Genomic DNA, 70,207 nt, shown 5'->3' on the forward strand with positions numbered 1-70,207 from the left:
GGGAGAGAAAAACCCGAGAGGGAGGAGAAAGAAGATGAAGAACGCTCGAGCAAGAAGGTTGGGCCGGGGTTAAATACAGGGAGCTCGGCGCCAGTCACTCTGGCGTCGAGCCCCCTAACAGGTCATCGACCATGCCCAGGAGCTCGGCGCCAGAGACGCTGACGCCTAGCTCGGCGCCGGTATCAATGGCGCCGAGCTAAGGGTCCATTTCCTGAATTCTTTCCGCCAAGAGTTTATTTATGAGAAACTTTCAAAAAGGGCCAAATTGTAAAAAAAAAATCGGCAGATACTACTCCCTCCGTCGCAAAACATAAGTCATTATCGTCTCTGAGAAGATAGTTTTTTAAACTTTGACCAATTATATATAAAAGAATATTAATATTTATAATATATAATTAGTATCATTAAATAGATTGTTGAATATATTTTCATAATAAATTTATTTAGAGATATAAATATTATACGTATTTTATATAAATTTAGTTAAAGTTTAAAAAAATTTAACCGGCACGTATCTGTAACGTCATCTATTATAGTATAGGGCGGAAGGAGTAAGGGGGTGTTTGGTTTCATGGACTAAATTTTAGTACATGTTACATTGGACGTTCGGATGCTATTTAGGAGAACTAAATATGAGTTAATTATAAAACTAATTACATAGATGGAGACTAATTTACGAGACGAATTTATTAAGCCTAATTAATCCGCCATTAGCACATATTTACTGTAGCACCACATTGTCAAATCATGGACTAATTAGGCTTAAAAATTTTGTCTCGCAAATTAGCCACAATCTGTGCAATTAGTTATTTTTTCGTCTATATTTAATACTTCATGCATGTGTCCAAACATCCGATGAAAATGGACTAAAATTTTCCTGTAGGAACCAGACACCCCATAAGTCTTATAGAAAGCAAATTTCCTTTAACCACTGTGGGTGCCCTTACCGAGGGAGTAAATAGTAGCGGCAGCAGCAGTAGAGTAGTGATACGGGCACACGGTTAAAGATTTCTTGGTGGACATTCAGACAATTCATTCAGTTGCCCGCCTCGAAGTCGACTTTGAGCTGTCTGATAAATACCCAACCACATAGGCATTTGCATGGATTTATTGCTACAGGTCCTGACCATCTATAATCACGACTTTGTTGCAACTAGCCCACTTGTGTGCGTTGGATGTGATTGCAGAATGCAACCGCTAGAAGATGAGGTCTTGGCGTGTCATCAATTGAACTAATGTCGTAATTGTGACCGTTGTTTCTGGTCCAGGCCCACACAGGTAGATCCATTTCCATCGGAACGGTTGGCTGAATAGCCAGTTTGTTTGTCCCTATTATTTGATTCGAGTAAAACATTTGAGCTCTTTTACAGTAGTTGGGGTTCTTCTTGGTTCCTCTGAGTTCCTAATAGCATCTTTAAGAGTATCCTATTTTTTTCCTCTAAAAAACATGTTGTTTTCCAACTTCTCAAAATATATTGGGAGAAATAAATGAGGCCATCTCCAAGTGTCTCTGATAATTCACTCCAAAAACATCAAAATTCTGGTATCACGCACCATTTTGTTGCCGGCAGTTTTTTTTGCAGCACGCGAGATCGTAAAGCCAAACAGGAGTCGCTTCTCTGTCGCCGGCGTCTCGCGCTGCTGGTTCTGCCAATCGTCAGCCCTGCAAGCAGTCCCTTACAAGCAGTGGAGCAGCCGGCCAAGAGCATTACTTTAATACACATATATACACGGGATCAAATCTAATTTAATTTGATAATGCCAATCTACTCTGCTCGGCCATGCGCCCATGCCCCAGCAGGCGGCTGGCAAACCCCTGCGCCCCGCCGCCGGACGTGAAGGAGAAGAGGTGGTATTTAATTCTGTTCTCCTTGGTGCGCATAGGCCCTGTTTGGTTTCTACATGCCGTTCCAAAATTTTTGTCACATCGAATATTTAGACACATATATAGAGTATTAAATATAGACTAATTACAAAACTAATTACACAACTTGCGACTAATTTACGAGACGAATCTTTTAAGCCTAATTAGTCCATGATTTGACAACGTTGTGCTACAGTAAACATATGCTAATGACATATTAATTAGGTTTAAAAAATCATCTCGCAAATTAGCCTCCATCTATGTAATTAGTTTTGTAATTAATCTATATTTAATGCTCTTTATTAGTATCTAAACATTCGATGTGACATGAATTTTAGGAGCGACTAAAGAATCAAACACCCCCATATTGTCCCACCCGGCAACGACGAGTATCCGCACGGCAAGGTCGTCATTGCTTCCGCTGCCAGAGAGATTGTGGCCAATGAGCAGGACGTACGTGCACAGTTCCCGGTGGTCGCTCTCGATTGTGGGCATGTTCGGCAGGACTGAAAAATACTGTTCCGGCTGATTGTTGTGAGAAAAAATACTGTTCTGGCAGGACGTGAACAGTGCTTTTGTGAGTGTCAGAATAAGCCAGCCGGCCGGCTTAAAGCCAGCCGAACAAGCTCTGTGTGGTGTTTGGGACGAACGCGCAGTCCCCGGTCATGGGGTTGCACAGGCAGAGACCGGAGGGACAAGGCGTTGCCGATGATTGCCCGCCGCCATGGCCTACGGTAGTTCGTCCTTCATCCATGTCCATCGCGCGTGCCCTGCGCGGGGAAAGACCAATGCGCACCACTACGATGCGCGTATTTTTACGCGTGGAGGCTGCTGGTTTGTCAAGTGCCAAAAGATGGGGAAGGAATATGAGGTACTATTGGAGATGAGTTTTTCTCTCTCTTTTTTCCAAAAAACATAGATGAGGAAGGAATATGGTGTTGGATATGTTATGGGCTTGGCCTATATAATATTTAATAAATCAAATAAAACTCTATGTTGCGTAACATTAAGCGTTGTATGGTTTAATACCGTATGAGATTTTAACTGAACGTTGACTTAACTTATTTGGTTGGAAATTATCCATCTTAATTGAGAAACTGAGAAAAGGACACATGAGTGCCACACGCGCGCGCACCGCCGGCTGGGCCGGGACGAGGCCGTGGGCGTGGCAGGCAGGCAGGCGACAACTGGACGGGCGTGGCTAGGTTTTGCCACTTAATCAATATAATTACGGGAGTTTCTCTCTTTTATGGTGGAGACGAGTTGATTGCATCAGTTACTGTCTCTTTGTGTCTCCGTCTCCTGAGTTCCTCGGCTAGATATCTCCCTCCCCGCCGTAGACATAAAAGTAGAAGTCCTCCGTCAGTCCAATCTTCCTTTGCTTCCAAGAGACCACATCTTAGCCACCCTTTGGTTTTCCCCGTCCCGTACCTCTGCGCGCACGGAGCAACGGGAGAGCAGGTGCCTCTTGGAACCCTTGTTCGCCTGCGAACCTTGCACGGGGTGTGCGACGATTAGGTTTTTGGGGAGCGATTCTGCGACTGCTCGTCCACATCGCAGACGTCTTCTTCTTGGTGATCGCTCGCGGAATAGCAAGGTGTCTTCTTCCTAGTGACCGTTCGTGGGACTACACTGCGAACACCTTCCTGCATCGACTGTGGTCCACGACTTCGAGCAACGCACTATGTCTGGTGCGAATGGAGCCTCCGATGCCCTCGGCATGGGACCCTCCGCTGTGTACACTCTTAACTCTATGATTACCGTACTTTGCGTACTTACTGTATCGATCAGTATATCATACTTGCATGCTGTAGCGTTTGTTAGTGATATACACATACACATATATGTCATTATGAACTTGCTGATGTTTTATTTCTGGATGAAATTAACCATGAAAATACCTAATTTTCTAACAATCCAAAAACCTAATATTAGGCAATTTTCTGTTAGTGGTTTTGTTGCTGCTTTGAAGCCGAATAACTTTGATGGCAAGAATTTCATGATATGGCGTGCCAAGATGGTGTTGTGGTTGACTGCTATGAATTACTATCACGCCGCACAGGGAAAGTCTAAACAATTTACTCCTGAGGAGGACCAAAAGTTCTTGGCTGCCGATAACCTATTTTGAGGCGCCGTGATTAGTGCACTTCATAGTAAGTATGAGAAGAACTACATATCTTGCACATCAGGCAAAGAATTATGGGATACTCTTGAGGACAAAGTTTGGAGTTTCTGATGCTGGTAGTGAGCTATACTTTATGGAGCAGTTGTATGACTACAAAATGGTTGAAAAACCATTCTATAGTGGAGCAGGCTCATGAGATACAGGCGCTAAGCAAAGGAACTAGAACATTTTCCTATGTTTGTTGCCCGACAAGTTTGTGGCCGGCGGTATAATCGCTAAGGTGCCACCTTCTTAGAGGGATTTTGCTACTTTTCTAAAACACAAGAGACAAGAGTTTAGCGTGGCTGAGCTTATTGGATCTCTTGATGTTGAGGAGAGGGCGAGAGCAAAAGACAATCGTGGAAAAGGAGTTGACTCTTCCGCTGCCAATATGGTGCAGAAGAAAAACTCATTTGCATCCCGTAATAAAAAGAAGAAGAACATGCAAGAGAACAACAATACAAAGCCTAAGCAAACTTCTGGGTTTAAGAAGAAAAACAACAAGAAAGGTGGATGTTGCTTTGTTTGCGGAAGTGATGAGCATTGGGCAAGTACGTGCCCAGACCGCAAATATAAGCAAGAAAAGAAATAAGCAAACGTGGTGATTAACGAGACTAGAGGAGGAACATCTGGGTATGATAATTCTTTACCTTTTATTCCTTCAGTTTGTCTTTCACCTGAGTGATGGATGGATAGCAGTGCTAATATTCATGTGTGTGCTGATGTTTCTTTGTTTACTTCCTATCAGGCCGGCGGGACTAGAGCCTTGCTGATGGGAAATGGTTCGCATGCGCGTGTTCTTGGTGTTGGTACAGTCGTTCTGAAGTTTACTTTAGGAAAGACGGTGCTATTAAAGAACGTGCAGCATGTCTCCTCCATCAAGAAGAATCTTGTTAGCGGTTCTCAAATGTGTCGCGATGGCTTTAAAATTGTGCTTGAGTCTAATAAGTGTGTTGTGTCGAGACATGGAACATTTGTTGGAAAAGGTTATGATTACGGAGGCTTGTTCCGCTTATCTTTGCTTGATGGTGTGTGTAATAAAGTAGTGAACAATGTTAATGTTTCGGATGAGTCGAATATATGGCATTCATGACTTTATCACATTAATTTTGGTTGTCTCACTGCGGCTTGCAAATCTGAATTTAATCCTAAAATTTAACTTAGTCAAAGATTCTAAGTGCCAGATGTGTGTGCAAGTCGAAGCAACCGCGCAAGCCTCACAAGGCTGCTGAGGCAAGGAACTTGGCACCATTAGAACTCGTTCATTCTGATTTATGCGAAATGAATGGCGAATTGACTAAAGGCGGTAAACGATACTTCATGACATTTATAGATGATTGTACTAGATTTTGCTACGTGTATTTATTGAAAACTAAAGATGAAGCAGTTGCATTATTTTAAAGTCTATAAAGCTGAGGTAGAAAATCAACTTGAGAAGAAAATCAAACGTTTGCGGTCCGATCGCGGGGGAGAATATTTCTCAATTGAATTTTCTGAGTTTTGCGCGGTGCATAGAATTATTCATGAGAGGATGCCACCATACTCACCACAGTCCAATGGGATTGCAGAGAGAAAGAACCACACTCTAACTGATTTGGTTAATGCCATGTTAGAGACTGCGGGACTATCTAAGGAATGGTGGGGTGAGGCTATATTGACAGCGTGTCATATCCTGAATAGGGTGCCCATAAAGAATAAAGAAATTACACCATTCGAGGAATGGGAGAAGAAGAGATTAAATCTCTCTTACCTACGAAGTTGGGGTTGTTTGGCAAAGGTGAATGTGCCAATAAACAAAAAGCGAATGCTTGGACCAAAAATTGTTGATTGTATTTTTCTTGGTTATGCTATTCACAGCGTGGGTTATAGATTTTTAATTATAAATTGTAGTGTTCCTGAGATGGCTGTTGATACAATCATGGAATCTAGAGACACTACATTTTTTGAGAATGAATTTCCCATGAAAAATGCACCTAGCACGACTGGTCATGAATTTATAATTCCCCATGAGCATGAAAATTTTACTCCGATAGAACAAATTGAGGAACCCTATATGCAAAATCCTGAGGAGGATGACACTATAGTCACTAGAAAAAGTAAGAAACAGAGGACTGCAAAGTCTTTTGGTGATGACTATATTGTGTACCTTATGGATGACACACCAACGACCACTTGAAGAGGCATATTCCGCTCCTGATGCTGACTTATGGAAGGAAGCAGTACGAAGTGAGATGGATTCTATTATGTCTAATGGAACTTGGGAAATAGTTGATCGTCCTTATGGGTGCAAGCCTATAGGGTGCAAATGGGTGTTCAAGAAAAAGCTTAGGCCTGATGGTACTATCGAGAGGTACAAGACAAGACTTGTGGCCAAGGGTTATACTCAAAAGGAAGGTGAGGATTTCTTTGATACTTATTCACCTGGTTGCCCGATTGACTACAATTCGAGTTTTGCTTTCCCTAGCAGCCTCTTATGGTCTTATCGTTCATCAAATGGATGTTAAGACAACTTTCTAAACGGAGAGTTAGAGGAGGAGATCTATATAGATCAGCCTAGATGGGTTTGTAGCAAATGGTCAAGAAGGCAAGGTGTGTAAATTATTAAAGTCATTATATGGCCTAAAATAAGCTCCTAAGCAGTGGCATGAGAAGTTCGATAGAACTCTAACATCTGCTGGCTTTGTTGTGAATGAAGCTGACAAATGTGTGTACTATCGGTATGGTGGGGGTGAAGGAGTTATTTTGTGCTTATATGTTGATGACATACTGATCTTTGGATCTAGCCTCAAAGTGATTGAGGAGGTGAAGGAATTTTTATCTAATAATTTTGAAATGAAAGATTTAGGAGAGGCTGATGTTATTCTTAATATCAAGCTTCTGAGAGAAGGTGATGGTGGGGTAACTCTGTTACAATCCCACTATGTGGAAAAGGTGCTGAGTCAGCTTTGGGTTTAGTGACTGTGAACCTGCTCCTACACCTTATGACCCTAGTGTGCTATTGAGGAAAAATCAGGAGAATAGCAAGGGATCAATTGAGATATTCCCAGATCATTGGTTCGCTTATGTATCTTGCTAGTGCAACAAGGCCTGACATCTCATTTGTTGTGTGCAAGCTGAGCCAGTTTGTGTCAAACCCAGGAGATGATCACTGGCGTGCTCTTGAGAGAGTGATGCGCTATCTAAAAGGCACTATGAGCTATGGTATTCATTATACCGAACACCCGAAGGTGCTGGAAGGCTATTGTGATGCCAACTGGATCTCTGATGCTGATGAGCTTTATGCCACAAGTGGATATGTGTTTTTCGCTTGGAGGTGGTGCTGTTTCCTAGAAGTCTTGCAAGCAGACTATCTTAACGAAGTCTACAATGGAAGCAGAACTCATAGCATTAGACATCAGCTGGCTCTGAGGCCGAGTGGCTTCGTGATCTCCTTATGGATTTACTAGTTGTTGAAAAACCCATACCGGCTATTTCTATGAACTGCGATAACCAGACTGTGATTACGAAGGTTAATAGTTCTAAGGATAACATGAAGTCCACAAGGCATGTTAAGAGACGACTAAAATCTGTCAGAAAATTGAGAAACTCCAGAGTAATAGCGTTGGACTATGTTCACACGTCTAACAATCTGATAGATCAATTCACTAAGGGTTTGTCACGCAATGTGATAGAAAGTGCATCGAGAGAGATGGGTTTGAGACCCACATGAAATTTACTATAGTGGTAACCTAGTTCTATGTGATCGGAGATCCCATGAAGTAGGATCGTGAAACAAGCTAGTAGTAAATTGTGAGGAAAGATCCTTAGTAAGACTCATTTCTGATGCATATCTTTCCTTTCTGTAAGGCAGGTTGGTTTTTACCTTAATATGTTCCAAGTGGCTTGCTAAAGCAAAGATGTTGTCCTACAGAACATCTTTTGAGGAACACACCTATATGAGTCAGACTGCTGGTCACAGTCTATGAGATTTGGGTGATCTCTAAATACTCATGAAAGGCACTGTAGTATGACTTATATGCTTCAAATAGAGGAGATGCCTTTTGCAGCCTAGTATTAGCTAAGGACTTTAGTGACATTCACCTGACATAAAACTATCAATTTAAGGCTTAGTCCATTGTTCAGTTGTGATTGAGTGAAACTATTGCTCTAGATGGATATTCAACTTAACAGTCTCCATCGAAACACTGGTATATAAAAGAAATGTGGTTCTGAGACTACTTTGTTACAAACCCTAGAGTTTGGTGGGGATTGTTGGATATGTTATGGGCTTGGCCCATATAATATTTAATAAATCAAATAAAACTCTATGGTCCGTAACATTAAGCGTTGTATGGTTTAATACCGTACATGATTTTGACTGAACATTGACTCAGCTTATTTGGTTGAAAATTATCCATCGTAATTGAGAAGCTGAGAAAAGGACACAGGAGTGCCACACGTGCGCGCGCGCCGCCGCCGCCAACCGGGCCAGGCCGGGAGTGGGCGTGGGCGTGGCAGGCAGGCAGGCAGGCGGCAAGCGAGCGGACGAGCGGGTGTGGCCAGGTTTTGCCACTTAATCCACATAATTATTCGAGTTTCTCTATTTTATGGTGGAAATGAGTTGATTGCGCCAGTTACCGTCTCTTCGTGTCTCCGTCTCCTGAGTTCCTCGGCTGGCTTTCTCCCTCCCCGCCGTAGGCATAAAAGCAGAAGTCCTCCGTCAGTCCAATCTTCTCTTTGCTTTCGAGAGACCACATCTTAGCCGCCCTTTGGTTTTCCCCGTCCCGTACCTCTGCGCGCACGGAGCAACGGGAGAGCAGGTGCCTCCGAAACCCTCGTTTGCCTACGAACCTTGCACGGGGTGTGCGGCGATTAGGTTTTTGGGGAGCGATTCCATCGCTCACGGAACAACAAGGTGTCTTCTTCCTGGTGACCGTTCGTGGGACTGCACTACGAACACCTTCCTGCATCGACTATGGTCTACGACTTCAAGCAACGCACTATGTCTGGTGCGAATGAAGCCTCCGATGCCCTCGGCATGGGACCCTCCGCTGGGTACACTCTTAACTCTGTGATTACCATACTTTGTGTACTTACTGTATTGATCAATATGTCATACTTGCATGTTGTAGCATTTGTTAGTGATATACACATACACATATATGTCGTCACGAACCTGCTGATGTTTTATTTCTGGATTAAATTGACCATGAAAATGCTTAATTTTCTAACATATGGGGCACTCCTAGACATGCTGTAAGCAAGTTATTAGCTCTAATTAATTTGATGAGTGGAAGGTTAGTATAGTAATTGCGGCTCCCCCTCCCCCGCCACCCCTCCCCCACGCGCACCCGAACCCGCATGTGGCGAGTCCAAAGGACACGTGCAGGTCCTTGGACTCGAGGCTGCCCTGCTCATGGCCCTAATCGCAGCCACCTCGCCATCGCACGCCGCCGCCGCCGCCGGGCTGCCCTCGCCAGCACCCGTCGCTCCTCCCCCCGCACCCCTCGCCCATGCGCACCCAAACCTAAACCCCATTGCAGCGACGCTGAAGGACGAGATGCTGTGCACAAGCCCTAGCTGCTGTCGGCCTGTCCTCTCCCGCACCCGCTATTGCCCATTGTGAATTCCCCAAAGTGATGATTGATAAGTAGAACATGGATGTCTTTAGGCGTCGGACTCGTTCCAAGTTGAGGGAAATAATTTTTGCTGTCAGTTCATGTTGTAATGGGTAAGCTTCAGCCTCTAATTCAATAGCCTGAAAAAAACAATGCAATCACTTTATCTGTACTGATGGTCCACCAAATCATTATTAGTAACATTGGACATAACTAAAAGTACACAAGCTGGTAATGCAGTATGGGTAAGTTCACTGTAAATATGTTAAGACAATTCCATTATTAGTAAAATTTGGTAGTCGTAACTGGTAAGCAATCTGACATGCACGAATCAGAGAAATGAACAATAGATCAAGAAACACTGAAACTAATAGCTGACACATGGTGCACCAAACTTCAGTTACTTTACCACTGAAAAAACCATTACTAATTTGGCTATTTGCTAATCGATAAGGCTAATTAGAAAACCAGACACGATAGTAGACTAACAGTGCTTATCAGACATTTACAGTAGAGGCAAAACATCGAGCACGCACGTCTCGTGAAGCAGGACCTGAATCCGGCGCGCTCGACGAGGCATGCGCTCAGCGCGTCGTAGCAGGCGGGCGCCTAGTGCGCACGCAACGCCTCCAGGACCCATGGGAGCGCCGCCGCGAGTAGCTCCCCCGGCATAGGGTTGACGTTGGCGCCGGCGGATGTCAGGCCGAGCGCAGGCATGCCGAACGCAGGAGGCAGCACGCCGTACGCAGGCGGGGACAGCGGCGGCGACGGGGGTGTGGCCGCGGAGCTGGTCCGCCTCTGCTAGGAACATGCATTGCTAGGCTCAGCCTCCTCCTCGTCCTCCTCCACGGTGTCGATCCCCGCCATGGTTGATGCCCGGACCGCCGCGTCCGCGAGCGCACCTCGCCGCCCGTGCCCTCCCGGCACTGGGGACGGCCACCGCTGCCGCGAAGGGGAGCGCGGACACCGCCAGGTCCGGATCTCGCCTCCTTCACCGCCATCGCCGAATCTACGCGGTGTCGTCGTTCGTCGGGGACCGGTAAGGAGGGATCGCGTGCCCTGGCCACCGCAGCCCTGCCCTCGCCCTCGCCCTAGCAGCCGGCACCGCCGCAACAAGGAGACTCGGTGAGAAGAACAGAGAGACGACGACAGAGTGGCATGGTCTGAATTTGAGAAATACATGTGATAAACTATACTATTTCAATCATCCCTATACTCTTCAAATATTATTTTCTATTATAAATTTACCATTCTACCCTTAATTACATAAAAAATTTCAAAAATAGAATGATTCCTACTTATTGTTTGATAACATGATAACAGAGGCTAGGCCCTGTTCGCTTATCTTATAATCCGTCTTTTTCAGCTTGTTTTTTTTTCAGCCGGAACAGTGTTTTTCTCTCACGACAAATCAGCTAGAACAGTGTTTCGGTTTATTTTTTCCAGTGAAGCGAACGGGCCTTAAGGTGCTAACGTGGATAACATGATTCCTACTTATTGTTTGCTAACATGATAACAGAGGCTACTCAAGCACCAATAATTTGCAGTGTACTCCCTACATCTTGTAATATAGTGTATTTCAAAAATTTTAAGGTAACTTAAGGAAATCCTTAAATGACACATGTACCCATAGATTAAACCCAATTAAGGTGTTTCTCTTCATATTATGGTTTCCTTCTTAACAAACTTTGTTAAATCTAGACATTAACACCATATAGAATGCACTATATGTCAGTACAAATTTTAAAAGTCAGAATGCACTATATTTCAGGAAGAATGAAGTAGGGACTAATTTTTATACATATGCTTAATTTATTTATATAATAATATTCTCTTATTATTCACTTGCGTACTAATAGTTTGGAATTAATATTTTTTCATGAATTTTGCAAAGTTGCTCCCCTTAATGTAAAGTTTTGCATTTTTTTGTTGATGTGCCGTTGTCGTTCTTGTCGCTATGCTGCACACACGCTGGCCTCTTCCATGTCAGTGCCGCGCATGACCTCCACAGCAAGCCCACGCGAGCTCCTCCACGGCGAGCTTGTGCCAACTCCTCCACAACGAGCCCATGCCAGCTCCTCCGATCCATGGGGAGCCCAACGACGAGCTCCACAGCGCCGCAGATCTCGTCGAACCGAGGGAGACAAAACTTCTAGGGTTGCGGGAGTCGAGCGGAGGTGCTACCGACGATGGTGATGGAGACCGAGTAGTAGGCGCCTTGGTCGATTCGTGTGGTTGCGGGAGAAGAACTTGTGTCCTTGATCTAAGGGCCATGGCTGTCGATCCGGTCCGAGCGAGAAAAAGGACCGTGGGCATGGCTTCCCATGCAATCCGAGGGAGAAAAAGAAAAGAAGAAAACAAAAAATAAATAAAATAATTTGGGTCCCGTATATTGTCATATTGGGAGAGGTTTATTGGTGATGTGATGTAGCATCTTTCTTAATAACCCACAAAAATAGTATCGGTGACTACTAATACCTTCCTATTCGAAATAAAGTATTGAGGAGCTGCTGCTGGCGCTCTAGCGGCCTGTTTGGGAGGCCGTAAACGATCGTGGATTATTTACTGCTGGCTGATTTGGTGTGAGAGAAAAACACTGTTCCTAGCTGGAAATTTACGATCGTTTACGAGCAAGCAAACAGGCTCTTAATGAGATGACTTTATCTGCACTCACACTACTACAACAAGATAGACAGATGTTTTTAATTTCCAGAGGTAGATAAACCGACCACACCTCTAATAAATTACCATTATTAATGTTCATTTAGGCCTCGTTTGGATGTTGCCCACATGTATTGAGGAGGAATTTAGTTGAAATTTCACTCCAATATATGTGGATTGATGCGAATCTCAATCCAAATAAAGCCTTACGGAGGCGGTCGATGCGTCCGTCTTTTTAGGACGGAGGTATAGTAGCAAAAACTGCCCATTGGGGGACAATCCTGTACTAGTAAAAACTAATATTTATCTCCATAAAAAAGAATAATATTCATAATAGCAAATAAGTATTAATAGAAAAATCATGTAATATATTGTCATGGTATAAATTCATTGGGGGGCATAAATATTCGTGCTAAACTTAAGTCAGACGTCACAGGAGCACGTCTAATCGAGCCCAACGCTACAGTGTCGGGTCGCATGCAATGCAAGGCCGGGAAAATGGTCGTGGGACGTCCCTTTCGTAGTCCGTCACGGGATATTTTGATCCCAATCCGCACAAGCAGGGCGGTTTATGGCACCTGTACAGCAGCGCCTCCCTGTCACCTTGCCGGCTACAAAGACGAACACAGAGCAACAACCCATCAGACGATCGGTTACCAAACGGCCACTGTTGGGTGGGCTCTGCTGGATAGCTCGAGCGACGGCCTTCACGGCGGCTTGACGACCCTGAAATCAGTGGCGGACAAATGGAAAAACTGCAGTGGATCCTGGGAGGTCCGGCACCCTCCCAAACGCCCAAACCACGCACTGTTGCAGCATCCGTCCGTCTCTGCGATCTCCTGTCGGTTTTGATTAACATGCATGGCCACGAAAATCGCATCTTATTTTTACTTGAAAAAAGAAGAAGTGATTGAATCGCCAAGTCTATTTCGGATTTCCGGTGATGTTTTTAAGCCAAAAAAAAAAGTTATGTGTGCATATCACACCTTATTAGTTTGATGAACAGCCATCTTTTTGTGTGTGCAAATGTTCGCAAAGCGACGCTTCTTAATTACTATCAGCAGCATCCATCCATCCATCCATCCATCAGGCGGCTTGTCACTCGGCATATGACAGAGGCAAATAAGCAACGAATCAGCACTCGACGGCCGCCATCGATCCACGCACGTCACTACCAGTGCACCCGGCCGAGACCGATGCCTCCCCGGCACCACCCGTCAAGGCCGTGCCGCCGGTGCCCGCGTGGGGCGTGGCAGCCCATAGGCGACAGCCGCGTCCGGCCGGTCCGCCCGCAACCAACTCCCGGGTCCCGCGCGCGCGCTAGCTCTCTATCTCTATCTATCTCCACCACCTCACCTGCCGTCATGACGCCGCGCCGCGTGCCCACATGCCGGCACCGGCGCGCTCACACCGCCACACCCCCTCTATATATTCCGCTCCCCGCCCGCCTCTAGCTACAGCCATAAGCCATCCCGGCCAGCCGCGGCAGCAGCCCAAGCAAGCGCCCAACCCCAACCCACCCCGTGCAACTTCGTTCCTCTGCCATCTCCGGCGGCAGCGCGCCATGGATTCGAGGAGGAGGGCCATGGCTGTGTCCGCCGTGATGGTTGCGGTGGCGATGCTGATGATGTCGGCGAGGGTGGGCGGCGACTTCGCGGCGGACCAGGCGGAGTGCTCGGACACGCTGGTGGGGCTGGCGACGTGCCTGACGTACGTGCAGGAGCAGGCGACGGCGTCGGCGCCGACGCCCGACTGCTGCGCGGGGCTCAAGGCGGTGCTGCAGAGCAACCGCAAGTGCCTGTGCGTGCTGATCCAGGACCGTGACAACCCCAACCTGGGGCTCAAGCTCAACGTCACCAAGGCGCTCGGCCTCCCCGCCGTCTGCAACGCGCCCGCCAACATCTCCGACTGCCCCAGTACGTAATTTATTCACTGTTTCCTCTGTTACAAATTATAGACGTCTGAGCTTTTCTAGATTCATTCATGACTTTTTTTGTAATGACAAATTTCTCCTCTTCTTAATAAAATACGGGGTACGAACCCGGTCGTGAAAAAATATTACAAGTGGATAGTTTACATGTGAAAATTGAAAGATAGGGTAATAAATGCATTAAGTGGAAGATGTTGTAAGTCGTAACACTTATTGGAGGAGACGATGTGACACTTAGTGCAGTATGATAGTACATGAATAGTTTATATGTGGAGATTGAAAGTTATTAGAATTTGGTTTTATAAGGGATATATATATCTTCACCTCAACTTTGTTAATTTTGCTAAGCCGAATACTACTAGGCCATACATAGATACAGTTGAAACATATGCATGCGGCCGCGTACGTCCATGTGTCAACCTAAGAAAATCGCCATTATTTTCTAGGAAAATAGGAGTAGAGAAATACGAATTGGTGTAAATTGACCTTCTCTGTATATACTACGTACTAGATCAGGGCAAAGCCCGACAGATCCTTTCCAGACGTGACGGCAGTTAGGCACCTCCCGGGCGTCACCTCGTACGACGAACGAGGAACACAACGCCGTGTCACGACAAAAGCCTACATCAACATGTCACATGAATTCCGTGTCACATAGGAAACGGAAACCGTAGTATCTCGGGACCGACCCGGATTGTCTCGTGTGCGGTCTGCCGGAGCCCAAGAGACGACTGTGGGAGAACGGAGAAGGCTCCAAACGCGCGGGGCTTCCTTGCGGGCGCACGGCTGTCGGCAGGCCACCCCGTGATCGGCGTCGGTTCGGTGTCACGTGTGGTGGTATCATTATGCGCCTGATCAGTGATCATTCTGGCCACTTTGGGCTACCAGAAGACCCGGCCTGCCTGACACTCTGACAGGGACAAGTGTGGACTCCTGCCGATCCACACTCCACACTCGAGAGAGAGAGAGGAAATGGTTCATACTGTGCTATGTTTTTCCTCGGATGCTATGCTGCAACCTGCAACTGACATGGGTTTTTGTTTTGTGGCGACGACGACATGGCAGGGCTGCTGAACCTGCCGCCGGACTCCAAGGACGCGCAGGTGTTCGAGCAGTACGCGAAGCAGGCAGCGGCACAGGGCAGCACACCCAGTAAGTTCCACCAAACTACCCTTTTTCACACCCGGCCAATACTGCTCTTGCTGCGTGTCTGTTCTTTAACTCGTGATTTCAAGGGCCGTCGACTCGTGGCGAGCATCTTTTGGACCTCACTTTGCACTTGCAATTGCAATCATCATCATCATTGGCTTTATTTATCTGACGCTGTCTAACGCACGCCTAACCGTGGTGCCCTCCAGGTGGCGGCGGCAGCGCGGCGCCCGCGACCGCGCAGAAGAACGGAGCGGCGGCAGGTCCCGCCAAGCGGTGGTTGGGAGTGGGAAGCAGGGTCGGTGATGGCGGCGCACGCGCGGTGGCGCTCGCACTCTTCGCCCCGCTCGCCGTGCCTTTCCTGATTCTGCTCGGATAGAGACAGAGAAGATTACGCGGCCGGCCGGAATCGATCCCGGCGGTTTAGTTGCCGACTTGTGGTGTCCTCGGGTGCGTGCGTGCGTGCGTGCGTGCTTGGTGCTGTAATTTTCGTATTATTATGAGGAAAGAAGATATAACTTTGAATGAAAAAAGAGTGTCTTTGTGCAATTTTCTTTTCTATAACTTTAGTATAAAGAAATGTTTGTGCTACAGCTATGCAATACTCAAGACCTACCTAAACGATCCCCTTTGGCCTTTTGTGACAGGGTTGGGATTGGTGGCCATAGAGGAGGAGCCATTCTCACACACCGCCTCCTCATCCTTCATCGCTTGTGTCGCCGCGTGATCGGTGACAAATGAACAAGTTCATTGCTGGCTAGAAGCGGTGCGAATGGCAGGGGCGGTAGCAGTGTGCTTGGGTTTCAATGGTGGTCGTGCGAAACCTTAGCCTTGATCAGCGTGCTCAAGTTCCAATGGTGGTTGTGTAAAGCCTTAGCCTAGATCGATTGCCTGATCGCGAGTCGGAGCTGGCGAGACATCCCCAGATCTTCATCAAGACGCTGATGGGGAAGCACATCAATCTCCATGTCAAGAGTAGCGACACCATCGATAACGTCAAGGCCAATAATATCTAGGTCCACTGCATTACGTCCCCTCTCCCTTGGCGACTTTAGATTGGTCACTAAAAATTGAGTCTTTCGTGATCGTGATTGATAACAACTTCATAGTAGCCAGACTGATCACTATGCCCGATCTGGTAGGGTTTTGGTGCAGTTCTTGGACGCTAGGAGAGGGAAAGGATCATGGGATAGTGACACATGGATGCAGTATGGAGCTTTTCTTAGAGCATTAGTGCTTGGTTTCTACTAATAATAATGTATTTTGTGAAGCTTTATTTAGTCGAGCATGTAGCATCATGGAAGCTAAGGGAAGTTGGGGGCTTGGGGTGGCTGCAGGAAGGGGACAAAACAAAGTGGCGACTTGTACTAGCAGGCTAAGGGAATGAGCATTTGGGCTAAGCAGGGAAGTGCAGATAGCTCTTTTTTTTTTTTTTTTTTTTTTGAGCAACGGGAAGTGCAGATAGCTATTGGGCCTCAATCGAGAGAGTGTGACAAAAGGGAAAAAAATCGGCTTCACACAACACAAGCCCAACAAGAAGTTGTGGCTCTATGCCTCTATCCAATCTGCACAAGCGGAGGGGTGCGCGCACCCGTGCAGCGTGAGATGTGGCTTGCCGCTTGCGGGCCACCCGTCCACGGGGCATGGGGCAAGGCGTGTCGAGCGCTAGGGCCTGGGGCAGCATGCAGCTCGGGCTGTGAAGTCGTTTTCAGGCCTTCGGGCGAGCAGTGCGTCCAACAGGCCCTAAAAGCCTGGATGAAGTGGTCGAAACTGCTACCAGTATTGCGGCAAGCCAGAAAGCAAATAATATCCCCTCAAAAATAAAAAAAATAAAGCAAATAATAAGGCATGCAAATGTAATTTAGAATAGTTTAGTTGATCGATTGTCTGATTCAATATTTCACCCTCTTAGCAATTTTCTATATTCTACTATTTTTTGAACCAAATCCGTCTCTAATGTTGGGAATTATGTTGAAGTCATGCATTATTATTACCAATTGACGCTAAACTATTGAATTTTGTGTATAGATTGCTCACATAAAGTGCATTATCTATTGATTTAGTAGACTCGAATTGCGTATTTGTTTTTCATTACTTCCTCGTGACGTATTTTGCACCATTCTACTTCGTTTTCCCTTTTGAAACCGCTTTAAATGCATATATTTGCATAGTAATGAACTTATGGTGGTAGTCGGTATAGTGTCTATTATGTTGAGCCCCCTCTACTATATTGTTTTCTGGATACTTTGTAATCGTGTAAGATCTGCATATATATGGAAAATGCAATAAGGTGTATTATAAAGACAAGTCTTTTAAGTCTAGGTAATCCTTTTAATTTGTCACATGGCTTGAGTTCAAATAATGTGAAATAATAAGATGGTGGGTCAGGGCTTACTATTTGGACTCCTGTACCTACAGGTGGTATCTTGCCAATGTGCTGTATTAGGCATACCTTGGTGTCTAGAATTTTTGTTGTAATATATCGACTAAGAAACTAATCTATAAACCAATTAGGTTGGAGCTCTATATTAGCCATACATCTCTGGACTATACAAAGAAGGGTGTAATAGACATCTCTAGTGCTCCTCAATATACTGGCACAAGCAATACAAACACCATCATACATCGGATGTAGGGTGTCTGCCTATAAACTACTATAAATCTGTGTCTCTGGGCGTACTCTAGATCTTCTAAGCGCAATAGATCCCATAATTGTTGCCTGTGGTAATGCGAGAGATAGTTTTGTTGCTCGAAGAAACTAGAGGTGAATTTGACCTGTAGGGCATCATTGAGGCACTTCATTTAATTTATATTGAAAACGGGGGGAGTAATTGTCGAATACCATAAAAAGGGTACCCTAAGCAAGAACCGAAAAAATTGCTTAGACCTTGTAAATATCGAAGCCAAGAAGGCCTCGGTCGATTCTCCGATTCGCCCGAGGCCCGCGCCGCAAGGCCTCGGACTAGGTACCAAACATCCGCCTCGCCCGAGGCCCCGAACCGCAAGGCCTCGGACGAGGTACCAATTCTCCGCCTCGCCCGAGGCCCCGCCCGTAAGGCCTCGGACGAAGTACCGATTCTCCGCCTCGCTCGAGGCCGGCTCGGCAACGACCCCGTCACCGCTGCCTCGACCAACTTCTCTGACAAAACGTCACGTCCAATTAGCGCGTCCAACCACTCCCGCAACGTCAGCCACACGTCGGCGCAGTACAGCGGAGTGGCCGACGGGACGGGAGCCACATCGACGCCATGCAGTCAGGGATAGGACTGGGCAGGGGTTACCGACCGCAGTGCTCGGCACTGTGCCCATGCCTGACGCCCGTACTGCACTGTGCTACCTAACTCCTGCTCTGAGGACAGCGCGGCGTGGAGAGTCATATCCGGGTCCATGTAGCCTCGGAATCAGCATAAAAGACCAACTGCTCCCTCCGAGCCTCGGCTTCCCGCCTCGACACCCCTGTAGCCTCAGGACTCGCGCCCACCGAGCCCCCCACGACGGTCCAGCCTCTGCACCGACTGGGCCTCGGCTCTGGGCCTCGGCTCTCTACGTTGTCAGCACTATGGGACCAGCACGTCGTCTGCAGTACGCACCATACCCTGCGCCGTGCTGTGCCCACGTCACGCACAAGGCCAAGCTCCTGTATCCTCGGAGTCAGCACACCCGCGCCATCGCATCAGCCCGGCCTCGGCACTCCGCACCGGTCAAACATGCAGCAACCAGCACACCTCCCTTAGGGAAAGACGCGTCTGCCACCACAGGAGCCCCCACGTCGTACATGATCGGGCGTGACTGGCGCGTCGCTCCTGTACACCGAGGACAAGACCGCTCCGTCGACCATGCCGCCATAGTGACAAGTACAAGGCTCGGACACGCCGTCTTCGCTCACAAAACGCCACGTAGCAATCCATGTACCGTCCCCGTGCCTTCCTTCGACTATAAAAGGGAGTAACCGGGGCCGCTTCTAGGCATCGAAACAACACTCTATAACACACGCTCTTCCTCACCGCGAGAGATCAACATCTCAAGCAACTCACGCCGCTCCACGCAGAGACCTAGGACTAGCTCCCTCTCTCGCCCTGCTTGTAAACCCCTACTACAAGCACCTCGGTGCAAGGAATACAAGATCGGTCTCTCGTACTGGACGTAGGGCACCTATTGCCTGAACTAGTATAATCCTTGTGTCTCTTTGCATCACCATCCGGGATTATGGGCACACAGTTCAAATTCACTAGTTGGTTGAGGACCCCCGGTCCAAAACACCGACAGTAATATTTATTGTACAACCAAGGAGTGAGAGAGGGAGAGGAAGTAATGGCTATCGGAGCACGGGAGAGACGAAGAAACCCGAGACGACCAACAAATGATAAGAAAAAAAACTATTAAAATGTTTGGGAATAACATGCAGCACATATTTTCTCTGTTTGAAAAAAAATATTATCCTAGTTGTACCTTCGTTCAATAAAATCAATCAAATTTATAGAAAATATCATCAATATTCGCATGACACTAAATATGTAAATAAAAAACATTGAATCTAATGATATTTTTTAATATAAAAAAGTATTGGCATTTTTATATAAATAAATTTACTTTATTAGTTTAAAATAGTTTGACTCGGTGTACGGGGGCGAACAGAAACAAACCTGATGGCCCATTTCCAAGGTCATTGTCATGTACTCCACTGTAGAATAACAGCTAAGGGCCTGTTTGGAATGTAGAATTTTTTTTTATTTCTACGTTTTTTCTGTGAAATTAAATTGATTCGTATGAAATTCACGCGTTCCGCCGTCTGGCGGAAACTTCAGGCGCACGCGTAATCCCACGCACAAATCAGCATCGCCTATTTTCGACGCAAAAATACAAAAAATAATCGCATTCTTCTGCGTACCAAACCAAGTACCAAACCCAACCCAGCCTACGCCAGCCAAGGCAAGCCGAGTCGCCCCAAATCATTCGCCTCCTTCCTCCCTTGCATTTGCTCGTTTGATTGATCGATTGATTGATTGGCGAGCAACAACTCCCACCACCCGCAACCGCAGCAATCTCCCCCTCGCCAACTCCGTCTCGAGGAACCCACCATTCGCCATTGCCGAGGAGGAGTGAGGAGGCGCGGTCGTCGCGCGAGGAGGCGTTCTGGATCTCGGATGGCTTCGGCCAAGTCGTCGCGGTCGCGGCCCGCGGGCCACTCGGGGGTGTTCCCCGTGGGCAGCGCCGCCGCGGTGGGGAGCGGGGGCGGCGGCGGCGGCGACGGCGGGGTGCAGCTCGCCGACAAGCTCAAGATCTTCAAGACCGACAACTTCGATCCCGACGCCTACGTGCAGTCCAAGTGCCAGACCATGAACGAGAAGGTGAGCCTGCCTGCCTGCCATCTCTGATCCGGCCGCGTTGCGAGGTCCAGCTCGCCGGCTCCCATCCTGCTGCTGCGCCTGTTGTCAGGGTGGGTTGGACCGCGGGGGTGGTGGGGAGAGGTCTCATTTCGTTGTTGCATGGTGGGGTGTCTATTGGAGTAGGCGAATGTGATCTGTGGGGGCAGTGGTTGGTGTTGGAATTCAGGCGAATTGCGCAACAGGGGTGATTCTGTTCTCTGGACGATTGGTGATTCAGGGAATGCACTTCGACATTTTGCAGGAGGGTGCTTGATGGACATCTCAATGTGTGTGTGTGTGTGTTCCTAGCGCAATGGGTACTTTGCAGTGAAAAAATGATGTGGCATAACTTGTGGGGATCGGATGATATCAGAATTTGGATGCTTCACTCATCTAACCGAAGAATTTTTATAAAAAAAGGGCGTACCCAGTGCAGAGAGCTCCCGTTCTGTGCGGGGTTTGGGGAAGGGTGTTAGTGGCAAGCCTTACGCTCGCCTGTGCAATGAGAGGAGACCGCGACTCGAACCCGGACCTTCCGGTCACAGGCGGTAAGACTCTACTGCTTGCACCAGGCGGTCACAGGGAAGGGTGTCTGGGGAAGAATTTTTATACTGGTGGCAAAAAAAAATTTTCTGTTTATTGTGTTGTGTGTTCAAATTAGAAAACTGAGTATGTCCCAAACAACGGAGTATTGTCTTATGATTTTATCTGCACATTTGAGTACAAGCCAGGGATTTTGAAATACTTGAGTTTACGCTTGGATATGCTGCCACTCTTCAGTTTGCATCATGATATGGTTATGTGTCGGGTTTTACTTAGAAATGAAATGTGGTTATGTTTATGCTGCCATTTAGAAATGAAATGCGGTTATATTCAATTTTCTGGTGGACATGGGGAATTCATGCCATTGCTTTTGGAAATAGTGCATTTCGAGTTTGGTATATGGCTATTGCTACAGAAGTTTTGAGTCCATACCTAATTATGATGATCAGAGCAATTAAAGGGACCATGACCATGCTAATACATCTCTGTGTTCTAAATACATTGCTTTTTTGGTGATAGAAAAATGGTGTTTTGTTCTTTTGGCATCATTTGCAGCTTGAAAAGCTACTCAATTTAAAGAATTTGCCCTTGCATGCTATATTAATTGAGTTAGGGTTTTTAGTTTTGTGGTAGCTTTTGAGTAAACCATTGGGAATGCAACAGATTTTGTATCATGTGTTTTCTCTATTCCTCACTAAGGGTGTTACTTCAATGTTTGCTTTTTGTGGCAACTGGGATAACTTCCCTCCAGCCTAACAAGATCCATGCAAGTTTAGAAATTTTTAACTTTTGGATCTACAGCCATCCCTTTGTAGGAGTCTGAGAATTGTACATCTCTTGTTTGAATTGTATGAAAGGCTGCTGATCTTTTTTGGTTTTGGCATTTCAGCAAAATTCCTATTTTTTTTTCTGGTTTAGTATAACCACTGTGTAATATTCCTAATTTGTTCTTGCTAAAAAAATAAAATCTCTTCATTTGACTTTCATGTTTGGACAGTGGATTTGGTTCATGAGAATAATTTGGACTGAGTTTCTCACTTTCCATAGCTTTTAAATTTGTCATATTTCAATATCTGGGATGCAGATATGTAGTAATGCATTTCCATGGATTTTTTATGGATTCTTTATAATGCACTAGCTAATGCTATTTTCTGAGGCATGATGACATTGGCATTGGTCTTTTTACTCTCTTGGCATTTCACAATTTTGTTTCTTAAGACATCTGCCCTACTCTCCTAGTTATCTGCTTATTGTTGTTTCGTATGCTGCTGACATTGTTGAAGTGTTGAATTCCACCTGAGCGATCAGTATATTGTTAGAGTGTGCACCAGAAATAACTGACAAGAAAACCAAATTCATTGCAGGAAATAAGACATTTGTGTTCTTATCTCCAAGACCTAAAGAAGGCTTCAGCTGAAGAGATGCGCAGAAGTGTTTATGCAAATTATGCTGCATTTATCAGGTCTGGCATTCACCTCTTCTGCAAAATTTCCTTAAATGTGTTGTGCTATTTAGGGATGGCAACGGGTTGGGTTAGACATGGGTGCATTAAACAGCCCTCCACCACAAATCTTGGGACATAAAACCAAGCACGCACCTGCAACACCCAAACCCATGGCTAATAAGCACTTGAGATCCAGTTGTCACGCGATGGCTCTCACCGCAGCAAGAGAAACTCCCCTCAAAAGGGTGACACAAATGCAATAAATTCAAGCAATCCATTCAGCCAAGCAACGAATACATACAAGAAACTAGGGCATCCATCAAACAGACAGAATTGATTAATCATGGATCTGACTGGTTGCCATGACTGCCCTCGCTGTCCTCAGCACCTCATGCGGTTGCCATCAATGCCGCAGCCATGGTTGCGAATGAGCCTGCGGTCATGGTGGCTATGGAGTGGCCAGAATAGGGAGGTCAGGAGGGGGCACAGTGGATGGTGAGGTCAATAGGGGGCGCAGTGGACTGGGAGGATGTGAGTGGACCTCAACCATGTTGCTGAAGGGAGGCGAGCAGCGACATTGCTGGTGAACAGTGCATGGCATTGTGTAGTATCTTTTTATTATCATTTATTTTTCTTTCGCATAACAGCTCTTAACCATCATCATGCTGAATGCTGCCTACAGAAACAGCTATTAATTTTTTAGTAATTGAGGGCTATTCAAATCTTTTTCTTTATGAGTTAAATTATTTAATCCATTAAACCAATGCTTATGAAAAGGTATTTGCCTACTATATTGTTGTGTTGATAATATCTTTGTCCTCTCATTCATATGTATATCTGGTTTTGTTTCTCTCAAATGCCTTGACAATTCCAAAGATTATTTCCTTATCTAGTATTAGCATACCTGTTTTTATTGATTGAGGGTTGTATCAATGTTATCTTTTTATATTCGCCCTGAACTTTTCTTCTTTAGTGTCTAGTTTGTGACATGTGAAATCAAAGTTTGCTTTGTACCATTGTGGGACATCCTTTGCTCAAATAATTACTTCATATGGATTTTCTTGTCATCAGAACATCTAAGGAGATATCAGACCTTGAAGGGGAGCTACTGTCAATTAGAAATCTGCTTAATACACAGGCAGCTTTAATTCACGGTCTATCTGAAGGAGTTCAGATAGATTCATTGACTTCAGGCCCTGAAGGTTCTGCAGAAGATGACATATCCAATGTTGAAGATCAGGAGCCTTCAGAAATACAGAAATGGTCTGCAGATTTCCCTGACATGCTTGATGTTTTGCTAGCTGAACGAAGAGTGGATGAAGCACTGGATGCACTGGATGAAGCAGAACGGGTTGCTGTTGATGCAAAACGAAAACAGACTCTAACTGCAGCTGAAGTTTCGGCTTTGAAAAGATCCGTCTCTGATAATCGTCAGAGGCTGGCAGATCAGCTTGCTGAAGCTGCTTGTCAGTCTTCCACTCGTGGTATTGAGCTTCGAGCTGCGGCTTCTGCCCTCAAAAGACTTGGTGATGGCCCCCGAGCTCACAGCCTCTTACTCAGTGCACATAATCAAAGGCTTCAATGCAATATGCAAACTATACATCCATCTAGCACGTCATATGGTGGAGCATACACTGCAGCACTTGCTCAACAAGTTTTTTCAGTCATAGCTCAGGCACTCAGTGACTCTGTGGATGTCTTTGGTGACGAGTCATGTTACGCATCTGAACTGGTAACATGGGCTACCAAGCAGGTTATGTCCTTTGCGCTCCTGGTAAAGAGGCATGTGTTGTCCTCTTGTGCAGCTGCTGGAGGCTTGAGCGCAGCTGCAGAATGTGTTCAGATATCACTTGGCCATTGTTCTTTGCTGGAAGCTCGTGGTCTGTCTGTTTCATCTGTTCTCCTCAAACAATTCAAGCCCAGTCTTGAGCAAGCATTAGATGCTAACTTGAGGAGAATCGAGGAGAGTACTGCTGCACTAGCCGCAGCTGATAACTGGATACTCACATATCCCACAACTGGTATTCGTCCATTAATTAGATCGTCTGCTGCTAATTTGGCACTTCAGCCAAAGCTCTCTAGCAGCGCACACCGTTTCAATTCAATGGTTCAGGTAATGGTTACCTCTTATCGTTAAATTACAAGAACGAATCTATCTTTTTGTTGTGTCCAGACAGATGATAATAATCTTTTTTAAAATCTTGTACCAACAAAGATACTGTTTGGTTCTCTAAAATGTAACACAACCACATTACAGAGAGTATGCATTACTGTTACACTTTTTTGCTTCCTACTGTATGTAATCAATGTTGCCTGAATCCATTTCCAATTCTAAACACAGATCGCAATCAAGCATCCTAGCTCCGATTACAGTGTTATATGGCATGGCATAGCGACGTGTCTATGACCAAATATTTCTTTTGCCACTACCTCAGGCGTCCTTTTGAACTCCATCTTTGTTTCCTGTTCTTACTTGCATTGTCTGTTGAACTTATGTTCTCATCAAAGATGCAAGATTCACCAAATGTTGCATTAATTTCTCAGAAAGTCCTCAGATGGCCTTTTTCTCCTGTCCTTTTTATGTATTTCAGACTAGTTATAGTGTGTTGAACTGATACAGTAGGTGTGCAATCACTAGAATGATTGATGATGCCAGCAGAGCTGTCTTGAATCACTAGTTGAATCATGAAAGTTTTGCTTAAACTTGAAACAGAATTTTCCTTGTCCTCACTTTTGCATTCAAGAAATATTTGCTAGACACTACTTCCATTGCAGTCAGCTTCTTCGGAAGTGATGAATAGCTTGTATCTTGGCTCTATACTAAGCCTGTCTTGTTGAATTTCAGGATTTCTTTGAGGACGTTGCACCACTACTTAGCTTGCAATTAGGTGGTTCAACAATGGACGGGATCACACAAATTTTCAATTCATATGTAAATTTGCTTATAAGTGCTTTACCTGGTTCCATGGATGATGAAGCTAACTTAGATGGTTTAGGTCATAAGATTGTTAGAATGGCAGAGACTGAAGAGCAGCAGTTAGCTTTATTAGCTAATGCATCTCTACTAGCTGAGGAGTTACTACCTAGAGCAGCTATGAAGTTATCGTCAATAAACCAGTCTATGGATGATTTGCGTAAAAGAGGAACAGATAAACAAAATCGTGTGCCTGAGCAACGTGAATGGAAAAGAAAACTACAAAGAATGGTGGACAGGTTGAGAGATAGTTTTTGCAGGCAGCATGCTCTTGAACTTATATTTACAGATGAGGGTGATACTCATCTCAGCGCAGAAATGTATATCAGCATGGACAATACTGTTGAAGAACCAGAGTGGGTTCCATCTCCAATTTTCCAGGTACTTACTGGAATCAATCGTTTGGGTGTTTCTCATGTAAATACCTGGGATTTTGGATAATTTCAGATTATTAACATATGCTTTTGTCCTTCTAATTCCCCTTCCAAACTAACGTCTCATTCTATAAGATACCAACTTCGAGACCATTGTACATCTTTTCATTCTGTTGCTTGGAAACCTTTATGTATTATTATAACCAGTCATTTTATCATGATCATATACCTAAAAGAGGACATTAGGGACTAAATTAATTGAGCATATGGACAAAAGTGAATGCTTTTGGTAACCATGGTGTTTAAGTCACTAGGATGGATGGGTTTCATGTAGAATTCTGAAAGAGAAGCTTATATTACCCACCTTAATTTTGACGACTCTTCTAGTTGAACCCTGGAATATGTTTAAAAAAAAAATCATATTAGCACAATTTTAATAGGCCAGTGTTGCACTATCAAAATTTGAGTAGCATAGTCACACAAAAAAATAATAGGTAAAAAGGGGTCATATGGACTTGCCACTTTGATAAATAGGCCTTCTCTGTTGCTTACATGCTTCATATTGGATGTAATTTGTTAAGATAGCAGGTTTCATGGCGAAGATTCTTTTGTCAAAACGAGTTGTTTTTCTTTGCATGGGGCAAGCGTGTCATAGATAATACTATAGTCTTTGGATAAATGTCATCTGCTGTTTATTGCAGGAACTGTATGCAAAGTTAAACAGGATGGCAAGCATTGCTGCAGAAATGTTTGTTGGTAGAGAAAGATTTGCTACTTTGCTAATGATGCGCCTCACTGAGACAGTCATACTGTGGCTCTCAGAGGACCAGGCCTTCTGGGAAGAGATTGAACAGGGAGCAAAACCTTTAGGCCCCCTAGGTCTGCAACAGGTAAGCCCCTTTACTCCTTTTTATTTTATTTACTTCGCCAACTGTTATTTTTCAATTTTTCCATTCTTTGCAGTTCTACCTGGACATGCAATTTGTCATCATATTTGGGCAAGGTCGTTTTCTCTCTAGACATGTACATCAAGTCATTTTGGACATCATTGATAGAGCAATGGCTGCATTTTCTGCTACTGGAATGAATCCTGATAGGTACAATGCTTCTCACGTTTGCCCTTCTTTTGGTTCAGAATTAAATGCTGATTCTTTTATTTCCATACTTAAAAAATTGCTAATTTTCATTATGTAAATTTGTTGTATTTTGCCTTGTATAATTTGGATTACACCGATGTTTCTCTCTCTAGAAAACAAGAGGATGAAGAATAAGTTATAACTTGGGTTATATGTCCCTGTAGGCTGTAGCCTGCTGCCCTCTGTAGCCTACAGTAATTGCAACTGGCAGCCGGTAGTAACCTAAACAAATTGCCCTACTAGGATGGTTTTGACTTTTGAGAAAAATGGCTATAAGAGAAGACCTCGATTATTATTCAAATAGCTTTCAGAAAATGAAAAAGAATGTACGAAGCAATCTCTTAAACTTCAGCTAACTGATACCAAACATCTACCTTTTGAATTCATTGTTAGCTGCTGCATGGTTTTTAAGGTGGTAAGGCGAGGCGTGGCGACATACCGCCTCATAATGCCTAGGGGCCTTTGTAAGGCGAGGTTAGGCGATGCCTTACCATCCTAAGAAATAGGACATCCTAAGAAATAGGAAAATAACAGCAGGGAGGAAAGAAAAAGGAAAAAGAAAAACCAGAAAAGGGCAAATGAAAAGAGTGATTAGCTGAGCTTGCCCACGAGGTCCCTTCCATACATATCCCTTCTCAGGTCACAGAGACAGGGATGCACGCTCCCATGTCCATGCACGCCGCCTGGGCCTGGCTCTCTGCTTCTCTCTCATGTAGGTGCAGCGCCACCGCATCTCCCATGCTCCTCTCACTCGCGCGCGGGCAGCCTGCCCTCTGCTCATCTGCGGCTCCGCTCCTTCCCTCTCTCTTGCTGCTGCTCCCTCAGATCGACCTCTGTTGTGTCCCCCTTCTGGATCAGCCGCCGCCGCTGCAGATGATCCAGGCGGTGCTGCGCACTGGTTGCCGGCTCCTGATTTGGTGGGGATGAGAGAGGAGGTGGCTCAATGGTCTTGCTGGTTGGTTCCATATATCGTTTTCCTCTCTTTCACCTCCAGTCTCTTTGGATCTCTCACTACTTTTGGCTGGGTGGCGGGACGCCTTGCTCCCTGCGAGCGCCTCATCGTCTAGGCACCTGATGCCTTAGAAACACTGAGCTGCTGTACTTGAACACTAACAAGGCATCCTACCTACCCTTAGTTCAGTCATACTTCTGAAAAGTCTTGCAAGGATTCCCTCACATGTTTCTTGATACATGAGGCTGTGCCGCTGAGGTAGTTTCTAACAGAGCTACAGCTGTTTTTCTCTTGCCCATGAGGCCATGAGGGAGTTTCTCACAGATTTTTGCTTCTACTATCAACAAACCAACATTCTTGCTTTTTTGCAGTGTCCTTCCGGGCGACGATTGGTTCATGGATGTCTCCCAAGAAGTTGTCAGCATGATCAGTGGAAGGGGTAGAGCTGCCAATGGTGACAGGGAAGTGAACAGCCCAACGGCCTCAGTTTCAGCGCACTCCATGTCATCGTTCAAATCCCACGGCAGCTCCTAGTTTGCAAGTTGGTGTTTTTTGTAGGCAGATCATTGTATAATAATCAATAGTATATTCTTTCAACCTATTCCTCCACTCGTTTGTTTTTTTCTTCTTCCTTTTCTTTTTCAAAACTTTTTGTGCTAGTATTAGCATAGAGGGATAATTGTTTGACCTAGGAAAAGAAAGCTTGAGTCATTTTGTTTTAGAGAACTGAGGCCTTCATGTGTTGCATGGCCGTATGGCATGAGATCTGCACCAATCTGTATCATTCTTTCATCAGTTTTTACTTCCCAGTTTGCCACATTACATTTCATGGATACAGGATTCTGCGCTTGAAGTTGTTTGAAAAGTGTTTTTTTTCCTGTGTACAGTACGCCCATCGTGCCTCTACATTAGAGGATGGACAACTCTTTTCGATCTTCATGAACATTGTCAGTGCAGCATATGGCTTCATATGCTCACTGAAGTTTGGCGGCTATTCGTTCACGTTTCATGATTTTTTTTTATCATGACACGATTGATAGAAGATATTTGCAGAGTTTCTCCTATATTGTGTATAACCTTTTCCATGACAGCTCACTGGCGGTAACTGAAATACTGAATTGCCAAATCTTTTCTAGGCGTTGTATATGAATTGTGAAGTCGCTTATGCCTACATTACTTGTCAGGTCAAAAAAAGTTTTAAATTTGTTTCTGCACACATTGTTAAATCGAATCTATTGAAAAGGAAAATGGAAGCAAAAGACAAAGTTGCGTCGTGGTGCTCTCACTGGTAATGACTCACGTAATAACATCAAAATGCAGCCATGCGAGTAATATAAAACACGAGCGCTACGCGCAGAGGGCATCCAGATTCCATAAGTGGAAGGCCACGAGTATCGCGAGCTGACAAAAAAAAAGAGCTCCGTGATCAGCCAGAATGGTAGGAGGCGGAGAAAATACTAACAGCAGACCACCTGCAAAAAGAGGATGTACTATATGATGGTCTTTTGGAAACATGCTTACACCTATCACTTTTCTGGCCGTTCGTATGGACCCAAATCCTATCATGGGAGCACTTTGACACCCAGCTGACACAGTTCGACCAAGATCCTGCCCACTTGAGAACATGGTGGGAAGAGACCATGCCCAAGGTCGCAAAAGAAGAAAGAAGACCCTTCAACAGTTTCCTGCCCACTTTGGAACGAGAGAAATCGAAGAATTTTCAACAATGCTCAGGAATTAGCTTTACAGGTTGCCTCAAGAGTCAAGGAAGATACTGCACAAAGGAAAAGGGCTTTACAAAGGAAAGGCTAGCAAGCTAGGATTCACGCGGTAGCTGTATCAGTGTTTGATGATCTTTTTTTCCTCCTTTGCCTCCCCTTTCTGCTGAACTAAGACCTGTGTATAAAACTTTTCTCTCATTCCTTAATTGAGAGGCAAAGCTCTATCCCCCTCAGGACAATATTCAGCAAAATTTGCATATGAATATCTCTTTCAAGGATCAATTCTATTTAGACCTTGGAACGGATTTGGAAGACCTGAGCCCCCGAAAAATGCAAGTTCTTCTTATGGTTAGTCGAACATGATAAGTGTTGGACGACTGATCGTCTTACCCATCGAGATCTGCCCTGTCCAGAACGTTGTCCTTTATGCGATCAGGAGCAAGAGACAATTAACCATCTTCTAGTATCCTGTCCCTTTGCAAGGCAATACTGGTATTCCCTGCTATGTCAGGTTGGGTTGCAACAATTCGCTCCTCAGGCAACTGATATGGTGTTCGATGATTGGTGGGACAAATTGTGGCATGCTGCTCTGGAACAGCAAAAGAAAGGTCTCAATTAGGTGCTTGGGTTCTTTGGACTCACCGCAATTTGTGTGTTTTTGACGGAGCTGCTCATAGCATTGCAAGGGCTCTTAATGTTAATAGCGAGGAACGACGTCTTTGGGAGATAGCAGGCGCACAAAGCCTCTGTCGGTGCAGAAAGTAACCAACAAGTAAATATTTGTAGTTTTGCTGTACGTTATGATCGGATGTGGCCTAGCACTCAATGACACATGGTTTATACTGGTTCAGGCAACGTGCCCTACGTCCAGTTTGAGTTGGTCGGTGACTTTATTCCTGAGCCCAGGTGCTCGAAGTTTGCAGTGGGGTTACAAACGAGAAGGAGAAAGATGGGGGGGAGGTACAAGAGGTCCGGCCGGGCTCCGGTCGAAAGGGCCGAGAGTGACAGGAGCTCTGCTATGAGCTAAGTGTTCAAGCGTATGCTTGTGGTTCAAACCTGACGGTTCTATGGTTGTGTGCTAGTGAACTTGGTCGATCTAATGAATCTAGAATCACTTGAATGTTGGGAAAGAGCACATCCCCTTTTATAGATGAAGGCCTTACAAGTGAGAGGGAGAGAGTGTGTATGCTTCTAAGTCTTGTTGCCCACGCCGACGGGTACAGGATGATGGTAGGCGCCTACAACACTATTGGATGTCGGTTGCATGTGGGAGGTTCCGTCGTTTTGTTCGGGTGTGGCAGATGTCGGTACCTGCAATACTGTTGAAGCCCAGAGGCATGTGAGGAGTTTCACCATGTTTACTTGGTACGGTAAATGCCGGCGCCCACAACACTGTTGATGCCCAGAGGCATGTGGGGGGAGCCTTACCGTATGGGAGTTTAATGGCGCCCACAATATTGTAGGGAAAATGTCGACGCCTACAACACTGTGTGTCAGGGAGGTTGCAGAGTACTGTTTATGCAAGCGTACAGGGTACGGTCCCTGGTATCGTGGTTTGACTTGTGCGCCCTGCCTTGCTTTCTCCGTTCGTTCCCTGGTCCTTTCCGAGTGGGCGTCCCCGGTCGGTTGGTCCTAGTCGGCTCTGATTGCGCCAGTCGGAGAAGAACAGTGAGCGGGGTTTTTGCGTACCCTGGTCGAAGATGTGGGGTCGGAGTCGGAAGTGGTGCTTTGGCCATGCCTTCCGGTCGGAGAGGCCATCCGGAGGCGGCTGGAGACCGAAGTGAGCGCTCTAGTCGAAGAGGTGGACCAGAGTCGAAAAACGGGCACTGCTCCTCCTCAGCCAGACCTTCCGGTCGGTGATTGGATCGCCTTTCTGGCCTGCTGTTTAGATACTTGGGTCGGCCTATGAGTTGTGTGCTGTCTACTTGGACCGAGCCTTTGCGAGGAAGCCGGTCCGCGAGGGACCCTAGGTTTATGAACCCGACAGGAGCCCCCGAGCCCCCAGGCGATTCAGGCAGAATCGTCTGGGGGATTTTTGTCTCGACGGCAGGTGCGCACCCGCGGGTGTAGCTCCCGAGCCCCCGGGCGGTTCGGGCAGAATCGTCTAGGGGTTTTTCACGTTGCCAGCGGTGGAGGTTTTTGTTTTGTCAGCGGGTGCGCGCGAGCGCACCCACGGGTGTAGCTCCCCGAGCCCCCGGGTGATTCGGGCAGAATCATCTGGGGGTGTTTGTCAGCGTGCATGCATGTTTTTTAGTCGAGACGGAATTGTCAACCAAGGTGTCGTTGCGCAGCCGTGGCGTTTAGTTTTTTAGGGATCGGGAGAGACGGAGCTCGCGGATCCTAATGTCGATGCGCGCCGTGGGATTGGGTGAGGCAGTTAGTCAAGGGATCGGACAAGACAGAGCTCGTGGGTCCTAGCGTTGGTGCGCGTCGTGGGATCGGGTGAGGCAGTTAGTCAAGGGATCAAACAAGACAGAGCTCGCGGGTCTTGGCGTCGGTGCGCGCCGTGGGATTGGGCGAGTCAGAGTCGTGGATCCTGACGAGGCGAGTTCGGGGTCGCAGACCTAGGCGTTTGGTGTGTAGTCGAAGCGTAGCCGGATGGGGCGAGTTTGGGGTCGCAGACCTAGGTTTTTGGTGTGTAGTCGAAGTGTAGCCGGATGGGGCAAGTTCGGGGTCGTAGACCTAGGTAGTTTTGGAGTGCAGTCGGAGCGTAGCCAGATAGGGCGAGTTCGGGGTCGCAGACCCAGGTAGTTTCGGTGTCTTGAGCCCCCGAGCCCCATTGGGCCTTAGTAGGGGTCGGTTTGAGTTGTGTGCGTTACCCCGTCCTCGGTTTCTCACAACCGGAGGGGATGAGTTTTGTCACTTGTCCCGATCGGTTAGGCTCGAGTGATGTGCTCGGTGAGTTTGCTAACGGGCATGATCGAGTGGAATCCGGGTCTATCGTTTGTGATGGGGTCAGCATAGCCCTCTTGTGACATTCCACTACTCCTTTACCTGCAACCTAGCAGATGCCTAGGTCATTCCGGAGACCGACCCGGGTGGCCTAATGGCCTCCCCTCGATGGAGATTCTATGGGCTTGGCAGAGGCTTAGGATCAAATGAGAAGGTTGTGATGACCTTGTCTACCAGACTGGGCGAGGGCCGCATGGGGCTCATCTATGTTTTTCTCCCCTGGCTCTGTTGTTGCTCATGTCAAATGGGCAACTGCCACTTCATAACGCAACACGGAGCGTTGTGATGCATTTTACAGCACGTGCGATGCTTAGTCCCCGAGCCCTCAGGCGGTTCAGGGCTCGAATCATCCGGGAGGCATGGGCGTATGGAATGAATGCGCTTATGGATGTATGAAATGATTATAAAGAAATAGAGGGGGTCGGTAGTGTTACCTTGGTGACTCGAGTGACGGGGTTTGCGGAGCTCTAGTAAAAAATGTCCGGCCGGGACCCGTGCTCGTCGTTCATGACGGAGTCAGCATGGCCTACATGGGGCATCCCTTTGCTCCCTACTGGTCTCTCGGTGTGTTTTTCTGAGTCGTTCGATCGACTTAGGAAGCCCAATGGTCTCTCCCGGTGGAGATCCTGTTTTGGGGTTTTCCAAGTCCTGCCTGGGGATGCGGAGAGCTACCTGTGTGTGGTGACGCTTTGGTTTTCACGCTCGGTCGTGCGATAGTGGTGGGCCATACCCATGCCATGTCTCGTCTCACCAAGCGGCGTTTCGTCTGACCAGGCGGCATTCCGTCGGTCAGCGTGCGTCCCATCGGTCAGGGTGTGTCCCATCGTTTCCCATCCGCATTGAATGGGGGAAGGGAGAGAGTTTTTCGCTCTGATCTTTTGCCCCTCTTTGGCTATGGCGTTTCTTCCTTAAATAGGGGGAGGGAGAGGGCTCTCCATTGTAGTCCTTTGCCTGTTCTTCAACTATTGTCTCTCCTCCTTCTTCCTCTTCACCGAGAGTGCCTGTATGCCGTGGCAGTTCCTATGTGAGAGAGGGGGTGAGCGAGGGGGAGGACTTATAGATCCTTTAGTGAATTCAGAGCTCGAAATCGAGCTGGAGGCTACCTGGGGCGGTGCTGGCTGTCTTTGCCTAAGAAGGGACGGCTTTCACCGAAGGGGGTGGCGTGCTGGATTTATCTACGAGGCCTTCCTTGGGATGGATCCGTGTGTGGCCTTTCTCTGGTGGATCTTCACCAGGCGAGGCTTGTCGGAGGGGAAGTTGCTCAGGATCATGCCGGTGGAGGGTTTCGTGCCTACAGCTACTCAGGTTGGCCAGTTCATAAAGTTTGATGAGATCTCTTCCAGCCATGGTGGCCATACCTTGGTAGCAGCGTCCCTGCCCATGAGCTGCCTCGACTGCATGAGAAGGTCAGGAGCTCCATGTTCCTCTGTTGAGCATCTATGGGTGCGACGCCCTTGAGGTACCCGTTGCGCTCGCCGAAGTCAAGGGGACAGAACCGGGCGGGTCCCTTGAGGTACCCATTGCGCTCGCCAAAGTCGAGGGATCAAAACCGGGCGGGGCCCCTATAGCGGTGGTTACGTCTAGTGGTGTGTGCCGTAGTCTCTCCTTTGGTGTCGGGCAATGTCGTCGAGGGGCCACAATAGTATTTGGATTAGAAGTAGTTAGAAAAAATGTAATAGTTGTGGGTGAGCCCCCGTGTGAACAGTTTTTGTATCAATGAATGCATTAGTTCTGTTTTTGTGAAAGAACCACACTATCCGTTCCTTGTTTTTTTTATCCTGGCTTAACTTTTGTTTTTATCCTTTTCTTTTTTGCACCTGCCCGTTAGTTCTGTAGGCTGCAGCTCTTAAGTGCCTAGGCATGGCCCGTGGGGCTCGGCTACTTGTAACCATAGGTCGTGACAGGGTGCGTTCGGTTGGGAGTAAGAACAGAGTCACGTAGGGCAATCAAAGGAATGGAATATGCTTCTGTTCGGGGACAAAGTTGTTTACCATGTGATAGTAAAAAAGAGAGGTAATATTTAGTATTGTACCCTCATGGAGCCCCCGAGCGACCCAGGCTAAAAATGTTTGGGCTGGGGTGCTTTTACAGGAGCAAGTGTTGACTAAAAAGCAGTAAGACCAAATTTAGGGGGAAAATGTCATAGCTGTTCAATGTTCCAAGTGTTGGTGAGAACATTACCGTTGTTGTCCTCCAGTCGGTAGGTGCTCGGTCAAATTACTTCGGTCACCGTATAGGGCCCTTCCCATGGTGGAGAGAGTTTGTGTTTTTCCTTCATTGATTGGGTCCTCCGAAGTATGAGATCGCCGACTTCGAGTATCCTCCCCCTGATCTTCCTTTCGTGGTACCTGCATAGGGTTTGTTGGTAGTGAGTGGAATGGATGACAGCCGCCTCACGGGCCTCTTCGAGCAGGTCGACTGCGTCTTGCTGAGCCTCCACGGCTCGGTCGCGGTCGAAAGCCTTCACTCTTGGGGCGCCGTGGTCGAGGTCGGAGGGTAGCATTGCCTTAGCTTCGTAGGCCAGGAAGAAGGGTGTGAACCCTGTGGATTGGTTTGGGGTCATTCTTAGGCTCTAGAGGATCGCTGGGACCTCTGCAACCCATCGGCTGACGTACTTGTTGAGTCGGTCGAAGATGCGTGACTTAAGTCCTTGGAGGACCATGCCATTGGCGCACTCAACCTGACCATTAGTTCATGGATGTCTGATCGAGGCCCAGTCGATCCTGATGCCATATCCATCACTAAAGTCTAGGAACTTCTTTCCGGTGAAGTTAGTCTCGTGGTCAGTGATGATACAGTTAGGAACGCCGAACCGGTAGATGATGTCGAGGAAGAACTTGACTGCCTCTTCCGAGCGGATGTTGGTGATGGGCTTGGCCTCTATCCACTTGGTGAACTTATCGACTGCTACGAGTAGGTGAGTGAAGCCACCTGGGCCCTTTTTGAGGGGTCCCACCATGTCGATGCCCCAGACCACGAATGGCAAGGTGATGGGGATGGTTTGGAGCTCCTATGCAGGCAAATGGGTTTGCCGAGCGTAGAACTGGCATCCTTCACACCTGCGGATGACCTCCTCTGCATCTTGTAGCACGGTGGGCCAGTAAAAACCTTGGCAAAAGGCTTTTCTGACCAGCGGCCTTGGGGCCACATGGTGTTCGCAAATCCTGGCATGGACCTCGAGGAGGAGCTGCTTCCCCTGGTTGGTGGGGTTGCACTTCATGGGAACCCCTAATGGACTCTGTTTGTAGAGCTCATCACCGAGCGCGACGAAGGTCTTGGCGTGTCGAGCGATCCATTGGGCTTCAATCCTTTTGGGTGGGAGAACCTCCTCGAGGAGGTACGCGAGTAGTGACGCTCGCCAGTCAGTTTGATCGAGTGCCAATACGGCGACCTTGGTGGGTGATGTCATCATGGAGGTATTGGGATCGGAGCCCCCGAGCGTTAGCGTGGCGTCGGGGTCGGAGCCGCCTAGTGTCGGCTGGGCATTGGGGTGTGTCTAGACCGGACCTTCTAGGATGCGGGCGGATGGCTCGTGGACATTGTTGATGAAGACCCTGCTTGGGGATGGATCCCACCTAGCGGCCAATTTTGCAAGAAAGTCGGCGGCATCGTTGTCCTTTTGGGGGTAGTGATGCAGCTCGATCCCCTAGAATTTGTCCTTGAGCTTGTGCACCTCTTGGCAGTATGCTATCATGAGGGGACTTTTGCAGGAGGACTCCTTCATGACCAAATCAATGACTAGCTCCGAGTCATCGTGAACGTAGAGTCGCGTAGCACCAAGCTCGATGGCGATGCGTAGTCCATTGATGAGGGCCTCATACTCCACAACATTGTTTGAGGCTAAAAAGTGGAGGTGGATGGCGTAGCAGAGCCTACTCCCGTCCGGGGAGATCAGAACCACTCCAGCCCTGAGCTGGGCGCCATTATGGACCCATCGAAATACATTGACCAGTACTTGTGGGTGATGTCTAGGGTCGGTAGCTGCACCTCTGTCCATTCGGTGATAAAATCCACAAGAGCCTAAGATTTAATGGTGGTACAGGGGATGTACCTTATGTCATGGCCCATGAGTTTGAGTGCCCACTTAGAGATCCGTCCCGCGGCGTCGTGGTTGCGGATGATGTCCCCGAGCGGGTATGAAGTGACGACCGCAACCTCGTGGTTGGTGAAGTAGTGCAGGAGCTTCTGGGTCGCCATCAGCACGACATATAGGAGTTTCTGCACCTGGGGGTACCAGACCTTGGGGTCAGTGAGTACTTCGCCAATGAAGTATACGGGCTGTTGGACCTTAAGTTGGTGTCCTAGCTCCTCCCTTTCGACGACCAGCGCGGTGCTTACCACATGGTTCTGGCCGTGATGTAGAGGAGAAGGGGTTCTCCCCGTTCAGGAGCGATGAGGATTGAGGCTGACGTTAGAGATGTTTTGAGGCTCTCTAGGGCCTGCTGAGCTTCTTCAGTCTAGACGAAAGTGTCCATCTTTTTGAGGAGCTTGTAAAGTGGCATCCCCCATTCGCCGAGCCGAGAGATGAATCGACTTAGAGCAGCCAGGCAGCCGGTGAGCCTTTGTACACCCTTGACGTTGCGTATGGGACCCATGTTGGAGATGGCCATGATTTTTTTGGGTTTGGCCTCGATGCTGCACTCGGACATAATGTATCCTAGCAGCTTCCCCTTTGGAACCCTGAAAACACATTTTTTAGGATTCAGCCTGATGTTGAACCTTCAGAGGTTCGCAAACGTTGCGGCCAAGTTTGTGATCAGGTCGCGAGCTTGAGTTGTTTTGACCACTATGTCATCAACATAGATGGCGATCGTTGGTCTTGGCCGCTCAGCTTGATCAGGCTGATCGAGCAGGTCGATTTGGTCAGTGAAGCATTGCTGCATGCACCTTTGGTAGGTGGCGCCAGCGTTCTTCAAGCCGAATGGCATGGTTGCGTAGCAGTACGAACCATACGGTGTGATGAACGAGGTTGCGAGCTGATCAGACTCTTTCATCGTGATCTGGTGATAGCCCGAGTAGGCATCCAGAAAGGAGAGGATCTCGCAACCCGAGGTAGAGTCAACTATCTAGTCTATGCGCGGCAAAGGGAAGTGATCCTTTGGGCACGCTTTGTTGAGGCCAGTATAATCAATGCACATTCTCCATTTCCCGGTTTTCTTTTTAACAAGAATGGGATTGGCAAGCCAGTCAGAGTGCAATACCTCTCTGATAAATCCGTCCGCTAGGAGTTTGGCGATCTCTTCGCCTATGGCCCTACGCCTTTCATCGTCGAAACCGCGTAGGCGTTGCTTGGCGAGCTTCGAGCCCGAGATGAGGCGCATTGCGTGCTCGGCGACCTCTCGCGGTATGCCTAGCATGTCAGAGGGCTGCCATGCAAAGACATCATGATTAGCGCATAGAAAGTCGACGAGCTTGCATTCCTATTTGGCCAGGAGCTGGGTCCCGATCCGCACCATCTTGGCCGGGTCGGTGGGGTTGACCCCCACCGCCTTGGTTTCCTTGAGCGGACGGAAGGCCATCGAGGAGGTTGGTTGGTTGTAGTCTAGGACTGCCGAGATCGACGATTCCCCGAGCCTCGAGAGCTCGGTCGAGTTGACGACCGCAGTGGCGAGCTCGTAGTGCTCGCGGTCGCACGTGAAGGCATGCGAGAAGGCGCTGCTTATGGTGATGACGTCGTTTGGTCCTGGCATCTTCAACTTGAGGTAGGTATAGTTGGGGATTGCCATGAATTTGGTGTAGCATGGCTGCCCCAAGATGGCATGGTAGGACCCTAGAAAGTCCACCACTTCGAAGGTGAGGACCTCCGAGCGGAAGTTGGTTCGGTTGCCGAACGTGACGGGTAGGTCGAGTAGGTATGCCTGTGCTCCTGGGATCACCCCATGGAAGGGAGAGCCCACCAGGCGGAGCTCCGATCGGGGGATGCGCATGGCGTCGAGGGTGTCGACGTAGAGGATGTTGAGGCCGCTGCCTCCGTCCATCAGCACCCTAGTGAGGCACTTCTTGCAGACGATGGGATCAATGACGAGCAGGTAGCATCCTGGTCTCGCAATGTGGGAGGGGTGGTCCCTCTAATCTAAGGTGATCAGAGATTCTGACAAGCTGAGGAAGGAGGGGACAGCCGTCTCGACGGCGCATGCCTCCCTATAATGTACCTTGTGCTGGCGCTTGGACCGGATGACGTCAGATCCGCCAAAGATCATGATGCATTCGCCAGTGTCGGGGAAACCGTCTCCATCCTTGCCTGTTGCGTCTCCTTTCTTGGTTGTCGCCTCTTTGCCATCCCCTTCTTTCGGCCCACCGACCTATCGTAGGAAACGTTTGAGGAGCTCGTAGTCCTTGTAGAGGTGTTTGATGGGGTAGGCGTGGTTGGTGCATGGGCTATCTATGAGTTTGTTGAAGTGGTCAGGCTGGCCCTGTTGGGGCTGCTTGCCCGTGCGATCAGTTGCGGCGACCAACGTGGTGTTGTCCGATCGGCGTCGGTCCTTTTTGTTCTTCTTGCCGCTCTATGTGGAGGGGCCCTCATCTTGGTCCACGCGCTTGGCCTTGCCTTTGTCTCGGCCCCCATTGAAGATCGCTCTGACCACTTCCTCGTCGGAGGCGTGGTTAGTGGCGACATCGAGCAGGTCACAGTTGGTACGGGGCTTTAGGCATCTAAGCTTGTGGATTAGGGACTCGCAGGTCGTCCCGGAGAGGAATGCGCTGATGACGTCCGCGTCTACAATATCAGGGAGGGAGTTGCATCATTGGGAGAACCTACGGATGTAGTCCCGCAGGGACTCGCTGGGCTCCTGCTGGCAACTCTTGTGGTCCCAGGAGTTTCCAGGGTGGACAAACGTCCCCTGTAAATTCCTGACGAAGACCCTCTTGAGGTCCGCCCAGTTGCGGATGCTATTGTGCAGGAGGAATTCAAGTCATGCCTGGACATGTCCCCCCACATAGATGGGGAGATACTAAATGATGAAAAAGTCATCATCCACCCCTCCGGCTCGGCAGGCGAGCCAGAAATCTTTGAGCCAAATACCGGGGTTTGTCTCCCCAGTGTACTTGGTGATGTTGGTGAGCGGTCGGAAGCGCTGTGGGAATGACGCTTTCTAGATATGCCAGTCAAAGGCCCGTGGTCCTAGGCCCTCAGGGCTAGGACTCTGGTCGTCCGATCGGCGACCGTGTCTGGGGCGTGTTTCACTGCTCCCCTCGATGGTTCGACCAAGATCCATGTCACCTACTCTCACCGCCGCTCGATGGACATCATCATCATGCCAGGCGCGATGCTGGTTGCTGACGATGCTACGAGCGTCCTGGTGTGGACCAGGCCGCTCGTGTACCGACGGTCGGAGCAGAGCAGGTGCCAGGTCGGACCGATGCGCGGCTGCTGCCTCCCGAGCTACACCTGGTGGCTGTAGCAGAGAGCGGACGAAGCGATCTGTCTGGCGCATCCCCGCTCTCCTGGTGGGGAGAGAGGGCATGTGTTAGAGTCATGATGCAGAGCTTTCCGCTTGTTGAACGGCGAAGGCTTCTACTAGAACCCGGAGGTTCCGGTAGACTGCCCGCTCCTGGGGGTCGACGGGCTTGGGAACACCGCGCAGAAGCATTTGCTGTAGCAGTGATGTTCTGGCCAGCTTGAGCGAACTGTGGGAGATCGTTCCCCTCATTCATGATGTCATGTTGGACCTAGCGGGCGCGCCCCCGGGCGCCGCCCGCCGGGTCATGCGCATGGGGCGCAACTTGCTGTACCGAGCTTGCCGGTGCAGGCGGCGACTGGTTATGCTGCTGCTGTCATAGTTCCTCAGTGTGCCCTTGCGCAAACACGAGGACCCGCGCACGCGGGTCCGAAGGGGTGTGAGTTTGTGCAGACTTCGCAACGACCGGTGGCTGTCCCAGGACGAACGGTGGCTAGGTGCATCCGGTAGTTCGTGGAAAGTGGTAGGAGCATAGCTCACCATTCCCATGAATTCGGATGTGAGGGGGGATGTCGGCAGCATCCCTCGGAGCCCCCGAGCCCACGCGTCCATGGGGGACGTGAGGCCATAGGGGAACCGATCGTATGGTGTTCGTGGTGAGGTAAATACGGTCCCTCTGGATAATCGGCGGGAGATAGTAAATAGAGGGTAAATAATAGTATGCATATTACTCACAGTGGGGTTTGAGCAGAGAGTTCGCTTGGAATGAAGCGCGGATGCCACGTCGTCGAAGTTGTGCGTCCCGGAGTCGATGGACGGCGCCCCTCCGATGGGTGCCGAAACGAGTGCCTCCTCGAGGAGGTGTAGTACGCCGAGCCGGTCGGCGACGAAGTCTAGGGTTCCGAGGAGGAAGGCCTGGGATGGTTCGAAGATGGGTGGAACCCATATCCCAACAGGTGGGAGCGCGGGAAACTCTAGTGAGCCAAAGCGAATCGTATCGCCAGAGCCCGCCATGGCAAAGGTGGCGGAAAAGTGGGCCATCCGATGACCATAAAGTATTGAACGTACAACGTCTTCCCCACGGACGACGCCAACTGTCGGTGCAGAAAGTGACCAACAAGTAAATATTTATAGTTTTACTGTACGTTATGATCGGGGTGGCCTAGCACTCAATCACACAGGGTTTATACTGGTTCAGGCAACGTGCTCTATGTTTAGTTTGAGTCGGTCGGTGACTTTATTCCTGAGCCCAGGTGCTCGAAGTTTGCAGTGGGGTTACAAACGAGAAGGAGAAAGATAGGGGGTACAAGAGGTCCGGTCGGGCTCCGATCGGAAGGGCCGAGAGCGATAGGAGCTCTGCTATGAGCTAAGTATTCAAGCGTGTGCTTGTGGTTCGAACCTGGCGGTTCTATGGTTGTGTGCTAGTGAACTTGGTCGATCTTATGAATCTGAAATCACTTGAATATTGGGAGAGAGCACATCCTCTTTTATAGATGAAGGGGATGGCCTTACAAGTGAGAGGGAGAGAGTGTGTATACTTCTAAGTCTTGTTGCCCACGCCGGCGGGTATAGGATGATGGTTGGCGCCCACAACACTGTTGGATGTCGGTTGCATGTGGGAGGTTCCGTCGTTTTGTTCGGGTATGACAGATGTCGGTACCTGCAATACTGTTGATGCCCAGAGGCATGTGAGGAGTTTCACCATGTTACTTGGTACGGTAAATGCCGGCGCCCACAACACTGTTCATGCCCAGATGCATGTGGGGGGAGCCTTACCGTATGGGAGTTTAATGGCGCCCACAATACTGTAGGGAAAATATCGGCGCCTACAACACTGTGTGTCAGGGAGGTTGCAGAGTACTATTTATGCAGGCGTACAGGGTACGGTCCCTGGTATCGTGGTTTGACTTGTGCGCCCTGCCTTGCTTTCTCCGTTCGTTCCCTGGTCCTTTCCGAGCGGGCGTCCCTGGTCGGTTGGTCCCAGTCGGCTCTGATTACGCCAGTCGGAGAAGAACAGTGAGCGGGGTTTTTGCGTACCCCGGTCAGAGTCGGAAGTGGTGCTTTGGCCAGGCCTTCCGGTCGGAGAGGCCGTCCGGAGGCGGCTGAACACCGAAGTGAGCGCTCCAGTTGGATAGGTGGGCCGGAGTCGGAAAACGGGTGCTGCTCCTCCTCGGCCAGACCTTCTGGTCGGTGATTGCATCGCCTTTTTGGCCTGTTGTTTAGATACTTGGGCCGACCCATAAGTTGTGCGCTGTCTGCTTGGGCCGAGCCTTTGCGAGGAAGCCGGTCCACGAGGGACCCCGGATTTATGAACCCGACAGCCTCTCTTCCTTGATTACCCCGGCACTTTTGCCTTAGAGTGGCCTAGTTGTTGGTTTTGTGGTCGTCTTTTTATATTTAGCATGAGAAAATGTAATCTAAAACTCTAGCTTGATGTGTGTAGAGTGTGTGTTTGTGTCCTTGTCCTATTTTTTTTTAATATAATGAAGCGAACTCTCTTGCGTTTTCGAAAAAAAAGGGCTCCTACTGTTTGTTTTTGTTTAAAAAAAATGGTACGAGGCACATCGACGGCGCTGGTGGAGGTGAAGCTGCTGATGGCCGAGCAGCTGGCGCGCAGGCAGGCCGCGGCCGGCGCCACCGGGGAGCACTGGTCCTTCGCGTACGCCATGCTGCGGCGCGTCTCCCGCAGTTTCGCGCTCCTCATCCAGCAGCTCACCCCAGCAGAGCTCCGCAACGCCGTACGCCGGCGCCCTGCCCTGCCCTGCCCTGTCCTTGGGCGGGCTAGCTTCGCTTCCGTTCTCATCCAGCGCTGATGCCTCGTGCTCTCTTGTGCAGGTCTGCGTCTTCTACCTGTGCTCCGTGCTCTCTCGACACTGTCGGTAAGCACAACAGTTTCTTTCTTCACTCAACACTGCTACTCATCTTGTGAGAAACGTACATATAGTTAGTATAATGGGACCCTTTTTTCCCTGGAAATGGTTCTTTTTAATTTGGACCCCTTCCACGACATGGATTTCCCAAATCCAAAAGACAAAAAAGAACACACGGTGGAATTTTTTATAGTATGGTTTTCCTTGTTGAGATGTATGTTGACACATGAATTTTTCAAATTTTCATTCATGGTGCCTTTAGAACGTACTTTCTCTTCCAAATTATAAATCGTTCTGACTTGTTCTAGATACGTAGCTTTGGCTATGTAATAGATATATATTATGTCTAGATATGTTGTAGAAACTATGTTGCAGAAAAATCAGAACGACGTACCGTTTGAAATGGAGAGATTAGCTAGGTTACGTTTATGAAGTTGAGGGGCACACGGAAATTTATGTAGTTGACTAGTGTGATTGACAAAGTACGGAGTATTTGTTGTCTAACATGTCTACTTTCGTTTCAGATGGAGTGCAGAAGACGACACTATATAGGCTGCAGTTGTTACAGCTGCAATCATATATAGTTCCGGGATCGGTACATGAACATGAGCCATCCGTTCAAGCAGAGCGGTGGCGTCTGATGGGGGATGTGCCCCTGCAGCCACCGGCAAGATCCTGGAATGGGAGATGTGAGGGCTAGGGTGTGTGGGTAGTAGCCCAACAAGAAAAGGTCGGCACACAGAGATGAGCTCACCACCATGGCTCCCCACCTCTACTCGCCACATGCCCCCCACCCCCCACTACCGTCGGAAACGTTAAATTTGCCGAGTATTTTTATGTTTGCCGAGTGTATTCTCTCGGGCACTCGGCAGACAAGTTTTTTGCCGAGTGTTGTTATAAAAACACTTAGCAAAAAAAAACTCGGTAAAAAGGTGGTTTGCCGAGTGTAAAAAAAACACTTGGCAAAGATAGGGTTTGCCGAGTGTTTTTTTACACTCGGCAAAGGAAAAAATAGTTTTTCTAGGAAAGAAAGAGAAGAAAAAAATCTTTGCCGAGTGTCTAGATCTAGGACACTCGGCAAAGTAAAAAAATATTTTTTTCTGGGAAAGAAAGAGAAGAAAAAAATAAAAAAAATCTTTGCCGAGTGCCCAGATCTAGGACACTCGGCAAAGTAAAAAATATTTTTTTCTAAAAAAGAAAGAGAAGAAAAAAAATGAAAAAAAAATCTTTGCCGAGTGCCCAGATCTAGGACACTCGGCAAAGTAAAAAAATATTTTTTTCTAGGAAAGAAAGAGAAGAAAAAAATGAAAAAAAAAATCTTTGCCGAGTGCCCAGATCTAGAACACTCGGCAAACGAGAAAAACCTTTTTTTAACCCCAGCGGCCTGCCCTTCTCCCCGCGCCGCTCCCCTTCTCCCCGCGCCGCTCCCCTTCTCCCCGCGCTGCATCCGCACGCCCCCTCCCCTTCTCCGTGCACGGGCACGCGCCACCCCCTCCTCCCTCTCGGACCCGGCACGGCCCCGCCCTCCCCTCCTCCCTCGCCGGCGCACCTCCCTCCCTCCTCCATTGCCTCCACCAAATCCGGCCTCGGCGCGGGTGGATCCGGCGACGGTGGCACACGGGGAGGCTGGATCCGGCCCCGGCGCGGCCGCCCTCTCCTCTCCCTCTCTTCCCACCGCCGGCGCCCCTCCCCCTCCTCTCCCTCCTCTCTCTTCCCCGGCGGTGGATCCGGCGTGGCCGCCCCCTCTTCTCCCTCTCTTCCCACCGCCGACGCCCCTACCCCTCCTCTCTCTTCCCCGGAGGTGGATCCGGCGCGGCCGCCCCCTCCTCTCCCTCTCTTCCCCGGCGTGGCGGGTGGTGGCATGGTGGTGGTGGGCAGCGGTGGCGTGGTGGTGGTGGGCGCCGTCGAGGAGACCGGCCGGTGGTGGATTTTTTTTCGAAAAAAATGTTTGTCGTGGCTTTTTTTATTTTTCAAAAAAAGGTTTGCTGAGTGTAGTTTGGGCACTCGACGAAGTCTTTGCCGAGTGTCCAAGAAAAAACACTCGGCAAAGTCTGTTTGCCGATAAAAATTCACCAAGTGTCGTTTGCCGAGTGTCACATTCGGCAAACCGTTTGCCGAGTGTTTTGTAGGCTTTGCCGAGGCAAATCTCCTGATTCCCGTAGTGCCCCCCCGCGCACTTCCCCAAGGACCACGTACCCCGGCACTCGAGGCACAAGGAGCGGAGGAGCAACAGGGGTCGAGGACACACCTCATCGTGATCAAGTCACATCTCGTGAGACTACACGGTCAATGACGCGTGCGCGATTCAAGAAGTATAACTCCTTCGTCAGCGTCAAAAGGACCATAAAGCATGACAACATTTTTTCGATAAAGCTAGCGTCCGAACGTACGGGCCCAGGCTTGCGTCCAGATGCAGCTTCCGCGCCCCCCGTGCCCGCATCGCATTTCATGTGTCCGTCCCATTCCCAACCAGCGCCAGCGCCCAACACGGTAGAATCACGCCCCAGCGCCCATCCCGTGTCCGCACGGCGTAACCGCCCACCTACCCCGCTTGCGGATGCGTGCCGTGGAGGCGTCTACAGGCCTCAGGCTCCATCACGTGAACCACGGCGAAGCACCAGCAGTAGTAGGCGGACAACGGCCAACAACACAAGATCTACTTTTGAAACATCCTGTCGGTGTTTTGGACCGGGGGATCCTCAACCAACTAGTGAATTTGTGCTGCATGTTCCCAATCCCGGATGGTGATGCAAAGAGACACAAGGCTTATACTGGTTCAGGCAATCGGTGCCCTACGTCCAGTCTGTGAGATCGATCTTGTATTCCTTGCACCGAAGTGCTTGTAGTAGGGGGTTACAAGCTAGGTGAGAGAGGGAGTTAATCCCAGGTCTCGGCGGGGAGTGATGTGGGCTGCTTGAGACGTTGCTCTTAGGCGGCCAGGAAGTGTGCGTGTTACAGGGTGTTGTTCTTCCTCCGTCCCCCTTCAAATGGCCCAAGTCCTTTCCTTTTATAGTTGAAGGGAGGACAAGGGCAGTACATGTGCTCACTATACAGCATCGTGTGAACAGAGGTGGCGTGTCCGAGCCCTGTAGCCTGTTCCGGTGGCGGCGTGGTCATCCTTGGAGCGTTGGGGGCGACGTGCTGGTCACGTCCGATCCTGTGCGTCATGGAAGCTCTAGGGCTGCCTCAGAGCGGGTGCTGCGGTCAGCGTGCGGGTCGCTGTGGACTGACTACGCATGCGGCCGAGGCTCGGTTGATGCCGAGGCCGAAACGCGGTGGGGGTCTCGATAGACGTGAATCCTGAGATAGCTGAGACCCTGGCGTAGAGTGCCGAGGCCTGGGGGGAGCGGTCGACCTGGTACACTGGTTCGGGGGTGATGACGATCTGGGCTAGTTCTCCCATGTTGCATTGTCTTCGGGGCGGGAGTTACGGGGCATAGTGTAGTGCGGGCACTGATCGTGGGCACAGTGCCGGAACACAGTGGCCGGTAATCCCCGCCATGCCCTGTCTTAGCCGGTATGGCGCTGATGCGACTTCTTGTCCCATCGGCCTCTCCGTGGTGTCGAGCCATCGTCCGGCCGAGATTGCGGGAGTGGTTGACGCATTAATGGGACGCGACATGCTGTCGGGAAGACCGGTCGAGGCGGGAGCGACGGGTTGTTGTCGAGCCAGCCTTGAGCGATATGGAGGATGGCAGTCTCATCCGAGGCTGTACGCACAGGGCCTCGAGCGAGTCGGAGATTGGGCTCCTTGCTGAGGCCTCCCGTGAGAGGCCTCGCGCGAGGCGGAGATTGCGTCAGGGCGCCGAGACCTCCCGTGCGAGGCCTCGGGCGAGGCAGAGAGCCGATGGGCTCGGATGAGGCTGGTGATGAGCCCATGGCATACCCTCTAGCTTTGTTGTTGATGGGGTTTAAGTGACCTTTTTGGTGTACGCTTAGGGTACCCCATTTTATGGTACCCGACAGTAGCCCCCGAGCTTTAGGGGGAGTGCGTGCACTCTCCCTAAGGGTTTGTCGAGATCTAGCTTGCAGCGGCTCCTGCAGGGATTGTTTTTTGCTTCTTGAGGTTTCGGTGGGTGCGCGCGAGCGCACCCGCCGGGTGTAGCACCTGGGGCCCTGGAGGAGTGGAGTCACTCCTCTAGGGGCTTTTTCGCATTTTGAGTGAGGAGTTTTTATTGTATTTGCCGAGCCCACAAGTGCGAGTTCGGGTCGCGAGGTTTCGGCAAGGTCGCAGGGAGAGCCCCCGAGCCTCCACACGAAGCAAGAGGGCGGTCAGGGGTGCCCCTGATTTTTTGTGCGGCCCTCACGCTTCCTTTTCGCTCGAAAGGAGGGGTGGAATGTGCTAGGCTACCCTCGGTGGGCATGAGCGGTGGCACTTCCGGTGAGCTGTTATCGAGTAAGTCCGAGTGGAGGCCCGTGCCCCATTCGATAGGGGACGGCTAGCGGTCTAGAGACGCACTCCAAAAGTACTGGAGGGTTTCTCTAGTGGGTGCCGAGGCCGTTCGCTGGGCCTCGGTGGCTCGGTGCCTCCCTACAGTGGGATCCCATTCGGAGACCTCCCTGCCGGTCTCGGACATGACTTTAGGGCGTCCCAAGCATTTCGCTTGCTTGGGCCTCAGCCCCGTATAGGCTCGCCCGTGGTCGTCCCTAACTCTGTTGCCCTGGGGCGACTGTCGAAACCTCAGGGGCCCAGCCTTTGAACCCCTAGACCGTAACGGGCTCGGTGCCCTTTATCGTGTTTGTAACGAAACTTCTAGCATGGGCTTAGGTCGTTTGTCTTTGTCTTGGGTGCAGGAGGAGCCCCCGAGCCTCCGCCCGGAGCGAGAGGGCGATCAGGGGTCCCCTGGCTTTTTTGTTCAACCCTCACATATCCTTTTCGTTCGGACGGAGGGGTTGTTTGCCGAGCCCATTCGGGTGTGAGCCGAAGCCGCTGGGTCTCGGCAAGGTTGCAGGAAGAGCCCCCTAGCCTCTGCACGGAGCGAGAGGGCCGTCGGGAGTTCCCCTAGCTTTTTGTACGCCCCTCGCGCGTGAGGGTTTGTTTGCTGAGGCCCCTTTGGGCGTGAGCCTGGGTTGCGGGGTCTCAGCAAGGTTGCAGGAAGGGCTCCCTAGCCTCTGCCCGGAGCGAGAGGGCCGTTGGGAGCTCCCCTGACTTTTTGTATGACCCTCGCGCTTCCTTTTCGCTCGGAAGGAGGGGTTGTTTTGCCGAGGCCCCTCAAGTGCGAGCCGGGGTCGCGAGGTCTCGGCAAAGTTGCAGGAAGAGCTCCCTAGCCTCTGCGCGGAGCAAGAGGTCCGTCAGGGGTTCCCCTGGCTTTTTGTACGACCCTCACGCTTCCTTTTCGTTCAGAAGGAGAGGTGGAATGTGCCAGGCTACCCTTGGTGGGCACGAGCGTCGGCACTTCCGGTGAGCTATTATCGGGTAAGTCCGAGTGGAGGCCCATGTCCCGTTCGATAGGGGATGGCTAGCGGTCTAGAGACACACTCCAAAAGTACCGGAGGGTTTCTCTAGTGGGTGCCGAGGCCGTTCGCTGGGCCTCGGTGGCTCGGTGCCTCCCTACGGTGGGATCCCATTCAGAGACCTCCCTGCCGGTCTCGGACATGACTTTAGGGCGTCCCAAGCATTTCGCTTGCTTGGGCCTCAGCCCCGTATAGGCTCGCCTGCAGTCGTCCCTGACTCTATTGTCCTGGGGCGACTGTCGAAACCCCTAGGGGCCCAGCCTTTGAACCCCTGGACTGTAACGGGCTCGGAGCCCGGTTCCTTTATCTGAAAGGAGTAGGGTGGGGGGATATCTTCCCCATTGGCTCGGCAATGGGTGACACACCTTTTGAGGCGATTTCCTGGGGAGGCGAAACGACGCCTGCTGCCATAGTGGCCGAGCACGACATGGTGGATGGGACGTAACTGTTCCCGTAATTAATGAGAAAGAAGTGGGCGCGTGGGCGGTAAAATCGGATCGTGGTTAACCGAGCCGGATCGAGGGGAAACTTTCCCGATTTCATCGCCCGTTCATTTTGCCTTCACCCTACATAAATACTCAAAGAGTCTCGCCCCTCCTCACCTTACCTTGCCTACGTTAGCTCTGCCTCCATCGAGACATCGCTAGAGCAGCGGGTGCTGGGAAGAAGAAGGGAGAAGAGCGAGCCAGGGAGAAAGCAAAAAAGAGCGAGAGAGTGAGAGAGAGAGAGAAAAACTCACTGCCACATTCAGTCCCTCCACCTCACTCATGGCCGGCGACATCGTTGTCATCGAGGTGGACCCTTGGGATCCTTCCGACGTTACTGTGGAGACGCTCGAGTCGCTCGTCGACGGTGGACTCCTTCGTCCGGTGATGGACCCCAACAGGCTGGAGTGGATCGCTCCGTACGGTGAGCCAGAGCTGAGGCCTTGCGACGGCTACGTCGTGAGCTTCGTCTCCTTTCACGAGCACGGCCTCGGCGTCCCGGTGGATCGGTTCATGCAGGCGCTCCCGCACTACTACGGCGTGGAGCTCCACAACTTCAACCCCAACTCCATCGCTCAGGCGGCCATCTTCGTTGCCGTCTGCGAGGGGTACTTGGGGATTGCTCCCCATTGGGAGTTGTGGCTCCATCTCTTCCGGGCGAGGCACACCACTAAACTGACGGGCATGTTGGGCATGAGGAAAGCGATGAGGGCCGGTAGCTACACTCTCCAAGTGTGCCAGGACCGCCAGCACCTCTACATCCCAGCCCAGCTCGCGTCATCCAATCGCTAATGGTACATGAGCTGGTTCAACCTTCGTAATGACGACGGAGGACTTCCCCCCTACATTGGGTGGATTGTGGGGAGCTGCCCGGAGAGGTGGAAGTACACCGTCCCGAGGGACGACCAGCCCAAACTGTAGCCGCTTCTAGAGGGGCTGGAGAGGCTATGGGGCCATGGCCTTACCACGGCTGTGGTCGTGGCTACCTTCCACCGCTGGAGGGTGCTGCCGCTGATGGCTCGGCAGCGGCGGCTGTTCGAGATGAGGCCGGGTGAGCCCATTGAGGGCATCCGGATGTCCTCCTCCGCCCTTTCCGACGAGGAAATTCTTCGTCGGGTGGGGGAGACGGTAGAGGCGAAGCTGAGGGGCGACAACTTGACCCCCATCGTGATGCAACCGTCGCGGGGGTTCCTCTCGCTGGTAAGTCGTGCACCACTATAGCCCCCGAGTCTCCCTCATTTCTTCTTACTTCTTGTTCCCTTATGCGTGTTCGCTGTTCCTGCAGGGGATGAGGGACGTGCGTGCCTCTCCGCCGCCTGTCCCTGAGGATGCGAGGCGGCAGGCGATCAACCGGGCGCATGCCGATGCATAGAAAAAACAGAAAGACGCTAAGGTGGCGAAGCGCACGAAGAAGATCCTCGCGCGCAAGGAGCTGGACAAGCGCCGCCGTCAACAAAGGAAGGATGGTCTCCCGTTGGAGGAATCCCCGTCACCGTCGCTATCGACGGAGGCCTCGGATGGGGATGACGAGGGCGAGGTGGGGCGAGGTCCCCTGGACCATCTCCCTAACGTAGTGGAGGTGGTGCCCGGGGCGTTGGCAAGCAGCCCGGCACTCCCGGGAGGAGGAGGAGCGGACCTAGGGTCGGCGATTGCCTGCTCCGGGGCCGAGGCCGACATGCCTGAGGCACGGGCGTTGGGCAAACGCACCGTTAGCCCAGTGGGCTCGGCGGTGGCAGTGGAACAAGTGGCGGCAGAGGTGACGCAACTGCCCCCGCAGAGGACCGAGGGGGCGCCGGGGTCCGTTGAGGACCAACCGACGCCGATGGACACGGAGGCGATGCCTCTGCCGCCGCCACCGCCTTTGCGAATGAGGGTCATCATGGCGAAGCGGTTGCCGCCCCGCTCGAGGTAGGTGTATTTTTGGTGGGGTCACAGTGCCTTCCATTTGTTCTTTTGTCTTGTGCTGACCCTGTTATCGTCTTGTCCTTAGCCGGAAGCGGCCTGCGGAGGTGCCTACCTTGGCGCCCCTTAAGGCGCTCAAGGTTAACCTCGGCTCCACCGCCCACTGGGTGGCGGAGGCGCAAGCCGCCCTGCATCGTGGCATGGTGTCGGTGAGGGCCGACCCGATGGAGCCGGCCACTCAAGGAGGGGCTACCGAGGCGGCCCTGACACAGGAGGGGGAGGCAGCGCCTCCGTCCCACGATGGCGAGGCCCGTGGGTCGGATGCGGCCGAGGTTCCCTTGGCCACCGAGGCCACCGGGACCGAGGTCCCTGGGGTTTCACAGGCTGGGGCGACGGAGGCTACGGCGCCTAGGACCATCGAGGCCGCTGCGGCGGGCACCGGAGCCCTCGCGACCGCCAAGGCCACGATGGCGGAGGCCGGAGCCCCCGAGGCCGCCGAGGCCACGATGGCGGAGGCCAGAGCCACCGAGGCCGCTAAGGCCATGATGGCAGAGGCCGGACTCCTCGGGATCACTGAGGCCATGATAGCAAAGGCCGAAGCCCCCAGGACCACCGACGCTGACGTGATCGTGGCGGGGCTACTGGCCTAGGAAGTGGAGATGAAGGCGGCGGAGGCCTTGGCGGCACCCTTGGTTGAAGGCCCACCGCCGTTGCGGGAGAGCGCTCGAGAGGTGGAAGTTCTTCCGATCTCCTCTGACGATACTTCCCAGGCGCTGGAGATGGCCGACGCCGAGGTGGCCGGTGTCGTGGACCAGCCGGCTCCAACCTCGGGCGAGGGAAGCTCGGCCCTCGCGCGGTGCGACCCGAGCCCCGCGGGTGGAACCACCCGCGTGTCCTGTGGCAAAGCCGGGATGATCCTGAGGTAGAGCCTCTGTTTGCTCTTGAGGACACGGCCGAGGGTGGTCGCTGGGACACGTTCGAGCAGTACCGCCAGCTAGCGGAGCGGTCTCTACAGACGGCGCTGTCTGTGGTGGCCAACGATTTGCCCGGAGTTGCCCAGGTTCGTGCTTTCTTTTCCCATGCGGTGGTCTTTTTCCGAGTTTTCTTTGTGGGGATTGACCCCTGTTCTGTTTCCCCCAGGAGCTCGAGACCCGATCTCTTGGGAAGTCGGTCTTCCTCCGTCGGGAGAGGGATGTCTGGGACCAACTTCAGCGGCAGAAGGGCCTTCTTGCTAGCGCTAATGAGCTCCTGTCGGCGCAGAGCGCAGAGGTGGAGGACCTCCGCCTTTGTTGTTCCAACGCGAAGGTCGAGGCGGCCACGGCCCAGGAGCAGCTCACCCCTCTGGCGGCGCGGGTCAAGGAGTTGGAGGAGGAGCTCACCCACGTGGCCAGTGATCGGGATGCCTTCAGGGCTCGAGCCGTAGAAGCTACGGCCTCGGCCATGGCTCTTGCTGGGCAGCTAGGGGCAGAACAGAACGCGCACCAGCTGACAAAAGGTGCTTTGGATGAGGCCCTTGCAGCAGCTGAGGCCTCACGAACTAAGGCTGTGGTTTGGAGGGGGACGACCGAGGGTGAGTCCTAGTCCCCTCATTTTATTTTATTTTCCTTATGTTCGTTCCCTAACTTCCTTGTGTGACGCAGAGCTGGAGAGTGAAGCTTCCAGGGCGGCCGAGGCTTCTCAGGTCGAGGCCCAGCGCCTGAAGGAGAAGGCCGAGGCTTCCCGGGCTGAGGCCCTGCGCTGGAAGGAGAAAGCCGAGGCCTGTCAGGTCGAGACCCGACGCTGGGAGCAGAAGGCCAAGGGTGAGTTCCGTAGGCTTCCGCCCCTAATTTAGGTTGTTTTTTCCCTCGCTCAACCTCATTCCGTTTTCCGTGGTGCAGAGTCAGAGGCGGAGGTTACCCGGGCAGCCGAGGCTTCCAGCGCGGTGCAGACGGTGCTCGAGACCGAGATCAGGGAGCACGAGGGGCTGAAGAGTGCTGCCCGTGCCACCTACGACGCCCTGGCGGTCGAGGGGGTTCAGTCAGGCAGCTCCCTTGGGAGCCGTCTGACTGCACTGAGCAGTCAAGTGCGTGAGTGGCTCCGAGGAGCGCTGCACACGGGCGTCAAGCGTGCACTGGCCGTCATCGCCTCGCACTACGTTGTGTCGACCTTCAAGCCATCAGCGATGGCTATGTCTTGCCCGATGATGACGACGAGGCCGACGAGGTGGTGATGAAGCTGTTGGAGGCGGTGGAAGGCACTGGCACCGCGCTGGCAACATTGTTTGAAGAGGAGGTGGTCCCTCCCCTGCCGTCTGCCGATGCCGGAGGTGCTGAGCCTTGACCTGGGCCCAAGTGGCCATGCAAATAGAGTAGGGATTAGATTTGTATCGTAACGCTTGTGGCTGTCGAGGCCTTTCTTTTTAAAGTACTCGTGTTTCTTTAATCGTTTGTCTTGTATTTCTGAGCCTCTGCCCTCTTGTTGTCTCTGATCTGATTTCTTTGCAAAAAACCTCTTTGGAGCCTAAGCCGTCCCCTGGGCGAAAGGTGGTGAGGGAGCTCCGTAGCCCGGAGGCTTAGGCCGTCTCGCGACTCAACCGGCCTTCTGGCCCTGAGACGGGCTTTTGGTCCTTGGGTTTTCCGCAACCAATTCGTCAGAGCGTGCTCGAGGGTTTGCTGTAGGAATTTTTTTGAAAAACGACTAAAAAATGGCGCGTGGGACTTTAGGGGGAATCCCCCATCTAGCCCCCAAGGGAGATTCGGTTCTGCAGAGGCAGAGCCGAGTCTCCCTTATAGTGCCGAGACTAACGATAGGCTCAGGGAATTTCTCGAAAAATTAGAACAACTAAAAAGCGGGTTTCAATTGTATTCCGAGAAACAATATATACAATGCTTGGAATTTTAAGAATAAAAGCGACGTAGATGTTCTATGTTCCAAGCGTTGGTGAAGATTTCGCCCTTTTCGTTGGCTGGCTTGTAGGTCCCGGGCTTCAGCACTTGGGCGATGATGTACGGTCCTTCCCATGGTGGGGTCAGCTTGTGGCGGCCCTTGTTACTCTGTGCTAGCCTCAACACCAGGTCGCCTACCTTCAAGTCTTGGGCTTAGACGCGCCAGGCCTGATAGCGCCGTAGGGTCTGCTGGTATTTAGCCAAGTGTAGCAGCGCGACGTCTCGGGCTTCCTCCAGTTGGTCGAGGGTGTCCTCTCGGGTGGTGCGGTTGCTTCATTCGTTATAGGCCTGTAGCCTTGGGGAACCATATTCCAAGTCAGTGGGGAGGATGGCCTCGGCCCCATAGACCAGGAAGAAAGGCGTGAACCCCGTGGCTCGGCTTGGGGTGTTCCTTAGGCTCCAGATGACCGATGGGAGTTCGGCGAGCCATTTCTTGCCAAACTTCTTCAACCGGTTGTAAATTCTTGGCTTGAGGCCTTGTAGGATCATGCCGTTGGCATGTTCTACTTGGCCATTGGTCCTTGGGTGTCCTATGGCTGACCAGGCCACACGGATGTGGTGGTCATCGCAAAACATCAAGAATTTTTTGCCGGTGAACTGTGTCCCATTGTCGGTGATGATGGTGTTAGGGACCCCGAACTTGTGGATAATATCAGTGAAGAACAGCACTACTTGCTCAGATTTGATTCGATTAATCGGACGAGCCTCGATCCATTTGGAGAACTTGTCGATTGATACCAGTAGATGGGTGTAGCCCCCGGGGGCTTTTTGCAGAGGCCCGACCATGTCGAGCCCCCATACGGCGAACGGCCACGTGATGGGGATGGTTTGGAGGGCCAGGGGCGGGAGATGTGTCTGTCGAGCATAGTACTGACATCCTTCGCAGGAGCGTACTAGCTTCGTGGCGTCGGCGACCGCCGTCAGCCAGTAGAACCCTTGGCAGAAAGCATTTCCTACTAGCGTCCGAGGCGCCGCATGGTGCCCGCAGGCCCCTGCGTGCAAGTCCCAAAGTAGGGCTCGGCCTGCCTCGGCGGTGATGCATCGTTGGAGGACACCGGAGGGACTTTGCCTGTACAATTCATCATTGCAGAGGACGTAAGTCTTGGCTCGGCGCGCAAGCCGTCGGGCTTCGGTCCTGTCACTAGGAACCTCCCCCCGATCAAGCCAATCGAGGAACGGGATTCGCCAATCCGCGTCCTGGTCGGTCTGCGGAGGCTCGGTGTTGACTTCCATGACCTCGGGCTTGGTCGAGGGGGTCTCGGCAGTAGAGGGGGCGTCGAGCCCCGTCGCGGATTCCGCAGGTGGGCCCTCCTCTGTTACCAAGGTGTAGTCAATGGAAGGTTTGTGGAGGTCCCTGGCAAAGATGTTCGGGGGGGGGGTGGAGCCTGTGCCGAGGCCATCTTTGCCAATTCGTCGGTGGCCTCGTTGTACTTCCGCGCGATGTGGTTTAGTTTGAGACCGTCGAACTTGTCTTCTAGGCGACGCACCAACTTGTAGTAAGCCTCCATTTTGGGGTCGAGGCAATTTGACTCCTTCATGACCTGATCGACGACGAGCTGCGAGTCACCCCGGACGTCAAGACGCCGTACCCCAAGTTCGATGGCGACTTGCAAGCCGTTGACGAGGGCCTCGTACTCGGCCATGTTGTTGGAGGCGGCGAAGTGGAGCCGCACCATGTAACGCATGTGTACTTCGAGGGGTGAGACGAAGAGGAGACCCGCGCCTTCCCCGGTCTTCATCAGAGACCCGTCGAAGTACATGGTCCAGCATTCTGTCTGGACTTGAGCAGGTGGTAATTGGGTGTCGGTCCACTCAGCCACAAAATCAGCCAAAACCTAAGACTTAATTGCTTTCCGAGGCGCAAAAGTCAAGGCTTCCCCCATAAGCTTGACGGCCCACTTGGCTATCCTGCCTGAGGCCTCCCGGTTATGGACTATCTCTCCCAAAGGGAAAGACGATACCACAGTCACTGGGTGAGACTCGAAGTAGTGACGTAGCTTGCGCCGAGCCAGGACTACGGTGTAGACCAGCTTCTGGATGTGGGGGTAACGTGTTTTGGTCTCGGAGAGCACTTCGCTGATGAAGTAAACAGGTCATTGGGTGGGTAGAGCATGCCCCTCTTCCTGCCTTTCTACCACTACGGCAGCGTTGACCACTTGGGTCGTTGCGGCGATGTAGAGTAAGAGGGCCTCGTCCCTGGCCGGGGGTACCAGGACGGGAGGATTTGTGAGCAGCACTTTGAGTCTGTCGAGGGCTTCTTCGGCCTCGGGGGTCCAAGAAAAGCGTTTAGATTTTCTCAAGAGTCGGTACAGAGGCAAGCCTTTTTCGCCGAGGCACGAGATGAAGCGGCTCAGGGCAGCAAGGCATCCTATGACCCTCTGCACTCCCTTGAGGTCTCTGATTGGTCCCATGCTGGTTACGGCCGAGACCTTCTCTGGGTTGGCTTCGATGCCGTGCTCCGAGACTATGAATCCTAAGAGCATGCCTCGGGGGACCCCGAACACACACTTCTCGGGATTGAGCTTGATACCCTTCTCTCTAAGGCATTTGAAGGCTACCTTCAAGTCATTGACGAGATCTTCGGCCTTTCTGGATTTGACCATGATGTCGTCCACATAGGCCTCGATGGTTTGCCCAATGTGGTTGCCAAAGACCTAGGTCATGCACCGCTGGTACGTGGCCCCCGCGTTTATGAGGCCGAAAGGCATAGTCACATAGCAGTACATACCAAATGGGGTGATGAAAGAAGTCACAAGCTGGTCGGACTCTTTCATCTTGATTTGATGGTAACCAGAATACGCATCAAGGAAAGACAGGGTCTCGCACCCCGCGGTGGAGTCAACGATTTGATCGATTTGGGGTAATGGAAAGGGGACTTTTGGACAGGTTTTATTCAAACCGATATAGTCTACACACATCCTCCATTTCCCATTTTTCTTCCTAACTAACACGGGGTTGGCCAACCACTCTGGGTGGGACACTTCCTTGATGAACCTGGCTACCAAGAGTTTCTGCACCTCCTCACCGATGGCCCTATGCTTTTCCTCGTCGAATCGGTGCAGGCGTTGCTTCACCAGTCTAGAGCCGGCCCGGACGTCCAAGGTGTGCTCGGCGACCTCCCTCGGTATGCCCGGCATGTCTGAGGGACTCCATGTGAACATGTTGGCATTCGCACGGAGGAAGTCGATGAGCACGACCTCCTATTTGATGTCGAGTGTGGCGCTGATCCTTAGTGCCCGGTCGTCAGGGCAGGCGGGGTCGACCGGGACGAGCTTGATGGCCTCCGTGGGCTCGAACGCCCCTGCACGACGCTTGGAGTTAGGCGCCTCGCCACTGAGTTGATTGAGGTTGGCGATGAGGGTCTCAGCCTCGGCGAGAGCCTCGGCGTACTCGATGCACTCGACGTCGCAGTCGTATGCATGTTCGTACGTGGACTCAATCGTGATGATACCGCTGGGGCCTGGCATCTTGAGCTTGAGGTAGGTATAGTTGGGGACTGCCATGAACTTGGCGTAGCACGGCCGCCCTAGGATGGCATGGTAGGTTCCCCTGAACCCGACCACCTTGAAGGTAAGAACCTCCTTGCGGTAGTTGGAGGGGGTGCCGAAGCAGACGGGAAGGTCGATGCGCCCGAGGGGTCGCGTGCGTTTCCCTGGCATGATGCCGTGGAAAGGTGCGGCGTCGCCTCAGAGCCTCGATTGGTCGATCTCCAAGAGCTCTAGGGTATTGGCGTAGAGGATATTGAGGCCGCTGCCTCCGTCCATCAACACCTTGGTGAGTCAGGTGTTGCCGATGATCGGGTCGACAACAAGTGGGTACTGCCCGGGATTCGGAACATGGTTGGGGTGGTCATCTCGATCAAAGGTGATCGCCTCCCGAGACCAGTCGAGGTACCGGGGAGTGGCCACCCTAACCGAGAAGACCTCTCGGCGTTCCCTCTTTCGCTGCCATGCCGTAAGGCACGCCGAGGGTCCGCCGAAGAGCATGAAGGCGTTGTGTACCTCGGGGAACCCGTCGTCCTTGTCGTCATCCTGGTCACCGGCGCCCTTCTGCTTGGGGTCGTCGTCGGGGAGCCCAAGCCTAGCGTAGTAACATCGCAGCATGGAGCAATCCTCGAGAGCGTGCTTTACCGGGCCTTGGTGGTAAGGGCAGGGTTTCTTAAGCATGTCGTCGAAAGGTCTGGGGCCCCTGGGGCCTCGGGGATTCTTGCGTTCTGCGGCCATGACCAGATCGGCCTCGAGGATGGCCCGCTTCCCCTGGTGATCCTTCTTCTTTCTTTTGGGGAGGCGGGGAACCGAGGCCTTGGGGGCCTCATCCCTCTGCTTCCCCTTGGCGTCGTCCGTGGGGAAGATGGCCCCTATAGCCTCCTCGCCTGAGGCGAAGTTGGTGGCGATGTCGTGGAGCGCGGTAGCCGAGCGCGGCACGTTCCGGCCTAATTCTCGGACCAAGTCTCGGTAGGTGGTGCCAGAGAGAAAAGCCTGGACGATATCTGAGTCGCCGACGCTGGGCAACTCGGTACACTATTTAGAGAAGCGCCGGATGAAGTCTTGGAGAGACTCGTCTGGTTTTTGGCGACAGCTCTTAAGGTCCTAGGAGTTTCCAAGGCGCACGTATGTGCCCTGGAAATTCCCGACGAAGATCTAAACCAAGTCGCGCTAGTCGTGGATCTGAGAGGGAGGAAGGTGCTCAAGCCAAGCTCGCGCCGAGTTTGACAAGAGCAGGGGGAGGTTGCGGATGATGAGCAGGTCATTGTCCGCGCCGCCTAGCTGACAAGCCAGGTGGTAATCAGCGAGCCAGAGCTCGAGGTTGGTCTCACCGCTATACTTTGTGAGGTTGGCTGGCTAGCAAAACCGGGCCAGAAACTGAGCGTTGCGGATGGCTCTGCTGAAGACTCAAGGGCCAGGTGGTTCAGGAGAAGGACTGCGGTCTTCCTCACTGTCATAACGGCCGCCCCAATGCGGATGGTAGCCTCGGGCGGGCCCCTCACTGTCGTGGCGTCGTCGTTGGCCGACCACCTCGTGGTCACCCTGCGCCTCGCGTCGGTTATCGAGGCGGTCGTGGACCAGGGGGACCCTATTGATTGCCGGCACCCGAGCGGGCTCGGGACGAACCGCGGCCTCCCTATTCTGTTGGTGTGGTGCTGAGGGGAGGTCCGAGGTGGCTCCGCGCCGCCGAGAGGCAGAACTCTCTGCCTGTTGCACCGCGGCGGTCTCGAGGAGATCCCGGAGCTCGCCGCGGACCCATCGTCCTTCCGTGGTGGAGGGCTCGGGCATCGTGCGCACTAGCATCACCGCAGCCGCGACATTCTGGCTAGCGCGATTGAAGATTGGGGGACGACCGTCCCCTTCGTCGTCGTTGATGCGGTGGTGCACGTCGTGAGCCCGTCGTCGGGCTCCTCCGCCGTCACCATAGCCTTGCTGCTCCTGCTCGAGAGTGGTTCGGAGCTGTTGCAGAAGGAGTTGATCTTGCTCAACCTTGGCCTGAAGCTCACGGAGCTGTTCCAGGTCCGGGCGTCAAAATTGTCCGAGGGCAAGGTTCTTGTTCCGTGCCGCCGGTGGAACAATGCGTGAAGGCGTAGCATCGCCCGTTCCCTGATGAAGCGGAGTGCGGTTGTCTACCCCCTCGTGCTCGTCGCCCATGCTTGGCATCCCAAGTCCGACATGGAAGCACTCACGAGTGGGATCGTAAGGACCTTCATCGTTGGAATCGGAATAGCCAAAGCAATAGTCACTTGCGGCCAAGAAGTGGCGCATGGTTTCGCGGTCGTTGAGGTCAGAGAAATCCGCTCCGGCCCATGCCTCGTCCTCCTCCGAGGAGTTGGCGTGGGTGTGGGTCAACGCGGTGGTGTCGAAGTTGAGAGCGAAGCGCTGGCGGCGCTCCGAGAGATCCGCGTGAGCGGAAGCGTAGGCATAAGCATAAGAGGTGGCGGCATTTCTCAACCCGAAGGGGTATGGAGATAGTGCCGTCGCCGGGCTCTGCTCCGCTGGAGTTGGCTCCTCAGGGAGTGGTGGAGCGGAGCTTGGTGTCGGGGCATCGCCGGGTGCCACCGGTGTTTTTCCCTTGTCCATGCTCAGGCTAGACAGGTCCCCAACCAGGGACCTTGCGCCAACAGCTGGTCGTGGGATACCGTCGGAGAGCGGCGAATCGCCCTGGGTTCGCGTGGCATTGGGGTGATCCTGCTCGCGTCGTGCCTGGCGAGCGTGGCGAGAGCGGCCGCCCGGGCGCCGCCTGCGCCTGGGCTACTGGTGCGTGGCGTCGTCGTCGACAGGCGGGGTTCGGGGCGTGAGGAGTACCATGTCGTACCCGTGCCCTAGAGACATGAACTCTAGGTTCCCAAACCAGACCACCATGCCGAGACGCAGTGGTCGTACGGGGTCTGCCATCCGGAACTTGTTGGGATGTCGAAGCTGACACGCAGAGTCCCCTACCTGGCGCGCCAACTGTCGGTGTTTTGGACCGGGGGATCCTCAACCAACTAGTGAATTTGTGCTGCGTGTTCCCAATCCCGGATGGTGATGCAAAGAGACACAAGGCTTATACTGGTTCAGGCAATCGGTGCCCTATGTCCAGTCTGTGAGATCGATCTTGTATTCCTTGCACCGAAGTGCTTGTAGTAGGGGGTTACAAGCTAGGTGAGAGAGGGAGTTAATCCCAGGTCTCAGCGGGGAGTGATGTGGGCTGCTTGAGACGTTGCTCTCAGGCGGCCAGGAAGTGTGCGTGTTACAGGGTGTTGTTCTTCCTCCGTCCCCCTTCAAATGGCCCAAGTCCTTTCGTTTTATAGTTGAAGGGAGGACAAGGGCAGTACATGTGCTCACTATACAGCGTCGTGTGAATAGAGGCGGCGTGTCCGAGCCCTGTAGCCTGTTCCGGTGGCGGCGTGGTCATCCTTGGAGCGTTGGGGCGACGTGCTGGTCATGTTCGATCCTGTGCGTCATGGGAGCTCTAGGGCTGCCTCGAAGCGGGTGCTGCGGTTAGCGTGCGGGTCGCTGTGGACTGACTGCGCGCGCGGCCGAGGCTCGGTTGATGCCGAGGCCGAACCGCGGTGGGGGGTCTCGACAGACGTGAATCCCGAGATAGCCGAGACCCTGGCATAGAGTGCCGAGGCCTAGGGGGAGCGGTCAACCTGGTACACTGGTTCGGGGGTGATGACGACCCGGGCTAGTTCTCCCATGCTGCATTGTCTTTGGGGCAGGAGTTACGGGGCACAGTGTAGTGCGGACGCTGATCGTGGGCACAGCGCCGGAACACAGTGGCTGGTAATCCCCGCCATGCCCTGTCTCAGCCGGTATGGCGCTGATGCGACTTCTTATCCCATCGGCCTCTCCGTGGTGTCGAGCCGTCGTCCGGCCGAGATTGCGGGAGTGGTTGACGCATTAATGGGACACGACATGCTGTCGGGAAGACCGGTCGAGGCGGGAGCGACGGGTTGTTGTCGAGCCAGCCTCGAGCGATACGGAGGATGGTAGTCTCATCCGAGGCTATACGCACGGGGCCTCGGGCGAGTCAGAGATTGGGCTCCTTGCCGAGGCCTCCCGTGAGAGGCCTCGCGCGAGGCGGAGATTGCGTTAGGGCGCCGAGACCTCCCGTGTGAGGCCTCGGGCGAGGCGGAGAGCCGGTGGGCTCGGATGAGGCTGGTGATGAGCCCATGGCATACCCTCTAGCTTTGTTGTTGATGAGGTTTAAGTGACCTTTTTGGTGTACGCTTAGGGTACCCCGTTTTATGGTACCCGACACATCCAGATAAAATATTTTGACATATGCCTGAAAACAGATGAAACACTTGAACATGCGTGTATAGCCATTGCAACATGTGCAAACACCAGATCAACTTTTGAAACATCCAGATGAAACATTTAAAACGAACGTTTAAAATACCTGAAACACTTGAAACATAGGATTGCAACATGAGTATATTGACATTGCAACATATGCAACATCCCCATATAGTCTTTTGCAACAAATGCCTAAAACACTTCAAACACGACGCCGCCAGCAGCCATGGTCTACCTGTGGGGGACTACGATAACCAGCAAGCTCAGGTCTAGAGGGAAAGTCGAGAGCAAACGGCCCAGCGTGCGCAGGCCTCCCCTTCCTGCCGCGGGAGACAAAGTCCGGACCGGCAAGGTGGACGGGGGCGCACCGGTGAATATGCACGAGGCGCGGTAGGGGAAGGGCGCTGCATGCGCGGGGGACGGACGTGCAGTGGGGAACGGGATGCGGCGAGGCAGAGTGCGGCGGCAGATGCGTGGTGATGCCCCGACAGCCAGATGCGAGTGCGATGGGGAAGAGCAAGCCTGTTGGGTGTCCGCTGTGCAGGCCCATGGAGATAGCGTTCGGATGGGGGTGGACGCCCGTGGCCAAGTATTAGTGATTTTTTTGCTGGTTTAGAACCGCACTCTACCAAACCCGTATATCTGAGAGCACTCTATCATTGTCGAATCATGGCTATAACTGACAGTGATTGGTGGACTATCGTTGTCGGTTCGTGGCCACAACCACCAGTATCATGAACCAGCAGTGATAGTCCACCTATCACTTTCAGTTTGTGGCTTGTACCGCTAGTGATAGGATGTTTTGTAAAAAGAAATCATAATTTTTTCATGTGATGTCGGATCAAGATAAAGTTTATATCAAAATTGTATAGTTCAAAGAGATATATATAACTTTTTAGTTGACAACTTTTAATTTGAGATGGTTTACATGTCGAAATTTTCAATAAAATTGCTTGGATTTGAGATGGTTAATAACATTGAATGAAGACAAAGTTAACAACAAAGTTATAGTACTCGATGAGATTGGCAACTTTCCTGTTAACAACTTTTTCATTTGAGATTGTTTAGAGTGTCAAATATAAAACATAAGATTAGAAATTGTGTAGTTAAAAGAATAACATCAGTTGCGTACTCACATGTGTCACGTAACTCTACTGGTATGGATGCTCGAGAGAACGGGACTGTTAAGGTCTTGAGATCAGACCATGTAAACACATACTTTTGATGTTTTATTACTTATTCCTGACTTCAGCTCATTGTAAGGGGTCGGAGCCGAAAAAGATGACTTCTCCTGGCTCCTCCTAACAAATCTAATACAAATTATTAAAAAACTACTACTGAAGCCATTTTTGCCGAATGTTTAAAAAAATGGCTTCAGGTCTACCAAATGGGGTAGAAGCCATATTTCTATGAGAAGCCGGAATCAGAGACCTACAAAACGGGGCTAAAATTGCTAGGCAGCTATACTGTAAAATCTAGGTGTAAGTGTGTAACGACCAACATCCTCTCGTCGGCGGTGAGCTCACCAAAGGAAGAAAGGGAGGCCATATCTGAGGGACCTAAGGGGCTCAGGCTTTGGTGACAGTGTGACAGACAAGAACTTCTGTGGCGTCTCGGAAAGAGAAAAGGTTCCATATGGCATGCTAAGATTCGCAAAGATAATGATGGGATTGAAAAGGGTAGATCTTAGCAGCCATGTTCCTGTAAGGGAACTAGATCGTAAAGTTATATTTTATAATGTTCACTATAGAAATGTAAATGTTTTCAGAACGGGAACATGAATGTTTTCAGATTAATGTTCCTAGAACGAGGAAACGTGACCATTATGTTGTATGTTTCCCACTGCTAAGGGAAGAACCACGCTAGCATAGGATCACATTAAAGAGAAAAAGTCAAATGGCGGCATTAACACTAGGGATGAAAACGGTATGGATATTTTCCGACCGTATTCGAAACCGAATCCGTTTAGAGGGGTTGAGATCTGTCCGTATCCGAGTCTGGATATCCAACATCCGATACCGTATCCGTATCCGAATACTCAAATCGCATATTTATGATGTCGATATCCAATCGTATCCTATCCGACATAGTTGACATTATCCGTATTCGAATCCGAATCCGAACAGAAATATGAAAACAAATGTAATATCGGTGATATCCGTCCGTATCCGATCCGTTTTCATCCCTAATTAACACACCTTTCAGAGTCTGTTTGGTTCGCGCCTCCCGGCAGCCACCTACCAGGCATGCGATTCTAGTCCTAGACGACCGAAATCGAATGCCTGGGAGTGCTACCTGGGCCAGGCAACTCCACCGAGGAGAGAACCAAACAGCCCTCAGTCTTTCACGCCATGTTTAGTTTCACCCCAAATTCTCAAAAAGTGCTACAGTATCTATCACATCGATTGTTTGCGGTCCATGCATGGAGCATTAAATGTAGACGAAAAAAAAACTAATTGCACAGTTTGGTGGGAAATTGCGAGACGAACGTTTTGAGCCTAATTAGTCCATGATTGAACACTAATTGCCAAATAAAAACAAAAGTGCTACAATAGCCCCAAATTCTAACTTCCTGAAACTAAACACGCGCTCGCTCTGTTGGGCATACAAGTTTTAACTTTTTTTTTTGCCGGCCAGCCTACACAAAACTGAAGGCCGTGCCGGGTGCAACGCAGTTGATAATTCTATGACCTCGACCCACAAAAGACGAAAGAAAAAATCTCACATCAAGTACAATCTCACGTATGCACAAATGCTGCTTGCGTAGCGATATCGAGCTAGAGCGAGAACCCCAAGCAGCTTGCATGCGTCGCCGCGCGTCAGCCACATCCCACGGGCCGCACGCAGGTAGATACGCGCACGCACCCTACTGCTGCGCGTGCGACGCCGGCGGATGCCCCATGCAGGCGCAGAACGCGGCCGAGATCCGCCGCCGCCGCCTCGCGGGCCTCTCCTGGCGGTCGCCGCCGTCTGCTCTGACGACGACACTGGCCGCCGCCGGGGACGCAGAGGCCGCCACCTCTGGGCTCTCCACAATGACTCCTGCTGACGACGCGTCGCCCGCGCCTCCGCCGCCGCCGCTGTGGCGCATCAGCGAGCGGGACACGACGCGGGGCGAGGGGTCCCCAGCGAGGACGCTGGCGTCGTGATGCAGCGGCGCCGCCTTGGGCGTCGTCGACAGCCCCTTGAGGTCCAGGCCCCTCAGCGGGTCGTCCCAGATGCGCCCCGACGAGCCCTGACGGCGGAACGACACCGACGACCTCTGCAGCCTCGACATTGACGACGACGGCCGGTCTCTGTGTCGTCACGAAAGGTCGATCGCGATGGACTCCAGCTCAAAGACTCGGCGGCTTCTTCTTATAATATAGCGCCGGCGGCGGTGATGCGCTGGTGGTAAGCATGGACGTCCGTCCGTACGTCGTTGTTCTGGTTGGTGAGCCTAACATAGGAGGCAGTTTGGCGCGAAAACATAGGGTGGTTGCTGGGGAAGGGGGGTTGAACGGCGCACGGCTACAACTCCAACGCCAATCACATGGTCTTCAAAGATTTTCTTTTCTTTATTATTACCGAGAGTGTCTTACAGACTTACAGTAAGTCAGCAACTCTTTTTCCCCTAAAAAAAAGGCAGCAACTCTCTTGGCTGAAAACCGATAGGAAATATACCAAATCACTTTCAGTTACATATTTTTTCTTTAAAATTGAAATCGATACATTATCGTCGAAACAAAACTATTCGATTAAAAGCATCAATAACGATCAAAAATCACCAAAAAGCGATTATATCTAAAAGCGGTAAAACGCTAAACTCTGCCACATGACATGAGCCTCAACTCATTTCGGCGAGAACCAGCTTCATAGCTACTGGACGATGAAACGGATTTTAGAATTTATTGGCATTCTCTGGAAAGGCACATAACTTGACCCATTTCACGTGAGACGTGACAAACAGCAACAATAATCGATGACACTGCAGAGAGGCAAGAGTGAAACCCATGAACCAAAATTTTGCTCTTCTATGCATTCAATAGCGATGAATATAGGATTAGGGATGCAAGTTGAATCGATCCAATAACCCATCAATACCCAATTCAACAACAATAGTGTAGAGACTAGTGTCATGATCTTCGTCTGGATTAGTGTTTGCTCACCTGCATCGATCCATGCATCTACTCGTTTCCTCTTTATTTTTTTTTTCTAAACTCGCTCACTAGATACAAGCTTTCTAGACGACATGTCTATGCTAATTGAAAAGTTTCTTTTTTTAGATTACACGGTACAAAGCAAACACTCATAGTGCACGCACACTTACCCCTATGAATGCACGTACGCAAATCCTACCCTTATGAGCACTTTCGAAGACTAGGCCGGAGAATCCTCGAGACGAATCTTCGTCGGGATTAGTGTTTGTTCATCTGCGTCGATCCATGCATCTACTCGTTTCCTCTTTATTTTTTCTTATCTTGCTCACTAGATACATGCTTTCTAGATGACATGTACAACACAAATGCTCACAATGCACACACCCTCACAACCCATATGAGTACCTTCAGAGATTAGGCCGGCAAATCCTCGAGATGAGATTGATGAAGTCACCACAGGTGTCTCGTGTCGACGGAACGTCGCCTACCACTGAAACACAAAGCCGTTAAATCCTGCAATGATCGCTCCCACAGGGAGTCGAACCCATGATCTTAGGTGCTACCGATGTTCTTGTAACCACTAGACTACTGGCCTTTTGCAATTAAAAAGTTTCCCGCATTGTCTATCTTTTTTTTTGAGAAACAGCCCCCTCCTTTTTTTATCACTAATTATATTATAAACTCCAAATGGAGGAGAGATCACTACTACAAAAAGCATTTCTAGGGGCGGCTGGTAACCCTTTGTAGGGGCAATTTGCCCAGCCACCCCTACGCAAGAGTCTCTACAAATCATGCATTTGTTGGGGCGGTTCCCAGGTCGCCCCTACAAATCGATTTGTAGGGGTGGCTGGTGTTTCCAACCGCCCCTACAAATCGATTTGTAGGGGGCGGCTCATATTTGTAGGGGCGGCTCGTATTACCAGCCGCCCCTACAAATCTATTTGTAGGGGCGGCTTGTATTACCAGCCGCCCCTACAAATCGATTTGTAGGGGCGGCTGTAGTACCAGCCGCCCCTACAAACAGTTATTTGTAGGGACGGTTCGATCTAGAACCGCCCCTACAGTACGTTTTCCCGCAAAAAAAATTCAAATTTACAATTCAAAATTGCGTTGCCGAACATCCCACGACCAACGTTTCGAACCGCGTTCGCGTTGCCGAACGCCCCGCGACCAACATTCCGAACCGCGTTCGCGTTGCCGAACGCCCCGCGACCAACGTTACGAACCGCGTTCGCGTTGCCGAACGCCCCGCGACCGCGACTACAAGCACAAGAGTATTCTATAAACTACAATTACAAGTCCAATTCACAAGAATATATACAATCCATCATTAAATATACAAATTCCATATACATTGTTATCAACGTCCTAGAGCTAGCCTTTCAGTCTCACGAAGGTGTTGGTACTGAGGATTTGTACCTAACTCAGACTCTCGGTCATGGTAGGCGCCTCTGACGTGTACAATCTGATCCAATATGAAGTTGCAAAGGTCACCGACGAGCTCTAAGAGTTGGTCATCCTTGTATGGGTCTCTTTTCATTCCTTTCTCTTCTCTCCACTACAAGAGAACAAGTTTCGGTTTAGTATTTCATACCATTTATGAAGTTTTTATACTACAGATGAAGAGGTTCAAACTTACCCTTAAGGGGTGTCTCCTGTAGGCACCGGTGTTACTCATTATAGAACATATATAGTATCCACAATGTACACTCCCAGGCCTCTTCTTGGGGCACTATGTGTTTTGCATATGAAAATGTTAAGTAATAGTTTTGACAGCCATGTAACGGAGTACTGAAGAAATAAGTTACACTTACCGCATATAGTGTTTTTATAGCCAGCTTTTCCTTCCTTGCTGGATCATGCCTTCCATGATGATTAGTGACATAGAACCTAAATGCCCTGTTCGAATTATTTAAGCAAATACAACTTGTTAGTATCCAAAAGTGAACGTTAAAAGTATGTATACAAACATATAAGCTAATGAGGATTGTCGATATGTATACGTCTTGAGAATCGATATGAAGTCTTTGTATGTCACCGTGTCCTTATCTAATGAATCAAAGACCCATGCCATGCTCCTCCCGACATCGACGGCTGTACAAATCCAGTGGTTGCTGCATGGATTTAATCATAGAACTAGATAAGCTCTTTTGCATCGAATAAAATATATCGAACAAAGCTTTAAGTATATAGTTGAGCTTACTCGAAGTTGTATGGTAGCCATATAGTAGAGTGTTGTTGGAGATTTTTGAAAGCCAGGGCAATGTATGCCGCAACCTTAAGGGACTCTTCCTTTAGTTTCGTCGTACGGATGTGCTCTTTCTCCCGAAGAGTCTTTGCAGCAGCTAGCTCTTTGGCATCCAATGTCCACCGTTTAGGGTAATTAAAATTTGTTTGGGCTATAGCTTGAGGGTCCACATACCCGGCTTTCACACTTGACATTTGTTTGACAATGTGCATTTGCATTCTATAAATCACGGCGTGGGTTAGTTACAACAAAATTCAAAGATTACATTCATATCATATCGGGAGGACAAGGACTTACAGGCACCACGTGCGAATTAGATTCATCTCCATTTCTCCCGAGAGAAAGCATGTTTGCATGTTATTGAAGTCAAAGGCAATTTTCCCGGCTGGGCTTCCAAATATGCCGGTGGGGAAGCATGCTTGTATGATATCTATGCTCGCTGGGAGAACACGCAAGTATCAATCATGGAACCTTCTCATTACAAGTGGTAGGCGCTGGATGTCCCGGTTTGGTAGGAAGGGCTTGCCTCTTTCATATGTTTTCAGGCAATCCTTTGACCATTTGATGGCATCAACATTTGGATACTGCTTTGCAATTTGGTGGAGTTTGCTAGTGACGGCCTCCTCAGAATCCCGTGATGGGACTTTTTTAACTTGGTTCTCAGGCTTGAACTGGTCATGGGAATACCACTTGGACACCGACGAGACGTCTTTGATCGGAACATAAATTGGCCTTATGGTGATTGGATGCTTCTTTCAAAGTTCCCATTCAGGCACGTCCTCATCTTCTTGTGCTGCAGCTTCTTCAGGAGGCACTCGTTGTTCATGTATTGGCTGTGCTTGTTGAGAAGACTGTGGTATCTCATGATGCACTTGCTCGGTACGAGCTGGAGAATGTTGTGGCATCTCATCAGGCACATGCTCGCTAGGAGGTGGGGAAGAATGTGGCATCTCAGGAATGTGGGGGTCATGAGATGGTGAAAATATCTCCCCAACCTCAACAACTCGCTCCAAATTTGGAAGAGGGGGAGGCGGCGAAGAAGCAGTCAATATAATGTCCCATTTGTGCCAGAGGATAAACTGCCCCATAACGTCTCCGAGTAACACCAGCCCCTCGGGAGTTGCGTAGTCTATCCTCCACTGCATGAACTCGAGCTTCACTGTATGCACCTCGACCCTAGTGTAGTTCGGCGGTATCTTATTATTGTGGTGTAAGCCACCGAGAGTATGTGCCACACCCGTTGCCACCTCCATCACAGTGTTCTGCCGGCCGCTGAGAAACACCAAGGTGCAACTAGTTGGTTCCCGTATACGATCAACTGGGGTTGTGGCTGTAGTGGAACCTTGGCTGCTAGGAACTTTCAGAGGGCTGCCAACTAATGCCAGTTCTCCCGGCGGCGTCACTAATATCCGTGGCTCTGTAGACAGTCCTTGCTCCTCCAGCGCCTTCGTAACTAGAGCCTTCACTTGGAGCTCAAGACTAGTCTCCCAGTCTCGGCCATGTTTCTTGTACATGTGCCTGTCCTCTTCGAATCCTTGCTTCTAGGTCATCCTTTTCCCTAGCCCCCTGGTGCGGCCTGTGTGCTCCTTGTTTCCCAAGTCAAGGCTAAGCTCGTCCCTCTCTCTGGAAGGATTGAATGAGCCCTTCTCCTTGTCTTTAGCATATTTCAGTATCCTTGATACCGCCTCTTGGGTCTCTGGCTTATCAAACTTAAGATTACTGCCGGATGATTCTGTACTCCTCACATATATCCAGTTCCTTGAGCGTACCTTCAAATTCGTCACATCGATATTCCCAGCAGCTGCGGCCTCTTCGTCCATCTTCCTAAACTGCTCTTCCTTGGCATAGTAGCCACCAGGGCCTAGATGATGGTGGTGTTTGTTCCTCTTCGTCAGCTCGGTGTTACGGGCACTGAGCTCCAATGCCTTCGGTGAAGCCTTCTGAGCCACGAGCTCCTCCTATTGACTAGGAGTTATTTTGCTGAACTCATTGAAGGGAGTTAACCCCTTTTGGATATACTTCGTGTTGAGCTCCGACCTCCAACGTCGGAATGACTCTCCCATCATCCTGATAGCATTTTTTTACCAATTCGTGCTTACCCTCCGGAAATCTAAAATTGACCTTCAGCTTTCTATCCCAAGTGCATTCTTTGTGTTCTCTAGTACCTCTTTCTAGTTAGGGATTGCTGG

The 70,207-nt window shown here is 50.7% G+C and overlaps 4 protein-coding genes across 4 annotated transcripts; 3 read left to right on the top strand and 1 right to left on the bottom strand.

Moving 5' to 3' along the window:
- The first annotated feature begins 13,621 nt into the window (after window positions 1-13,621).
- On the top strand, window positions 13,622-15,914 carry LOC136545385 (non-specific lipid transfer protein GPI-anchored 14-like). Its single transcript, XM_066537406.1, has 3 exons — window positions 13,622-14,202; window positions 15,282-15,368; window positions 15,575-15,914. Exons 1-3 carry the CDS (start codon window positions 13,674-13,676, stop codon window positions 15,742-15,744), a joined length of 786 nt encoding a protein of 261 aa, XP_066393503.1. The 5' UTR covers window positions 13,622-13,673; the 3' UTR covers window positions 15,745-15,914.
- A 4,581-nt stretch (window positions 15,915-20,495) lies between these two features.
- LOC136545386 (exocyst complex component EXO84B-like) lies at window positions 20,496-29,014 on the top strand. The gene is made up of 7 exons (XM_066537407.1): window positions 20,496-20,713; window positions 22,639-22,736; window positions 23,790-24,831; window positions 25,564-26,073; window positions 26,768-26,956; window positions 27,030-27,163; window positions 28,526-29,014. The coding sequence occupies exons 1-7, from the start codon at window positions 20,510-20,512 to the stop codon at window positions 28,686-28,688; spliced, it is 2,340 nt and encodes a 779-aa protein (XP_066393504.1). The 5' UTR covers window positions 20,496-20,509; the 3' UTR covers window positions 28,689-29,014.
- A 21,694-nt stretch (window positions 29,015-50,708) lies between these two features.
- Window positions 50,709-51,585, top strand: LOC136543470 (uncharacterized). The gene is made up of 2 exons (XM_066535908.1): window positions 50,709-50,941; window positions 51,024-51,585. Exons 1-2 carry the CDS (start codon window positions 50,709-50,711, stop codon window positions 51,583-51,585), a joined length of 795 nt encoding a protein of 264 aa, XP_066392005.1.
- A 12,912-nt stretch (window positions 51,586-64,497) lies between these two features.
- On the bottom strand, window positions 64,498-64,908 carry LOC136545387 (MAPK kinase substrate protein At1g80180-like). The gene has a single exon (XM_066537408.1). It carries the CDS (start codon window positions 64,906-64,908, stop codon window positions 64,498-64,500), a length of 411 nt encoding a protein of 136 aa, XP_066393505.1.
- Between the last annotated feature and the right edge of the window lie 5,299 nt (window positions 64,909-70,207).

The sequence above is a fragment of the Miscanthus floridulus genome, chromosome 3 (assembly GCF_019320115.1).
Source record: "Miscanthus floridulus cultivar M001 chromosome 3, ASM1932011v1, whole genome shotgun sequence".
NCBI lineage: Eukaryota > Viridiplantae > Streptophyta > Magnoliopsida > Poales > Poaceae > Miscanthus > Miscanthus floridulus.

Coding starts and splice junctions, on each gene's coding strand:
- LOC136545386 (XM_066537407.1), top strand. CDS start 20,510: ATGGCTTCGGCCAAGTCGTCGCGGTCGCGGCCCGCGGGCCACTCGGGG. Junction 26,074..26,767: donor TTCCATCTCCAATTTTCCAG/GTACTTACTGGA, acceptor TGTTTATTGCAG/GAACTGTATGCAAAGTTAAA. Junction 26,957..27,029: donor GCCCCCTAGGTCTGCAACAG/GTAAGCCCCTTT, acceptor CATTCTTTGCAG/TTCTACCTGGACATGCAATT.
- LOC136545387 (XM_066537408.1), bottom strand. CDS start 64,908: ATGTCGAGGCTGCAGAGGTCGTCGGTGTCGTTCCGCCGTCAGGGCTCG.
- LOC136545385 (XM_066537406.1), top strand. CDS start 13,674: ATGCCGGCACCGGCGCGCTCACACCGCCACACCCCCTCTATATATTCC. Junction 14,203..15,281: donor CAACATCTCCGACTGCCCCA/GTACGTAATTTA, acceptor ACGACATGGCAG/GGCTGCTGAACCTGCCGCCG. Junction 15,369..15,574: donor GGCACAGGGCAGCACACCCA/GTAAGTTCCACC, acceptor GGTGCCCTCCAG/GTGGCGGCGGCAGCGCGGCG.
- LOC136543470 (XM_066535908.1), top strand. CDS start 50,709: ATGCCTGAGGCACGGGCGTTGGGCAAACGCACCGTTAGCCCAGTGGGC. Junction 50,942..51,023: donor CGGTTGCCGCCCCGCTCGAG/GTAGGTGTATTT, acceptor TCTTGTCCTTAG/CCGGAAGCGGCCTGCGGAGG.